The sequence below is a fragment of the Choloepus didactylus genome, assembly GCF_015220235.1.
Source record: "Choloepus didactylus isolate mChoDid1 chromosome X unlocalized genomic scaffold, mChoDid1.pri SUPER_X_unloc1, whole genome shotgun sequence".
NCBI lineage: Eukaryota > Metazoa > Chordata > Mammalia > Pilosa > Megalonychidae > Choloepus > Choloepus didactylus.
Window position 1 is genome coordinate 2745933 of NW_023637621.1, and position 72089 is coordinate 2818021.

Below are 72089 nucleotides of genomic sequence, written 5' to 3' on the forward strand. Positions count from 1 at the left end.
AGTCATACGACCCTAATTAATATGCTTGCCAAGAAATACCCCATTTTAGGATGTCACTTCCTTTTGACATTGGCCTGAAACTTCTGAACATCTGATATGTTAATTTCTATGTAACAGCCTTGAGCACTTAAATCATGATTTGTAGGCAAAATGCAGAAAATGTCAAGCAGATGTACGTGGGCTCCAGTATGTATAGCGTGCACTGTAATTACTCCCTGATCAAGACAATGCACAGTCTAGCTGTTTCAAGGGCAACCTGATCTCATGGGACTGAGTCCCCAAATGAAGTATTTGCACACACGCCTTTTTTTTTTTTTTTTTTTTGCCTTATAAAAAATACAGCGGTCCCCTGGATTTTTTAATCATCTAATCTACTTGCCCCATTCTTGTAATTGGAGTGGTGGTAGAGGAGCAAATGTAACTTAAATTTGCAGAGCAATAATTTTCTTTTTCTTTTTCTTTCTTTTTTTTTTTTTAAGTTTTTAAATCTATACCAAAGCGATCATGAAGTTGAAAAGTGTTACCGGAACGTCAAATTGAATATTTGGCTCCATCACAGTCAATTGGTGGCATAATTATTTCCAACGAAACAAGTACACACTGCTGCATTTGAAGGTGGAGACTATGAAAGAAACAGTGTGACTCATAGTCCATTTCTCTGCCTTTTTTTGGGATGTGTCACCTACTTCTCACTACGACAGAACTTGGGCTCTTTGCCCATTGTTGGTATTTTTGCCAATGTGGCAGATGGAAAACTGAGCTATTCACAAGCCCTGCTGCTTGGGGTCTGTTGTTGGGGCTGCTACTTACCCATGGCCATATTGAATTTTCCAATGACTCACGAACCCAGTCAGGATAAATAAGCTGAAGCAAAATGTTGATGGCTTTTACATTTAATACTTGCCTGTCTTGATTATAGTTCTGGACAAGACAGGGATTTAGAATGCAATGCCTTCCTTTCTCTCTCTCTCTCTTTCTTTCTTTTTTTCTTTCATCTTTCTTTCTGTCTGTCTTTCTTAATTGAGGTAAAACTCATGTAACAAAAAATATGCCATTTAATGATTTTCAAGTGTATAATTCAATAGCATTTAATACTTTCATAATGTTGTGCAACCATCACCTCTATCTAGTTCCAAGACATTTTTATTACCCCAAAAGGAAACCCCATAGCTATTTAGCCATCACTTCCCCTCTCCCCTCCTCCAGCCTCTGGCAACCAGCAATCTGCTTTCTGTCTTAGGGATTTACCCATAGAATGCAGGTTTTTTTTTGTATGCGTTAGATGATTCCCGCTTCTTCATCCAGGACTCAGTGTAAATCCAGTGTAACCCACCTGAAAGGTATTTGTATTAGCAAGTAGCCTATAAGGACAGAGGTTCAAAAATAACTAAATCTGAAAGTATACATATTCATATTACCATAGAATATATGTAGGGGAGCAGTGATGGGAAATGGGATGAAGGAGAAATGTCTTGATTGACATACTTCATTGGATTATTCTCCTTGAATTGTGACCAAAGCAGTTATTCAAAAATGGTAGCTTGGTTAAGAGGTGGTCCTGGCTCTAACATATGGTTCATGCTCCAACAGAGAATATGCCTCTCCTACTTCCCCTACATATTACCTGCCCTCATCCCTGCCCTTTAGGCACAGCTGGAACAATAGTGGCTAGACTGTGACCCAAGGGCAAGCATCCCTTCCAAGTCAGATGCTTCCTCTTGGGAATTTGAACAAAGATCAAAGGAATTTCCATTCAATAGAGGCATCAGAAGATGAAGAAATGCCACTTGGTAGAGCAGTGCAATGGTAAGTCAAAGAAGTGATTAACAAACCAAGATTGGGAGGTTGCCAAATGCACATAAGCAGAGACATCTGGTCAACCCAAAACCAGAGGGTGCCATTTATACAGGGTCCCAACTCATGGCACCCTGGTTGAACCCTTAGGGAGAAAAAGGGAGAGGAAAATAGAGCACAGGTGAGAGAGAAGAGGCAGCCAGGTGGTTTCTGAGAGAGAAATAGAGAAAGCTGCTGCTCCCTACCTTAGATCCTGATATGACCCAATTTTGGCTCCATCTTCACATGCAGTCATATTGAGTTACACCCCTCACCCTTACTCTACCATGACACCATCTTAATTTGATTACATCCTCAAAGACCCTATTTCTCATTCACAGGTACTGGGGTTAGAACTTTAACTTATCCATTAAGGACACACAATTCAGCCCATAACAGGAAGGAATCACTATTAACTGGAAACTTCAATTTTATTTTATTTTGTGTTATAGTACAAAAGTAAGGCATGCAGTTTTAAAACAAGAGTTTATAAAAGAATTGATCCATCCCCTCTTAGGGTCTTTAGGACAATGACCTGTTCATATTCGGGATCTTCTTCAGGTTTTTCTGCTTTAGTTATTTATGGAAATTTCTACAATTTTTTTTTTTTTTTTTGATGTTTAAAGCATGAGTTGTATTGATTCCTGATCTGGAAAACCTCTTACAAAACAACAAGAAAGAATTTCATCAGAAAAAAAAATTAAATCAACTGTCAGCCCCCTGTCTGTTCCCAAGAGCTATTTCCATATTTCACATTTCATTTATAATACTGCCCCCGACCATCACTACAATCTTGGTAAGTGATCTTGATCACCAGGAGTAAATACTTATTGAACTCCCAGATTTGCTAGATAAGTCCTTCTCTGGCCTCATTACCTATGAGCTTCTACTATTATTATCCACATTTTACAGATAAGAATCTGAGCCTTGGGGAGGTTGTGTTTTCATGAGGGTCATCAGGTCATAAAGTTTGGGCATGGAATTGGGAGGCCATTCTTTCTGACCCAAGTTGCTAACCTCTGTTACCAGTGCTGTATTCTTTTTGCTTTCACAAAAACATGACCCTTTTTCAATGTCCCCACACAGTTTTAATATTTACCATTTTTCAAGGTATCCTGTTCTATTATATCTCAATATAACAATTTGCTTAGACATTTCTTTGTTGTTGTGCAGAGAGGTGGCTTGCAGTTATTATTATTTTAACAGTTTTTTTCAGTTGACTTTTTGGATGTTTTGGCTTATTTCTCCAGGAAAAACTGCCAGATATAGGAGTTCTTGTAGACTCTGGAAATGGATTAGCTCATTTTCCAACAATTGAATTTCAGGCAGCCTCTAAGTTCACAACAAGGTCATTCAAGTTCAGAGAGAGTCAAATACGTTTTTTCTATAATTTATTGACTCATAAATATATAATGGTTTAGATCAGCATTTAAATACTTTCATTGCACATAAGAATCAATCACATGGGAATACTGCTGAAATTGTAGTTACCTGGGACCCACACACAGACCAGAGATGGATCAGGCTGAGATAGACCAAAGGAATCCACATTTTTAACAAGAAAGTCAACTGAAATTATGCATATGGTTCTCAGACCATGCTTGAATTAATTAGTCCCCTTGTGGGGGAGATTATTGCCTAAATTTAGAGAAGGGATGGATGGGTGGTGTGCTGCTTTGAATGTATTATGTCCCCCCAAATGCCATTATCTTTGATGCAATCTTTTGTGTGCAGACATATTAGTGTTAATCAGATTGTAATTCTTTGATTGTTTCCATGGAGATGTGACCCCCCCAACTGTGGGTGATAACTCTGGTTGGATAATTTCCATGGAGGTGTGGCCCCGCCCATTCAGCATGGGCCTTGATTAGTTCACTGGAGCACTATATAAGCTCAGACAGAAGGAGCAAGCTTGCTACAGCCAAGAGGGACACTTTGAAGAATGCACAGGAGCTGAGAGAGGAGCTGCAGATGAGAGACAGTTTGAAGACGGCCGTTGGAAGCAGAGTTTTGCTCTGGAGAAGCTAAGAGAGGACAAATGCCCCAAGAGCAACTGAGAGTGACATTTTTGAGGAACTGCAGCTTAGAGAGGAACACCTGGGAGAAAGCCATTTGGAACCAGAACTTGGAGCAGTCGCCAGCCACGTGCCTTCCCAGCTAACAGAGGTTTTCCAGACACCATCGGCCATCCTCCAGTGAAGGTACCCAATTGTTGATGCATTACCTTGGACAGTTTATGGCCTTAAGACTGTAACTTTGTAACCAAATAACCCCCCTTTATAAAAAGCCAATCCATTTCTGGTGTTTTGCATTCTGGCAGCATTAGCAAACTAGAACAGGTAGGTTCCATCTCTGAATTCTTTCCTTGGTTCTAGCAACACAAAGCCAGCAAAAGAACTGAAAGATTCATTATGGAAGATTTATATATACAGCAGTAGAAACTAGAGTGAGGGAAACCAAGTTTGCATGCAAAGAAAGTATAAGACCTTGGAGACTATCCATATTTCAATTTAGCAGTTGTCTTTTGTGTCCGAGGCAGTAAGATAAAAGTGTGTTTGGATTCCTCCATTTACAGAAGCCCCTGAGGGCTGGGTGGCTTTTTTAGGAGGGTGTGGGGTGGGATAACATGTGTCTTGCTCACAACCAGGCAACTGGGAATTAGCCACGAAGGGTCTTGGCTTCCAAGGGTTGCGACTCAAACTTCGGCAACACCACTGCCTCCGTGCAACCTTCACCCACCATAAATGTGCCTCTTACTCAAGGGGACACTTAGTGTTTCTTTATCGTACTGAAAGGGGAAGGATGGTTCTGGGGAGAGAAGGCATTTGAGGATGAAAACCCCCTTGGTCAGTATAACAGCTCCTCTGGATGTGCCTTGGGAAATTCTTTGCATGGGGATGAGCAGATGGAAGAGACGTGCTATCGAAGGGTCAGCTGCTGAGATCCCAGGGTTACTTTGACATGGACCTACATGTGCAAATCCGGCTCAGGGATTAGCAACACATATTGTGACACTAGCATCAGTCCTAAGAATTAGAATCCACACTGAGTGTTTTCCATCTGTAAGGCATCGTGCTAAGCACGTCATATGATTTGTATGTTGTGAGGTGTCATATCTAATCTTCTCTGTGGTCGTGGGAGGTAGGTAATTGTGGTAGGGGTTTTTCTCCCATGCTCCCAAAAATGTCTGTGTCCTTATATCAGGAACCTTTGAATATATTCCCTCACCTGGCAAAAGGGGCTTTGCACATGTGATTGAATTAAGCATCTTAAGATGGGGAGAGCTTCCTGGAAAATGCAGGAAAGAGAAATGACATGGAAGTGGATGTCGGTGGGAGTCTTGAGTTAAGGAATGCAGGTGGCTTCTAGAAACTGGAAAGACCAGGTGAGGTGGTGTGTATGTCTGTTTACATGTGCCTGTGTGGGTTTACGTGTGTGTGTGTGTGCATGTGAAATGGTGTGTGTCTGTGTGTGCACGAGTGCATGTACATGTGTGTATTGGTGCGACATGTCTTTTTGAGATCTTTGAGTGTGTGTTGGCAGGGCTGGTGATTCTGACTGCATGGGAGAGCTAGCATTAGCCGAATCCAGTAGCTGTTGTCCTTTTGTTGGATTGACCCAGTCCTTTAGGAAAATGCTGAATCTTTAGGATTTTGCTGTTCTCTGCTCTTCCCTTAGTGACATCCGAGCTCTGTGGGGGACTGTGTGTCTTTCAGGAAATGGAGCAAATGGGTCCTGGTTGCTACGAGCTGCCTCCTGCTGTCTCTGGCTTGAATCTCTAGGTTCCAGGACTCCTGGGGGGCTGCTGAACCTTATGGCTGATGCTGGCGGCTGGTGAGCTGCAAGCTCTGGCTGTGGGCAGATGGCAATTCTGGCTCCGTTGAATGGGTACAGCACCCTACAGCCTCCTCCGTCCTGCCCTAACACAGCCTGCCTGTCCTGTTCTTTGGCGCCGGGATGACATTGCCTCCAGCTCCTTCCAGAGGGGCCCCGAGTGAGGCTGGGGCAGGGGCTACTGTCCTTGCTGCATGCTCAGCCAAGCCATCCCAACTGCTCAAGCCAGAGGGGAGCTGTGGATAAACTCCCACCCCAGTGGGTCTCTGGGAACTGAGGGATGGTTTCAAGTTCTCTCTTTGGTAGGGGGGATTTCTCCCTGCTTATTTGGATGCACAAATGGCAAAGCAGAGAAAGCAAGACTCTGCAGCCAACGAATCTGTGTCATCATCCTGGCTTGTTTGCACAGCCCGGGATGGTGCCGTAACTCCTTCCGCCTTGGCTTGGTTGTCTGTACCAAGCTGGGTGGCGGCATCATGTCACAGGGAGAGGGGCTCAAAGAGGAGTTGATGCTGAGAATGAGCTCAGGACCCATCCAAGAGCTTTCCCATGCAAGACTTTCTGGGGAACAGTGGGCTTTGGAGAACAGGAGAGAACACAGCACACTGTGTCTCACAGAACTTTTGTTCAAGGACAGGGGGAGATTTTGTCCCCAGTGGACAATTATTGGTGTCTGGAGATGTTTTTGGTTGTCAATACTGGGGGTAAGGGTAGGGGGTTGCTTCTGGAGCCTAGTGGATAGAGACTGGGAATGCTGCTAAACCCTCTACAATGCCCACTACAAAAAGTTATCCAGCCCCAAATGTAATAGTGCTGAGGTGGAGGAACTCTATCCAATGTAAGGAAGATGCAAACACCCTAGAAGCCCAGACACACCTTCTCAGCCAATTTCTCCAGAATCTACACAGTCCTGTCTGATTTCCCTTCCAGACTAGGCTCATTTATGTAATCCAACCATTCACACCAATTATAGATTAGCAGAGAAGAACAAGGAGCAGCAATCTCACTTAATTCCCAAAACATGAAAGGCTTTGTCTCTCTTTGCTATGTGATGCTCTGAACACAGTTTGCCAACCTGGGCAATACTGGCATTTTGGACCAGATGATGTTTTGATGTGAGGGGGCTATCCTGGGTATTGTAGGGTGTTGAGTTGCAACCCTTGTCTCTGTCCACTCAGTGCCAGGAGCACCCCCTTCCCAAGTGGGAAAACCAAAAATGTCTCCAGATATTGCCAAGTGTCCCCTGGTGAGAGAGAGAGAGAGAGAGAGAGAGAGAGAGAGAGAGAGAGAGAGAGAGAGAGAGAGAGAGAGAGTGTGTGTGTGTGTGTGTATGTGTGTGTGTGTATCAACCCTGACTGAGAACCACTGAATGGATTGCTTCCCATTGGGGATCATTTTCTCCTAGTAGAGAAAGTAAAATTTCTGAGTGTATCAAAGAACCATCCCTCCATCATGACCTCCTCACCCTGCCGTTTCACAAACATTCAGGAGAAGGAATAAGAATGCTGTTTCTCCAGATGCAGAGCTGCAGAGTGGAGCCCTGCAGGCATGTTAGAATCACCCAAGGAGCTTTAAAAATCCCAGCACCCAGATTCTCCAGGGTGGGACTCAGGCATCCATATTTCATGAAATCTCCCCCAGGGAGTCCTGCTATGGTTAAGAAGCACAGTTCCAGGCAGACTTTTTCTGTAAAGCGCCCACTATAAATACTTTAGGGTTTGTGGTGGAGGAGGTCTTATATGCTGCTGCTGTACCAAGATGGCAGCCAGAGGTGATCTGCAAAGGAAGAAGGGCAGCTTTGCTCAGCAGCTGCACAAACCAGACAGTGGTTGCATATGGTAGATGGGGCTTAGTTAGGGTCTTGGGTACACTGTTACTTGTGTATCTGGCACTTGCTGCATCTAAATCCTTCCTAATACAGCTCTGATTGGGGACACCATTTGCTGCCCCTTTATTCACCCATATAATTCAAGGAGAGCGGACCCAACTCTGTGGGTGGAGGTAGATTAGTCTCTAGTCATGCAACATAGCAGTAATTTGTTCAAAAGTCAGCATAACACCTGATCCTGACTAATTAGGTGTGAAGGAAACTCTGTTGGGATCTCCTGGATGTGACTCCCCAAAGTATTACAGGCATCTTGCAACTAAGCTGGGAATGATGCACCAATGCAGATGGCAGAGCAGAGAGAAGGAACATGACATCAGTTCTGAGCAACTGCATCAGCTGGTTCTGAGGTCCACTGTGTTAGCTAGCTATGCTGCATAACAAGTCACCACAAACTTAGCATGTTAAAGCAACACTTGTTTATTATCTGACAGTTTCCTTGGGCCAGTATCTGAGTTCTTTGCTCAGAGTCTCACAAAGCCAAAATAAAGATGTCCATAGGCTGCTTTTGTATTTGAGGTCTCTTCCAAACACATTAGTTTACTGACAGTATTCGGTTCCTTGTAGCTGTAATCCTGGGGTGTCCATTTTTTGGGATGTCAGCTGGGGATGGCTTTCAGCTTCTCATGGCTGCTTTCGGATCCTTGCCACGTGGCCACCTCCATAGACCATCTCAGACTTCCATGCTATGAATCTCTTCCTTCAGGAAGGGCCCACTCCGTTTTACAGCCTCACCTGATTAGGTCAGGCCCACCTAGGATAATCTCAGGTGTGATTCTCACGAAGTCCACTGATTGGTAACTTAATCATCAGTGTGATTCCATCATATTCAAAAGCCCCTCTCCAGCTTAGGGAGTGCATACCTGAGGGTAGGAATCTTGGGAATCATTTTACAATCCTGTCTACTGCATCCACCCTATATACTTCCCATTTTGTGGGATGATAAGTTTCCTGGTTGTTTAAGCCAGTTGGAGTCAGAGATTTCTATTAATTGCACCACAAAGCATCTCAATTGATAACCCTATGTCCCAGAAGGGGCAATGACACTGTACGATGGGAATAAAAGTTTTCTCCCTTCTATAAACCTGCAATATGAGAGTCGCTGCCTCATTGTGTATCTGTTCAACTCTTGTTCTCATACAAGCAGTCTCAGGGCCAAGTTTTAATGCAAGCAGAGATATGGCTTTCAGAATGGGATAGGAGGCCAGGGCACAGCTGATTCTACTTTCCTTGGTGGTGTTCCTTTTCAGGATGCGATCATGTGATCACACTGGAACAGAAGCAGGAGTTTTGGTTTTGGGTGAAGCAAATGAAGGAGGAGGTCTAGTGATGGTGGTTGATGTGGATGAGGCATCCTTTGAGTCTTTTAGGACCCTCCTGCAGGTGACAGACAGCCCGAATCAAAATGCCTTATGTGCACTCACACACACTCACAAACAAAGGGAATTATTGGCTCACTTAACTAAATGTCCAGAGACATTTTGGGTGCAATTCAAATGGGGCCAGATCCCTCACAGTTTCTCTATTTGGCTTTCCTCCATCAAGCCTTTTACCAGAGTCCACCTGGTTTCTCTTGTGAGACTTATATGGCTGAAGAAGTTGAGAACATTGTATCCTCACACAAACATGATGCCTGTAGATGAGAAACTGTCTTGTAAAGAAATTTTGGCAAAAGTCTGGGGATTCACATGCCCTCCCTGAACCACTCTGAACCACCATGGCCCCAGGGAATGGCCCCAGATGATGGATTTAGATCCAACCCTGCAGCCTGGTTAGGCTCAGCTCCACCTGAAGTTCAAGGATTCCAAATGGGGAAAGGCCCCACCTCCAAAATCAGGGCTTTGGCATCAATTAGGGGGAAGGTTGTGGATTCTCTACACCACTATTAAAAATATCCGTTCTGTTCCTCTGGCTGGAAATACCCACCATGGACTTGCTGGACAAGTGTGGCTTGCCCGTGCTTGCTGGAACAACTTTTAAGTGAGCTCTGAGTTCTTCCAGGAAAACAGGCCACTTCTCCATCAACAGAGGCTTTATCTAAGCTTTCTAGATAATAAACCAGGTGGCTGGCCTTGCATTTTCAAAACTAAATAATTTTAGTCAATGCTATTATTTTAAAGGATATAATTATTTATAGGGAATTATAAAGGAATGAGGCAATAGAAGTAAAACAATTTCTGAAATATGAAAATCCATCACAAAGTTTACAGCTGTCTGTCAGCAAACATTTATGTAAAGAGCATTTCCAATCTTTCTTTGATGTCTCTATTGTTGATGGTGATGATGATGATGAAGATGGTGATGATAGTGATGGTGATAAAGATGGTGGTAATGATGGTGATAAAGATGGTGATAATGGTGGTGATGGTGATGAAGATGGTGATGATGGGGATGATGATGATGATTGTAATGACAGTGATGATGGTGATGAAGATGGTGGTGATGATGGTGATGATGGTGATGAAGATGGTGGTGATGGTGATAAAGACAGTGATAATGGTGATTATGATGGTAATGATGGTGATGAAGATGATGATGAGGATGGTGATGGTGATAAAAATGGTGATAATGGTGGTGATGATGGTGATGAAGATGGTGGTGATGATGGTGATAAAGATGGTGATAATGGTAGTGATGATGGTGATGACAGTGATGAAGATGGTGATGATGGGGATGGTGATGATGATGATGGTGATGATGGTGATGATGGTGATAAAGATGGTGATAATGGTGGTGATGATGGTGATGAAGATGGTGGTAATGCTGGTGATGATGTGATTGTGAAGATGATGGTGAGGATGATGGTGATGATGGTGATGGTGAATGTGATGGTGATGGTGATTGATAAAGATGGTGATAATGGTGGTGATGATGGTGATGAAGATGGTGGTGATGATGTGATGGTGAAGATGATGATAGTGAGGACGATGGTGATGATGGTGATGGTGAATGTGATGGTGATGGTGATGAAGGTGATCAAATGGTGGTGATGATTCTGATGATAATAAAGATGGTGATGATGTTGCAATGGTAGTCCTTATTCAATATAGCCTATCCTAAGGATTTTACTTGCATTTGGTCTTCATAATCCTACAAAGCAGGTGCCATAATTTTACCAACAAGGACACTTAGAGATATTAATCTCACCCTGAATCACACAGCCAGTATGTTAGAGCTTGGGCAGAAGCTGTGGTCTAACAACAGCTCTGCTACTCCTAGTGACCCTATAACAGTCACTCAGAGTGAGATGGTCCATTTCCAGGATGTGCTAGTCCCACCTAGAGTACACACAGGCTGTCCACCTCAAATGAGTTATTCCCATTAAAATCTGATAAAAACCCAAGTAACATTTAAAACTGAAGTGGCAATGACTCCACGAATGTCACAGATAAATGGGTGACTATAGACTTTGTCCCATAAAAATGTGCCTTGTGGTTACATTGGAACCTGATAAGGAAGTTCTTCAGATAGTAGAAATTCACAAATGAAAACAGGCATAAAGATAAAGATGAGACATGTTTGCTCATTTGAATCATATGAAAAAGTTCTGAAATTTCTCATTTGTAACAAGATGATAAGCACAACAGGCAAAGTGAAAGGAATTTACAAGTTAGTTCTTTATCCGAAATTTGGTCCCAGTGTTTTAGATGGCTTTGGATTGCTCAATCATTTTGACAAACTTCAGAGTAATAAGAACCCCTTGGAAATAGCCCCACCATAAATGAGTGAAGGAGGTGATATGGAGTAGTGATCAATAGCATGGGACCAGGTGTCAGATATTTGATTGAATCAACACACATAGCTTAAAATGAAAAACAAGTCCTCCTCTATTCTGTTGAGTGACTTTGGGGAAGTTGGTCCAAACAGATGGGTTCACCAATCGATGACACGGGTCATGACCCAGTCCACACGAGCTCACAACTGTTTCATGTTTAGTGTGGTGTGGAACCCTAATTAGCTCTCAAAAGAAAGCTCTTCCGCCTTTTGAAGAAGTGCTTCCCTTACATCTTCAGGTGTTCAGCTTTCAGGTCTCAACTTAAAAATCATTTTCCCAGAGAAGGGAAATCCTTTCCATCATATTACCTTGCTTATATTCCTTGCTATTAGATCGATTATTACTTTTTTTTTAATTAGAGAAGTTGTAGGTTTACAGAAAAATCATGCAGAAAATACCGGTTTCCCATAATCCCCCATTATTAACACATTGCATTAGTGCCTTTGTTACAATTGATGAAAGAATATTATTATAATTGTACTATTCACTATAGTCAATAGTTTTCATTAGGGTTCACTGTATTTCATAGTCCTACAGAGTTTTTTTTTTTAATTTTTTTCCAATAATATATATACAATCTAAAATTTGGGTTTCTTGTTTATTTATGTGTTTATTGGATTATGGGCTTTCTCTGGCTACTAGATTTTGAATTCAATAAAAGTTGGAACTGTCATATCTCCTGTTACATTCCTTGTGGCTAGAGAAACACAATAAATATTCACTGCATGAGATAATTAATAAATGGAAGGTGGCTATTATTTCTTGAAATGTCACTTGTGGGGAGGGGTAGGTCTATAGGTCTCAACTCACGTCCTATTACTTAACTCGATTTTCTGCCTTCTCTGGTCTGCCCTGCCTCAGGGATAAATGTGGGGGAGTTATGGGATAAAAGAGGTCTGTAAGGGATGATAATCATAGAAAGGAGGCTGGCCAAGTGGCTGGTTGGATGTTTAGAATGGAAGGTTCTAGAGTGATGCCATTGTTTGAGGCGATGTGAAAGGATCTAAGAGATGGTTCAAAGAACAGCCACCTTCGTTTGCTGACTGACAAGGTAGAAGGAGAGAGGGTGGGGTGGGGTATCCATCAATGTATCCCATAGTCCTGAAGATGCTGATCAGTTGGGAGATGCAAAAGATGGGCTGGGGTGATGGAACTACTTTCAGTACAAGTGAGGGGGAAGTTTTGTGGGGAACTGAGTCTTCCATGTTGCCTGAGGCATATCTGGGGTGGTGGCTTGGAATGCTGAGCTGCAGGCCTGCATAGAATGCCATGCAGGCCTGCCCTGTAAAGATGTGTGTCTTGTGACTACCATTGTCTTAAACCTAGATTGTATTCACCTGCTGCCATCAGGTTAGAACCTGTCATAGGCAGCTTTGTTGGCTCTTATTGCTATTGCTGTGAGTATATCTCCAGCATGTGCTCATTCTGGAAATTATACCTATTGGGCTTATATTCCTAACCCCCCATTGCTGCAACAAGGCAACAGTTCGTTCAGTTTTCCCTCCTCCTTATTTTGGCTGCCTAGGTCCAAGCCATTGTTGGGCATGGAGGCCACGGGGCATAGGCTGTCAAGGACAATTGTTCTTGAACCAATTCATGTAAAGCCTCTAATTTTTCTTTTGTAAGCGGCCACTGCTCTACCCATACCGGTTTTGTTGTAGTCCATACTAATGGGACAGGTTGGGGAGGCGAATGAACAGCGGCCGCCACTAAAAAGGTTTATATCCTAAACCAAATTGGTCACATTTTGGTGAGACTTGGGTGGGTGAAGGGGTACCTTGCAAACGTACGCCAAGCCCACAGCTAGGGGCATACCCCATATTTGCCATCATTTTGTGGCTTTGAATACTGTACACTCCACTAGGAGGAGGGATATGTACAGTAGCACCCCATTGTTCAAGTAGGTCTCTGTCCCAAAGATTAAGAGACAGAGCAGCCACATAAGGTTGTAAGGTGGCCTTCTGTCCCTCAGGGCCAAGGCAAGGCAAAATACGAACACTTTGCATAAGTCCCTGAGGGGAGCCTAGGCCCACAACAGTAATTCATGCCTCTTGCAAAGGCCAATGTCGGGGCCAATGTTGTTGACTAATAATAGAGACATCTGCGCCCGTATCTATAAGCCCAGTAAAGCTATGCCCATGAATTGTAAGAGTACACATAGGGCGCGGCTCCTGCAGAGCCTCTGTGAGAAAAATTCCTGCCTCTCCTGGGCTACCAAAACTTCCATTTTCCCAATTTTTAGAGGAGGAACCAACAGGTACATAAGGTAATAATAAGAGTTGAGCAATTTTTTCACCTTTATGGGCAGTCCATGGAATAGAACAAGACATGACCACCTGAATTTCCCCAGTATCGTTAGAGTCAATGACTCCAGTGTGTACATGAACACCCTTAAGATTGAGAGAACTGCGTCCAAGCAAAAGACCCACCGTCCCTTTAGGTAAGGGGCCATAATAGCCAGTGGGGACCTTAACAGGATTATTGGGGAGAAGACATACCTCAGCGTTGGCAGTGAGGTCTACTGCTGCGCTCCCTTTCTGTGAGGGGCTGGGAGCCCGCCCCGATTGCCGTTTCCTGAAAGGGAGGTGCCGTTCTTATGAAAAGCAGATCGGCACTGGTTAGCCCAGTGTCGACCTTTTTGGCATTTTGGGCACATACCAGGCTGCTTTTGTGGAGATTTATTTTTAAAGTGACCGCATTCTTTTCTGGTATGACCCACTTTTCCACAGGAAAAGCATTTTCCTGGGAAATGAGAGCCAACTCTCAAATTAGCCATGGCTTGAGCCATCATTTCTGCTTTATAACTTTCAGTCCCAATATCTTGGCATAAACGAATATAGCCAGTAAGATCAGCTTTACCTTTAAATGGGGCAATGGCTCGTTGACAATCTTTATTAGCATTTTCATATGCTAGCAGCTGCAAAATAGTATCGGCAGCCTCTGAACTAGTAACCTGCCGGTGTATTGCCTCTTGGAGCCGGGCAATGAAATCTGGATACGATTCTTTTGGCCCTTGTAAACCTTTTGAAAGGATTGTGCAGCTTTACCCTTAGATTCAATTTTGTTCCAAGCTTGCAAACAACAACGGTGAATCTGCTCGATTGCCTGATCATTATAAACAGACTGATTTTCAACAGTGGAATTAGCTCCTTGGCCCAGTAATTGATCTAAATTTATATTTACTTTCTGTTGCCGATTATGTGCAGCCTGTCGTTCTGCATGCTCAGTCCACCAAGTCCTAAATTGTAGATATTCTCCTGGGCTAAGGACTGTACGGGCTAATGTGGTCCAATCTATGGGAATTAGACGAGAACCTTCAGCTAAACTTTGCAATATGCCAACTGAAAAAGGGGAATGAATCCCATACGTTTGTACAGCTTTTTCCAATTCTTTAAGAACTGCAAATGGGACATGCTCATGGAAGTAAGTATAAACCCCATCAGGATAATTAGCGTCTTGTCCAGGAGGCACTTCCTCACGAACCATAACAGGGAAGGCAACAGGACAACATATGGCCTCTAAATCTCCTTGCCGCCTGGCTTCTGCCAGACCCTGCTGTGTGCCAGAGAGGCGCGCAGGTTTAACTACCGGGGCACAGCTATGTGCAGGAAGGGGCGGCGGAGGAGGCGGGGGCCGTTCCTCCCAGCAAGGCGCAGAAGGAGGTTTGGGGCATTGACAAGAATAAAAAACTTGAGATTTTACTGGATCTTTTTTACCCTTATCATCATCAGAAAGAGGATTGGGACCAGTATTGTCATCAGACTCATATTCTTCCTCATCATCATCAGTTTTTAAAGTTTCAAGAACAGACTTAATTAAAGACCATGTAGACCAAATAGTAACGGGTAAATCAACTCCTTGCATATGTTTTTGTTTCAATTCCTTACCTACCCGCTCCCAGTCATGCAGTTCAAGGGAGCCAAGGGTAGGGAACCAAGAGCAGTATTTTTCAATAACCTGTAGCAATTCTAAGATTTGTGACTCCCCCACCTTGACACCGCTGGCCCGCAGCAGCTGCCGTAAGAGGGAAATATAGGAAACATATTTATTGTGTCCTTCAACATTACCCATTACCCTGCTTATAATGCTCGGGAGTCGTTCTACAATGGAACGCATACAAAAGACGGCCGTTACCTCCACCCGAGTTCCAGCGCCGCTGTACCTCCTTCGTTCAAGCGATTCTTCTGTCAGGAACCAGGTCCGGTTCTTGAGTCCCTGTTCGGGCGCCACTTATTGCTGACAGGGCGGCGCAGGAATGAGACACGGACACAAAGCTAAAAATTAAGGGAGCAGGGGGCCCACTTGCATCTCGTGCTAAGTGGACAACAATGCAGCCTTGCTCCAGCTAGTTATTTCAGAAGATCAGGTGTATATGCTAAAGGTGCTCAGGTGGGGGAGAGCACACCAGATACCTATATTTACATCAGGTGTATACAATCTAGGTTTACATCAGGTGAATACAATCTAGGTTTAAGACAATGGTAGTCATAAGACACACATCTTTACAGGGCGGGCCTGCATGGCATCTATGCAGGCCTACGGCTCAGCATTCCAAGCCACCACCCCAGATATGCCTCAGGCAACATGGAAGACTCAGTTCCCCACAAAGTTTCTCATGGCAGATTCTTTTAATAGCTTAGAGTTGTCCATTTGTACATTAGCACATTCTTTATGTTACCATAATGTCTAAGAGTGGGCTCAAATGAGAGCATAGATTGATGTACTTAGAATTCTAAGGCTGGCTGCTTCAATATTGCAATACCAGGCAAGGGTGAAGGGTTGTGCACTTCCATGATTTGTATTTCATGAAAGAAAGCAAAAGGTTTGAGGGTTAGTTATTTTTGTTCCAATAAATAATGCTCTTAGAGAGGTTTATTAAAAATAAATGACACTTTGAAGTCGGTGAGAGAGGGTAGAAGTAAACAGAAAATATTCATGAGTTGGGAAGCCGAGCGATGTCAAGGAAATAGCGAATGTGAGTCTTATTGGTATAAAAGTAGAGGTTAAAGTGAGCCCAAAAGATGGTATCTTCTAGTGAAAAAGGGAAAATGACAAATGCCAGTGGACTTGAAATGTTTACTTGTATAAATATAAACATGTAACCTACTTTTTGATTATTGCTTTTAGGTAGCTTTCTATTTCGTATCATAAAAATAAGTTCTCTACAGATACAAAATTTACACAGCAGCTATTGGCTAAGAAGAGCTTTCAGAGAAAAAAAAACTTTCCCCTTTAGCAAGTTGAGTAAAAGCTCACACATTTGTATTTATATGATAGCCTGAGGGATGTAGCAGGAAAAGACCAATATTTGCAAGTATATGCTTTAAAGATAACAGGCCCCCTTTCTACTGACAGCAAGTGCTTGTCCTAGCATCTCTAAGTGGTTGAAAGGCTTAAAAATGGTCTCTCAGATACCTAGTAACACACTCAAACTTTAGAATTTTTATCAGGTGAGTAATGATGATAAGTGAAACTTTCAAGGTTGTGCTAGAATCCTTTTCCTAAGATGAGCAGGTGATGGAGTCTGCTGGGGACAAATCACAACATGGGTTCATTTGCAATTTTTAATGGAGGGTGTCCCAGCAAATCAGGGAGCAGCTTCTGACATTAAAAAAAAAAAAAAAATTCCAGTGTACGGACTCCATGCACTTGGCTTCAAGGGATGTCTTTAAAACTTTTGTGCTTTACAACTGCCAGTACTTGAGGATGGTTTTTACGATGCATCTGCGACCGGCTGTTAAACATTAAGGTTTTATTAAGGTGGTGTCCTCTGTGACTCTCTTGATTTCATGAGATTTTAGGCTTGTTCCTCTTGGCTCATTCATGATGATGAAGCATTGGCGAGAAATGTTCAGGAAAATTAATACCCACTGTTCTGTATAATGGAATTCTCTCTTGAAGGTACGGTTTTTCTGAATTCTTGTTTATTTGGGATAAATTCTCAATGTATAATACCAACACAGTTAGAAGTTTGCTTTTGCTCACGGTACAACAACACCTCAAAAAAAAAAAGGATTAAAATTCATTGAGATCAATGTGACTCAATGAGTTAATAGGATTATCACATGTGAAAGAGGAAAAGCAAAATACAAATCACTATTCAACATCTGCTTTGTGCTGAGGAAGTTGCTGCTACAGCTATAAATATAACAGATGTTACCTCAGCTAATTCGTTGCATAATGGTAGTAACCGTTATTATTATTATTCTTGTTACCTTGTGTTGTGAAAAGTTGCTGTCTTTCACTTTCTATTCTCTTCTGTGGCAGTGCTAAGATTTGAATCCAGCACTACTTGGCACTGGAACTCCTTAATTATGATATGAGTCTTTATTATTTATAAGTAGGAACTTGACCCTTTTAGTTCCAGTAAGTAAAATAGCCACATCCTACTGTTTTCTGTGGTACTGTCTCCCTCAATATAGCAGTTTTAGTGCAGCATGCAATACTTTTTCTGTCATGACAATGAATGATTTCTGTACATGCATGCCATTCCACCAACATTTTCATTAAAACAACACAAGTCTTAGCTGTCTGACCAAAGAGAAGCTTCCAATCAGAGTGCTCAGGATCTGAATTTTCTGTGCATTTCAAAAAAAATCAGTAAAAAAAAAAGAATAGCACATTTTGTATCACATGTTTTGCAGAACCTACCAAAGGAGAGGTGGTGGGAAAATTGGTAAAAAGGTTTTTTCTCATCTCTCAAGTAAGTGTATGTTTGGAGTTAAATAGTCATCCCTGTCCTTGAAAGATATAAGCAAATTGCTTATTGGGTTGGGGAGAAAGAAAAACTGTCCACTATTTCATGAACTTGAGGATAAGACCTGTGATAGCCTTTCTATAGTGGCTTCTAATAAAAGGCATGTCCTTTTTTTTTTTTAAATTTAATTTTCATATAATCTAGTGAAGTTACAATCGTTTTCCCTGTTTAAAAAAATTTAGTGCATTCATGCTAATAGGAATTTATTTTTCTTTTTATTGTCTTGAACTTCCTAGAAACATGAGTGGATTTGAGGCAAGTAACTCAATGGAGATCACCATGGATTCCTTCTATTCATATTTCCTTTGAATTAAAAACAACTGATTTATCTATTTCACCCAGGTAATGACATTTTTTTGTGTTGCCTGTATTTTTGTTTTCTTTGATTATCAACTTGCAGACCCAGAGTAGTGAACAAGCAAGGCTGTTAAATTTTAGTTTATTACTCTGGGACTGACCTAATCCACAGGGATAGCATTGGGTGATTTTGAGCCCCAATACAGACTCACTATTTACTGTATCTGGATTGTTGACTTTCCAATGTATCATCACTCCATCTAAACGTATGGATATTGAACATCACCTTGCCTAAGAAACTGCAAATTGGCTGGAATAATGACAACCAGAGACAATTTTCTCCCTAATGTGTGTGTGTGTATGGTGTGGTAGGCTGGAGGAGTCTTTGAAACCATTCTGAATTATGGAATTTTAAACTGGTAGAAATTCCTAACTACACCTAGAAATAAGAAGGGTTTCAATATGTTACTGTAAGTGCATCCTTTGTGGGTAACTACAGATTTTCTTATTAGATACTGTATCTGTTAGCTTAGGCTATGTTAAGCTGCAGTAACAAATGTCCCTCACAACTCTCTGTCTTACAACAAAGGTTTACTTCTCACTCATGCTGTGCATCTACCATGGGTTGTCTCCAGATCTGTCCCTGTCCTCTTTCTTCCGGAATCCAGGCTAAAGAACAGTGTCTATTTCGGATGTTGCTGCTTTCGTGGAACAGAGAAAAAGGACTGTGGACAAGTTCCTGCTGGTTCTTAAATCTTCTCCCTCCAAGACAACCAAACAAGTCATAGACCCACTGTTATCTTCACTTGGGCAGTTATGAAACCCTCCCCTAAAGAGGGGCATCAAAACTCTCTTGTGCAAACCTGAGTTAACAAGACAGGGGATGTATCATCATATCAGCAGAAGGGGCGGTAAACAGTCTGAATGATGATTACCTCTACCACAAACCCCAAAATTGGTGCTTTATTTACAAAAGCATGTGTATCAAAAAGGTAATCCAGAAAACAACCCAACCCAAGTGCCCATCAACTGATGAACCGGTAAACAAAATGTGTCCCATCCATGCAATGGAATTTTATCCATCCATAAAAGGAATGAAGTTCTGATACATGCTACCAGATGGATGGACCTCGAAAACATTATGCTGAGTCAGATAAGCCAGGCACCAAATGACAGATATTCTATGATCCCACTTATGTGAAATATCTAGAATAAGCAAGTTTATAGAGAGTAAGTAGATTAGAAGTTTCCAGGGGCTGGGGATAATGGGGAGTTGTTGGTTATTGGGCTCAGATTTTCTCTTTGGGGTGATGGAAAAGTTTTAATCATGGATGGTGGTGATGGTTGTACAACATTGTAAATGTAATTAATTCCACTGAAATGTACACTTAAAAATGGCTAAAATGGGGAATTTTATTATATATATAAATAAGTATATATGTAATTATATATATTTGTATATATGCATATATATTTGTATATATATGTGTGTATGTGTATGTGTACACAAATAACCATAAAAATTTTTAAAAAGCAATGCTGAGATTCTTTTTAAAAAAACTAACACACTAGCTTTTTGGTGGTCTGGCATGGTGCTATTCAACCACAAAAGAAACAAGGAAAAATCACTATAGTTTAAAACTGGTTCTGGGGCTACGTGGGCTGGCCAGGTGGAAGGTGATTTTGAGTTTTTGGTCAGTTACTTCAGTCATCCTCCAAGCAGTTTCATACTTATCTCCTCTATCCAAGGAGAAGAGGCTGCCTCCTACAATTTTTTCTTTCCTCGCTGCTCCCCAGGCACCAGCAAACCTATTCAGTGGTTTAATATTTAATCTCATTTGTTTCCTTGGCATCACAAAGACTTGCATGCTCGATTTCAAGGTAAGACAAAGGAGGGGAGAAATTGCAAAAGAAAAAAATGTCTTCTCTTTGCTCTAATGATCCAAGTAATGTCCAAGGGCTTCTGCTTTGAACTGGTGGAGACCTAGACACAAAGTGTGATTCCCCTTGGATCCACGCTTACAATTTTATCAGATGATGAAGGATGAATTCGTAGCATTTGGATTCTGCCTAACAACCGAAACTAAGTACCTCTGGACTGAGGTTCATGCTAATTTATCAACACCAGAAAGCATTTGTCAAGTGCTTGCCAGCCAGTGGCCTTTGCACTCGAAGAATTTACTCTTTCAGACAGACAGCTCTGAAGCCCCAACAACATGCGGCAATTGATTGATCAATATATAAGAGGATAAACTAAATAATGCATTAGTGATGTCAAGAAGCAAAGGGATAAGGACCATTTAATTGTCAGAAGACGAGCTTATTGGGAATCCTTGGAGCTGTTTGTTTTGAAACAATGGAGTTCAGGGAGGCAAAACTCAGATTAAGATCTAATGCAGGTATTTGAAAGTAATAGAATGAGAGGAAGACAATAATGGATGAGGGAGCAGTATTGATTAAAAATAATTTCAAAAAGCCCTGTCGAACTGGCTACCTTTTCATAGACTACCAGTTTTAAATACATGGAACATAACAATAAAAAACGTGGAAAGAGAAGTAGAAGTCAAAATAAAACTATCATATTAAGTTAAATCCCAGAATTATTGTGAGCTAAATTAAGCAATATAGCCAGTGCTTGGAGCAGCTCCTGTGAATAGAAAGCACTCAATTAAATTGTTAGATATCAGTATTGTCCAACAGTTCCATGCTTTATGTCAAATTGTCAGTTACATGCAGGTAGAACTGCAGAAAGGCATATAGGAAAATGATATTGCTTAAAATTAGACATACTATTTGTTGTTTGAGCTTTTTCTGTGACAGTACTGGATGTTTGGTAAATCAGTTAAGATTTTACTTTGTGTTCTGAAATTTTGGGGTTTCAGTGGCCCATATTTCCCATTTTTAAAGTAGAAACAAAATGGATTTCATTTTTCCTCCCTGAAACTGCCTACACCTCATCCTGCAGGCTGGCACTCCAACCAGGCTCTTGTCTTCACTGCAGAAATATGCCACTCCTTGAAAACATAAAGACTGGGCCTTACTCATTTTTGGCAAAGAGTACAATCTTGTGCTATGAGCTGTCCCTTTTTTTTCTTTTAAATTCAGTTTTATTGAGATGTGTTCACATACCATACAACCATCCATGGTGTGCAATCAAATGTTCACGGTACCATCATATAGCTGGCATTCATCACCCCAATCTATTTTTGATCATTTTCCTTATACCAGAAAGAATCAGAATAAGAATAAAAATAAAAGTAAAAAAAGAACACCCAAATCATAGCCCCCATCCCATCCTATTTTTCATTTAGTTTTTGTCCCCATTTTTCTACTCATCCATCCATACACTGGATAAAAGAAGTGTGATCCACAAGGTTTTCACAATCACACTGTCACCCCTTGTAAGCTACATTATTATACAATCGTCTTCAAGAGTCAAGGTTACTGGGTTGGAGTTTGGTGGTTGCAGGTATTTACTTCTAGCTATTCCAATACCTTAAAACCTAAAAAGGGTTATCTATATAGTGCGTAAGAATGTCCACCAGAGTGACCTCTCTACTCCATTTGAAATCTCCCAGCCATTGAAGCTTTATTTCGTTTCATTTTGCTTCCCCCTTTCGGTCAAGAAGATGTTCTCAATCCCATGATGCCAGGTCCAGATTCATCCCCGGGAGTCATATCCTGCGTTGCCAGGGAGATTTACACCCCTGGGAGTCAGGTCCCACGTAGGGGGGAGGGCAGTGAGTTCACCCGCCAAGGTGGCTCAGTTAGAGAGAGAGGGGGCCACATCTGAGCAACAAAGAGGCACTCAGGGGAGACTCTTAGGCACAATTATAAGCAGGTTTAGCCTCTTCTTGCAGCAAGTTTCTAAGGGCAAGCCCCAAGACAGAGGGCTCGGCACATCAAGCCATCAGTTCCCAATGTTTGTAAGAACATCAGCAACAATCCAGGTGAGGAAGTCCAACACCTCTGCATTTTCCCCCAGCTCCTCAGGGAGGCCCTGCATATATATTTTTATTCTCTGTCCAAATTGCTTTGGGATGTGCTACTATTTCACCCTAACCTATACAAACCTACCAGGTCTCACTTCCTATTAAAAGTTTCATGTAATTATGGTATTTGAACAAGCTGTATGAGTTAAATTGTTTAAGAAATATAAATCTTGCATCAACTAAACGTCTCTTCCCTTGGTCTCACATGGAATTTGAAGTTTTAAAATGCAGTCAGGATTGTCTTTTACCCTTTGACCCAATTTGCCCTAGTCCTAACCAGATCTGCTTCATTCATATCTTTAGTTGAAGTCTGGAATTTTTTCCACTTTTTTGACAGTTGCTATATGTGCTAGTACTGACATTCATATCTGCCGAGTTCTAGCTCTGAGTTTCAGGTGTCACACAGATACCCAGAGTTCCAGGGATCAATCAGGTTATACACAAAGGGATCAGCTTCTCAGAATCTGGAGATAGCCATTACAATTCAGGAATAGATGTGACTGCTGTAAGAGCTCACAATCATAGGGATAATTACAAGATGTGTTGCGCTGATAATGAGCTGTCCCTTTTTATTAAAATGCTTCTAACTCGTGTATGTGTGTGGGGATTCTTGTAATGCATGTACGTTTCCCCCAGAATGAAGCTGTTGGTTTGCACTGCTTTGCATGCTTGCTTAACCAATTTCAGGGATGTGTGATTCCATGGGAAGCCTCTTGCCCACCTTAGTGTGTTGTTGAGAAGCAGCCTTAAAGTATCGGAAAGTCTGCTGTTGTGTTAGTGGAGGTCAGAGACTTGTCCAATCCATCATACGCGTCTACTCCATGAGTCCTCATGTGGCAGATTCGAGAGAAAGAGAAAAGAGAAATCACCATGGATTCTGGAATGGCTGTCGTTCTCCTTTCCTTAGTTGACCAGGGAGATTAGAAAGAATCTCCTTGCCCAGCCTCCACATGATAGTGTGTGTGTATGGGGAGTACCCCAGGGCTCTGTGTGTACCTCCCTTCTCACCACTAATATTCTCTCATCCCCTTTCCAGTCTTCCTGGAGAACTTTGGGGACACTCACATCGTACCCCTTATCCTTATTTGTTTCATCACCAGGAATAATCCAAGTCTCCCAACCACTCCATGAAGTTCTGCACATTTCCCCCAACTCTGACCCATTTCCCACCTCTTTCCACCACCTGAGACACTCCTGTGCCCTTTGGGAGTCATGTTTCTTAATAACAAGAACCTCGGTATTCCAAAACTCTTCTCCTAACTTTTATTTTCTTGTTGGATGGGAAGTTTGGCTTGCCCTGAGCTCAGCACAGCCTCCACCCCTGCAGCCCTCTCAAGGGGAGGCTGAATGATGTCAGGTATGTGTTTTTCTTGTGTCTTTTAAGACCATAATCTCCCCTTTCTGCTTTAAGCCTCTTTCCATCAGCTCTGAAGCTCATGCCATGAGACAACACTAGTCACCATTGCTTCTGGTTATAATCATCTGCAGAACCTGTGTCCTCTTCTCCACCTCTTTCTTTGGGGATTTTAGCTCCCGATTCACTGTCACTCCCTCCAATGTTCGTTGCCTGTCAAAATCCTAGGTGATTTCAATATCTGTGTAGATATGAGTTTTCCAACTTCAGCAGAAGATGTTGTGGGTTGTTGAGACTCTTGCTGAAATACTGATTCCTTTGGTGGGCTGATTGGTGAATGACTTCTGAAGACTACCTTTGTCCTAATACCCAGAAACTGTGAATATGTGACCTTCCATGGCAAAGGGGAGCTGGCAGGTGTGACGAAGCATCTTCAGATGGGGAGAGTATCCTGAATTATCCTCAGGGGCATCATGGAATCAAAAGGGTCCTTAGAAGGTAAAGAGGGAGGCAGAAGGGTCAAATTCTGAGAGAGAAGACATAAGGATGGTAGCAGAGTTCAGAGAGGAGAGAAGATGCTACACTACTGGCTTTGAAGATGTGGAAGAGGTCATCGGCCATGGAGTGCAGGCAGCCTCTGGAAGCCGCAGAAGGCAAGGAAACAGATTCTCCCCTACAGCCTCTGGAAGGAACCAGCCTTTCCAAAACTTTGACTTCAGCTCAGTGAGTCTGATTTTGGAATTCTGACCTCCAGAATTGTAAGAGGATAAATTGGCCTTGTTTAAGCCACCAACTTGGTGGCATTTGTGATAGCTGCAACAGGACACTTACACAATACCTTACACCTTTGTGGTGACCGGGTGGGGCTTGGGCCAGCTGGAGATGTCCCCTTTCTTTCCCCTGCTGCTGGGGCTGCTTCTGGCTTTATCTACACTGATGGTTTTCATGCTGCAAGTGTGTCCCATCATGCAAACATTCAGAAGGCTCACATGTAGGTGACTCTTCCAACTTTCTGCTTCTCTCTTCTTGCCTACATCTCAGCAGTGATTTTTTACCCCACCCCATATCTGCTACCCACCTCCATGGTCTATACCAGGAGTTGCAAAGTACAGCCCATGGCCCAAATATGATGTACTGTCTGTTTTTGAAAATAAAATTTCATTGGAACACAGCCACACCCATTCATATCTATGTTGTCTGTGGCTGCTTTCATGCTATGATGGCCGGGTTGAGTAGTTGCTGCAGAAAACCTATGACCTGCAAAGATTAAAATATTTATTACTTGGCCATTTACAGAAAGAAGTTTGCCAAACCCTGGTCTGTCTATGCCATAGACCTTTTCACCAACAGTAGCTATGACCCTTCTGTAATATCCGCATCCCACGTCTTAGCTACTATTTTCAGTCCTCTTTCCAGTCACCTTGACTATAATAACTTTTCAAATCCACGATGGCCTTCACTAATGATCTGACCTTCTTTTCATTACTTTTCACTCCAGTTTTATGCATTCATTCCCCCCCCCATCCATTTTATAATCCAGACTGGGGTCCATTATTGTAATGCCACCATTTGGGATAGCTTAATTCCCTAAAGTCCTATAGCCAGATGGACTCACCTTTTTATATCACGTTCATGAATTTGTCTGTTGCCTTCCTACTATGGATGCACTGTCCATTCTCCTCTCTAATGCCATTTTTCCCTAATCAAGGGCACCATTGCTGAACTTTCCCACTCTTTCCATCACCAGTGATCTTTCTCTCTGCTGGAGCACGACTTTGCAACTATGTTGCAGTCTGGGGAACACTTTCTTAGCATACATCCTTTGACTCATGCTCTCTCCCTTTCTCTTTCTCTGTTTTTTTTTTTTTCCTGTTTGTTCCTCGGCTCAGCTGTATCAGGTATCAAGTTCTTCCTTGATTACCCTCGAATACCACTCCCTGACCTCTCACCCTGTTTTATTTTTCTCCATCACTCTCTTTTCTCCCACCTCACTTTTTATGCATTTTCTTGTTCACATGTTTATTCTTGGTCTCTCCCCCTGCTCTAGAATGAAAGCTACATTTGGGACCCAGAATTGTCCTGATACATTGTTCCCCATGATTAATATGCATTCATTCAACAACTGAATCAATGGATCAATGGAGATGTCAATGTATTGAAGGTACTTCTTCTCTGTATTTTATGTTCCTTCAACCCTCCTTCTATCTCCATTCCATCACCAATTTATTGATGTTTTGTATTTACATTTGTATTTTGAATTTTTGTATTGTGTGTATCTTCCAATTTCTTTATGGAATTGTGTCATGTTTGGAGAAAATCACGAAGGAAAATAAAACTGGCTTGTGTTGAGGTTATCTTGGCTTAGATCAGGGTTAGCATTTCAAATGCAGTCTTGGCAGAATGATTAGCAAGGAAGGGATTTAATGGCATAAGGCAGGAGAGCATTTATTTAAACATGTGTGCCCTGGGGTTGGCTTGACCTCGGTTCAAACCACAGCTTTGCCACTTGTGAGTTGTGTGCTCAAGGACTCAACCTCTCCCTGTTTTTATCATTAAGTGTCTAATGGGGCAAATGATGTCCTCCACTTCGTAAGAATTTGTGATGATTCAGTAAAGGTATGCATGTAAAACCTTAAGCCCAGTGCCAGTAATACAGTAGATGTAGAGTGTTAAGTGGCAGGTATTATGTTAGCCATTATTTTTATTATTGTCATTGACAAACAGGGTTGAGGGATAACAGGTGGTTCGTGCAAGTCCTCATCAAATTAGAGTAAGACATGATAACTCACAAGACTGTCAATGGCAGCGTCTGCATCACAAATGACTGGTCGAGGACGTTTTATGTTTGCATTTCATTTATTTTTCATCTGCAGATGATTTGTCAAGATGGTGGAGGGACCCGTGAGGGTGGGATTCACAGGTGGGGAACCAGGCTAGTTGCAAAAAATCCCCCCCCCACCCATCCAGGTACTGAGAGGGCTCCACTGTTGCCCTGTGGTCGCAGACTTAAAACTTTGCATTGGGTTATCTTTGAGTGAAGCATGTGGTGTTTGCATGCACATTTGCACAACTTCAGATCCAGTGGGTAGGGGGGCAGGCAGGGGTTTGCAGAGAGTCTGCTTTAGCAGGCAGAACTCGGGTTGCACTCGCCCAAGAAAATCTGTGCCTGAGAGAACTCATCATGAAATAGTAAGTGAAACGACTCTGACTACATCACAGAGAACAAGGAAGGAAGGAACCAGCTTCATCTGTGCTTTCTTTGAACAAGGAGCCCGCATTTTCATCTTGTACTGGTTCCCACAATTTCTGTAGCTGCCACTGCAGACCCCGGTAAGATGCAAAGAACCCCACTCCCGGAACCTGCTCTTTGGGGTCCTGCAAATTGAGCTCTGGCAGTCCAGTTGTGAATGTTTAGCAGCAAGGAACCTTCCTTCTTTGATGGTTCAGGCTGGGACATTCTCAAATCTTTTGAAGAAAGTAGACAAAGGAGTCTGGGGCTGTCTTTTCAAAGTCCTCTTTGCACCTCTTTTATAAATTTGCAGCAAATCACTCAAACGCTTTGGAAAGTGTCTTCTTAGAACTTGTTTCTGTATCACTCAAGGTTGCGTCTTTAGGTCCAAGCCTTTTTTGAGGGATTCTTAGGAAGACTTTAGTCTCTATGGCATGGGCTGTAAAATACCGTCTCTTTGTTTTACTTAAAGAGGATTCCATGTTATGCTCAATGTGTTCTCACAGGGCACTGTCGTTAGCATCTGCTTCTCTTTACCTCAGTCGGCAGCTGGCGATGGAAAGAGCATTTTAAACTCTTTCAGCAGGAAGCTCAGAAAATACAGAGCTTCCCTAAAATTCATAATGCAACAGTGCTAAATATTCTTTTAGCAGCAGTTCTTTGATGATGATATTGAAAATAACTGGCAGATAAATCGGTATGACCTTGAATTTCACCATGTTTCAAGAAAAGTCAAGGGGGCAATATGCCATGGAATTGTATTCACACAGATTCCAGTCGTGGGATATAATCTAAATGCACTCTCATCTCTTGGAGAGATGAGAGTATTGCTTCATCAGTAATCAGTTTTTATCTCATATTTAACATTGTTTTAGTACATTGTTTCTTCCATGTAAAATATGCATTCTTAAACAAGAATGAACTTTATCCAATGAAGCTTATATAACATGTTGCTTAGTGTAAATTGCCTAAAGAAGAGTATTATCTTACTAATCTGCAGTTTTTTTTAAATCACTGAACTAAATATATGCATGCATTTTTCTGTGAGCATTATTGGCTTTAAATCATTACAATTGCATTCATTCACCATTTCCATCACTTTCTTTGTTTGATCATCCTCTTTGACTTGTTCACCTCTGCAGAAGACTTATCTTCAGATCTACCCATACATTTTAAGTACAGCTTGTCAAAAAATCCTTTATGAAATTTTCTGGATTTATCAAAGCCTCTTCACTCTTAATTCATTGACCCAACTGTGTTATGCTAAGATTTTTCATTATTCATATAGTGATTTGAACAAAATTTCTACATGCCTTTCCACCATTTATGGTAATTGCATCTTTTATGGGGGGAGTGTGATTTTCTGATTATATAATCTTTTCATTTGTGTCCCTTGTGTGTATACAATATATTATTTCATAATTCACTTACAAGAAGAACTCTGAATGAACACTGAGATGAAATTTACTGAAGGACAATGCATACCTTCCAAACGTGAGAATTTTGCTATCATTGATTAGTCCATTTATTTTTGACTTGTGGAAAAGCTAGACTAAGCTGCAGATAATGCCTTTAACCACTAAATGGAAATTATGAATAACTTCAAGAAGACTTCAAGAAAAGTCAAGGGGGCAATATGCCATGGAATTGTATTCACACAGATTCCAGTCGTGGGATATAATCTAAATGCACTCTCATCTCTCGGAGGTATGAAAGTGTTGCTTCATCAGTAATCAGTTTTTATCTCATGTTTAAAATTATTTCAGTACATTGTTTCTTCCATGTAGAATATGCATTCTTAAACAAGAATTACTAAATATGGTAGGCTACTTTTCTCCCCTTAATATATCTAATAAATAAGTGAGCTTGTGATATAGGAACATTTGTTTGGGGGAGGTTTCTATGTGTTTAATTCAATAAAAAGGAAAATATATTTAATTGGAATGAGGGCATTAAGGCAGAAATTATCAGGTTTCAAAATGTCCTTACACAATGAAGTTTGTATGAAATTTTGTGATGTCAACAGACTTTCTGATATCCCTTCATAGATTTATGGGATATCTTAGAGACCCTGCTGCCACATTTATTGGGAATGCACATCTGTGATAGGTCAACCATTGGCTTAGAGATGATCTTGGAGGAGATAGTTTAATCTATCAAAATTATCATCCCAGGGACATGGGAATATGTGTAAGTGATAGAAGAATGAAAGCACTGAATAAGTTTCGGGAATGGGAAAGGCAGACCATTTTGGAAAGCTGGGCAAATTGAGTCAACGTGTGAGTGTGGATACAGGTGAAATAACAGCATGCTTAGAGAACAGAACATTTTCTTCAAGATCAACAACAGCTTAGAGAGAGAATTTTGCTTTGACTTTGGTAAGAAGGGACTTGGAACCAGCAGGTGTGGCATCCTGCAAGCAAGATCAGATGTTTAGGAGCCTGGCTCATGCTTCTCCAACACCCATCCTGGTTAAGTGGGTGGCTGCAGTTGAGCTCCTTAACTCTTCTGAGCCTCAAGTCTGTTACATCATCTCTGGACGGGTCCCCAAGACCACTCCCAGATTCCATGATTCTTGGGAAGACTCACAGAGCTGGGCATATAATCAAATGCACAGCTGTGATTTGTTACAGCAGAAGGACCCAAAGTAAAATCAGCAAAGGGAAAAGTGCATGAGGCAAAGACCAGAAGATAGCAGGTGCAAGCTTCCAAGGCTCCTCTCCCAGTGGAGTCACCAAGGATGGGCTTATTTCCTCCAGCAAAGAGATGTGACAACGCAAATGAAGTGCTTTCCACTGGGGAAGCTCATTCTAGAGGCAGTGCCCAGTGGTTTTAAGGGGGGATCAGAGAGGCACCCTCTGCCCGGCACGTACCCAAATTCCAGACTCCCAGAAGGAAAGCGAGTATTCAGCAGAAAGCACATTGTTTGCACAAATGGTCTAGCCACCGTGAGACCTTTGTTCTAGTTTCCCAGCTGTTAAAACAAATACCATACAATGGATTGGCCTTAAGAGTGGGAATTTATAGGCTCACAGTTTTGAGGCTAGGGGAAGTCCAAAATTGAGGCATTAGCAAGGCAATGCTTTCTTTCCAAAGACTGTGGTGTTCTGGGGCTGGCTGCTAGGGATCCTTGGTCCTTGACTTTTGCATCACATGTCAATGCACGTGGCAGTATCTTCTTCTTTCTCTTCTGGGTTCCATTGATTTCTATCTTCTCGCTGCTCCTTCCGTGGCTTCTCCTTCTGTGGCATTCCCTAGAAGACTTCGAGCAATAGGATTACAACCCATCCTGAACAATGGATTTGGATGCACAAGAATGGATTAAGATTAAGAATATGTGTTTTCTGAGGCCGGTAACTCCAAGCCACCAAGTCATTCTAATCAGTTAGGGAACCCTCCTAAAGATCCCAGTTTCCAGATGCCAAGTTCCCAACTTTGTTCTTTCTAAGAAGAGCAGTCTCAGGCCAGCTAATTCAACTCTCTTCTGCATGTGGGCACAATAATACCTAATGTTCATGCATGCATAAGATATAATTGTCTATTCCGATGCAAGGTGATGGTGCACAGGCATTGGAGATTTGGGGGCATGCCGACATGAAATGCACTAAATTGAATAGCAAGTAGCAAAGGTTTCCCTGCTTTACTGCAGACCTAGTCTTGATTTGAGGTTTATTATGACTTGGAGAGGTGCTTGGGCTGGCTGAGGAGGGCATATCTGAGGGCGTGGCAGTCAGGGTCCTTCCCAGAAGGAGCTCTGAACCCCAGGACAGTGGACATGCCTGGAGGGGATGGTGAAATACAGGAACGTCTTGGGAATGTGTCAACAGCTGTATGACTTATGGCCGGTCTGACTTTGGAGGTGGAGTGTTGGGTCTAAACAGGCAGGTGTTGATGAAATTGATGAAAACAGTCCAGAAATTCAACTTTCATGGCCAGTAAATCTTTGTGGGTAGGGAAGGGAAAGTTAAGGATTAAATTGTGCAGTGTTTCCATTTGGGGTGATGGGAAAAGTTGGTACTGGATGGTCTAATGTAGCACAACACTGTGAATGTAACAGCATTGAATTATGTATTTGAATGTGGCTAAGAGGGGACACTTTAGCTTGGATATATGTTACTAGAATAAAAATTTTTAAAAAAATCATGACTGCTGAGGTTTATCATGACTTGGAGTGGTGCTTGGGCTGGCACTTCTAATGTAAACCTCAGACTATAGTTAGTACAATTCTTATAATATTCCTTTATCCATTGTAACAAATGTACCACTTTAATGCCAGGTGTTAATAATGGGGGGTAGTATGTATATGGGAATCTACTCTTTCTGCATGATTTTTCTGTAAATCTACAGCTTCTCTAAAAAAAAAATCTATGTTGTTCTCAGATCTTCAGTCCCACTCAAAGGTTTAAACAATTAGGATTAAAACAAGTGCAATGCTAATGATTCTTAGTTTAAATCAGAGTCTGGATGGCTCAGATGTAAAACAGATTCTCCAACCCCCACTCACCCCCCACCCCCAACATAAAATTGCTTGTAAATCAGTGATGGAACAACTTGTAAAGAGGCTTTGGTTTTACATGCTGTTTCAAAGTCTCCATCAGTCTTGGATTTCAGGTTTTGAAATCTCAAAATTCGGTTTTGAATTCAGCCCATGAGGTCTGATCGATCATAATTCCATTGGTTTCAAGATAAGGAACCTCAGAGGAGTTCTGGGGGTTCTTCAAGCATGCAGATACCATTTTATTTTTCTTTGACTTTCTCCAGCAGGTATTATGGTTCCCCCAGATTAAAGAGAGAGTAAAATCCTATACAGAGTCTACATTTTCTGTGGGGATTGAAATTTGAGCAAGTTCATAAAATTTCACATTCAGTAAACTCTGTATGCTACTTCTCATTAGTTTTGCAAGAATATTAAAAGGAATTTTGATTCAGATTTTGCAAACAGAGAGCCTAAGCATATTGTATATATTATACACTGTTGGTTATTAAAACTTCCATGAAAGCATAAATTTATATTAAAAAAGCTGAGAACTAAGAAAAAAATAGTCTGGCTGTCTCCATAGGTGAATTAAAAAAGAGCTGTATTAATTGTCTATATAATCTAGTAAAGGCATTTATTTTTGTTTATCTACCATAACTTTTTCTCATAAAGCCAATTTTCTTTAATTTTTTTTTAGTTTCTTGCTCAATTAACTCTAATTTTTTTTCTTTCTTCTTCTTTTTTTCTTTTTCCATCACAAAATATTAACTCAGATTTTGCAGCTCCTTGTATTTAATGCCTTACTGCTAATCTTGGTGTTTTGAATTGGATGTCATGCTCTGATTTTGTTTGGAAGATGTTGTTTTTTATTTCCATTTAATAAATATATATTCAGAGCTGATCATGTCCCAGACATTGTGATAAGTCCTAGGGACAAATGACTGCAAACTAGACAAAGGGACATGCCCTCCTGGAGCGTAGAATCTGGAGAGGGAACTTGTCCAGAAAAGGATTTCTGGAGAGAGTTTCAAAGAGCATTTTAGTAGATTAAAAAGCAAAATTCCAAAGCCAGTTCCTGCATCCATAACACATTTTTAACACACTACATCCTGCCATATTATTTTCTACAATGTCCAGTTTGCCTTAAGAGAGAAATACTTTTGTTATGTCATTATCAGAGTTCCTGTAAACAGAATACAAATTGCCAGTTTTTTGCTGCCTGGAGACTAGCATTTTGCCCAGCATTTCAGCCTATGGGAAAAGTCATGTTTCATGCCCTGTCTCACCCAGAAAACTTTAGAAATGAGCCTTTCTGGTAGTCTCCCAATACATCTGGTCCAGGTTGTCGCTGATAAAATATCCATCTGACTTGAAATGTGGCCCTAGTTCTTGGAGTAACTGGGAGAGCAGAGGCATAATAATATGAATAACCAGACTCAGGCTGCGTGTAAGAGGGGAAATCTCTGGCAGACCCCTCCCTTCTCAATTTGCCAACAGTGCCTGAAGCTTGTCCTTTGGCGAGTAAGCACGATGAAGCTGATGGCAAGATTCTGCAGTCACCAGGCTGCAGGCTGCCTATGCGTGATGAAATTCCAGGACTCTCAAAGCTACCCAAAATGCCCACTTAAAATTAAAAGTAAACAGGAACACCAGTGGACAGTTACTATAAAGCCATTTAAATATTCACTTAGAAAACAAATGAAAATACTTTAAGTCCCATTTTTCATTAACCTTGGGGAGAAAAACACAAAGGGCTGAAAGACTCAGATTTGTGTGTGTGTGTTTTTTTAAGTAAATGGAGTGCATTGCTACGGTTGCCCCAAGTGAGTTTAGAAGCCTCATCGTTCTTCACTATTTTGGGTGAAAAAATGAAGGCATTGTAGTTTCTCATCCCGAAAAGGTGCCCTTGGGGTGAATAGAATAGTCACAGGCTGTCGAGGGTTTGCTAACAATATGTCAACAAGCAACTATAGATTGCTCTTCTTAAGGTCATTTTCTAATAGCTTTCTGCAATCCATCTGCTGATATTAAGTAGTTCCCAGTAACGATGGCATTAATAACCCAGTGCCACTCTTGGACTTGCATTTCCTCATTTAATTTTCACAAAGCATATTTTACTGAAGAGGAAAGAGAAAAGGGCTACACTACACGGGGATTTGGTATGCTTTCCTGAACTTGCTTTCTTTGGCTGCGTATTTTCTTGGCAGAACTGGAGAGAATTGTCTCCTGACCAAGTACTGAACACTCCGACACCAGTCAGGCCTCAGAGACCTGAATTTTTGGGGCAGGGTAGGGGTGTGGGGTTGTAGATATCTCTACGGGGAACTTGGCCTCTGAATCCCCTGATTTCTCCAGAGGAGCAAAAATACATTTTTCTCCACCTCTTTAAAAACAAGTTCTGATTCTCTAGCTAGTCCACTGCTGACTGGGACTGTTGTTAGTTTTATGCCATTTCCTAACAATTGTGGAATTATTTTCCTGATTCCCAGGGGGATTCTTTCTTGAGAGTCAAAGCAGTGCTCCAGTTTATGATACAGTGTTTCACCTTCTTTGAACAGGCAGGTGTTACATTATAATAACACTTGTCTGTTCTGGGGTGAATGGAATTTACTCAGGACAGTAAATCTCAGCTGAGAGTAATCTCAGCTTTTCTGGATCTGATTAGCATCTCACATTTGCCCAATTCAAATAGCTTAAATTTTATACACAGTTTGGAAAGGAAAATATGAGGGCTTAGCTGGTTTTCTGAGAATTGCAAGAAGGAAAAAAGTCTGGTCTCAGATGTCAGCTTGCAAAGATGTGCTGGCTTCAGGCTCTGCTGGCAAATTGAGAAGGAAGGGGTTGATCAGGGATTTCCCCTCTTATATCCAGCCTGCATCTGGTTATTGGTATTACTAAGCCTCTACTCTCCCAGTTACTCCAGAACCTACGGCCAAATTTCAAGTCAGATGATATTTTATCAGTGACAACCTGGTCCATATGTATTGGGAGACTACCAGAAAGGCTCATTTCTAAAGTTTTCTAGGTGAGACAGGGCATAAAACATGATTTTTCCCATATGCTGGAACCCTGTGCAAAATGCCAGTATCCAGGCAGCAAAAATTTGGCAATTTGTATCTGTTTACTGGAATTTAGATAATGACATAGCAAAAGCATTTCTCTTTTTAAGGCAAACTGGACATTGTGGAAAATACTATGGCATGATATAGTGTGTTAAAAACGTGCTATGAATGTAGAACTGGCTTTGGAATTTTGCATTTTAATCTACTAAAATGCTCTTTGAAACTCTCTCCAGAAATTCTTTTCTATTGCTTAAAACAACAACAAGAACAACAAAGTATATTTAGTTAAAAAAGGAAAGTAACTACTGGCTATATTATTTGGATATAGCAAAATCTAAAACCTCATTATGCAGCTGTAACTTTTGTCTGAGTTAAAACTCTTACCTCTAGTCACAGAGTATAAAGAAATATAAACAAACAAAAAACAGCACAAGGTTATTTTGCATGAGGAGAAAAAATGAGAAAAGCGAACCTTGGGGAAATTAGAAATTTATGTTTAAAATGACTTCTATTTAAATGGTCATGATGAAAACATAATGAAACTTCTCTATTTAGTAAAGCAGCATGTATTATTAAAGGACAATTTAATGGAATTTTTTTCATATTCCCTTTTCCTGCTTTTATTACTGAATTACTGAAACACATATGGCCAATTTTAAGAGCAGTAGTTTGCTTTAAATAAATATGTGCTAAATATTCCTCAGAGTTAACGCACTATATTTCTGGGAAAAAGAAAAAAAAAACTTCTTCCAGAAATTTGAAAGAATGAGACCTCATTAGGGGCAAATCTGGAAGCACATTTTGGCTTTATAGGGGAATGCTCAGGATGTTCAGAATCTCAGATTCTTGGAGATGAAAATAATCTTAGGCTCCAAGATATCCCACACTGTATGATACTCCTCTCTGCAGCTCCCCACCAATTATGCTCCCAAAGAAAATGAAATGTACTGAAACTTTTCAATGAAGTGAATTCCAGCAAAACAGTATAGCAGTTGCTGTAACTGTTTCTCGTGAAACGATCTTAAAATTATAGTATGAGTTGCAAGAATAACGTAGGAAAATCTCATATACACTTAATGATTCAGCAGTCATCTCCATTTTGCCCAAGTTGTTTTATGATTCTCCTCTTCTTTCTCTCTGTCTAGGGTTTATGATTCTCTCTTTCACACATGTATTTTTTTTCCGGAATCACTGGAGAGTAAGTTGAAGACATTATGTACCTTTAGACTTAAATACCTTAGTGGGTATTTCCTAAGAACAAGAAAGTGCTGTTAAATGACCAAATAATCAAGATAAGGATATTTCATATTGATGCAACTTTTAAAAAATATGCTATAAGAAGACTGGAATAAAACACAGGGCTTCAGGGCTGCAGATAAAACCCACGGACCCAAAAGTTTTCTAAAACACAAACCTATGCCTTGATGCTTTGAGCTGGCTGGAGACAGCCTTATCTTGGGCTTGTGAGCATTGAGATCTCATCCTCATGAGGTTGCAGAATGCATCAGGAACTTTCTGTTTCTCTGCTCCTGTTCTGATCCATATATAGTGTCAGGCATGCTCCCTGACCACCTAACCAACCCTCATCCATTAACTCTCCACTCCCCTCCAGCTCCACACCACTAGTGGCTCTATCAACAAAAGCTTTCAGTGTGACCTCATGAAGGGATCTTGGATCCATCCTCAACTTTCATGGCTTTGGAGAAGCCTTTGGTCCAGTTGATCCATTTCACCTTCTTGAAGTATTTTCATGTCCAGTGTCCCTGAACTTCTCCTGGTGTTTGCATCAATTGCTCCAGGGAAAGGGTGGGGCAGCTGGTTTTTTCATGAGTCAAGAAGGAAAAACTTTTTCATGTGACAGAGAAAAATCATTTGCTAGTGTTTCATAGATGGCTGGGTTCCATATAGTCCTGGGTGAATTTTTTGCCCTGGTACAATTATTAATTTCACTCACTCTCAATCTCAAATCATCCTGGAGTGGATGACATATTATAAGGTCACCCCAAGTATACTGCTACTTGAATTACAAGAAGGGGGAGCAACTATATCTCAAATCTTTCAGAAAACTGCATATAATTGAATGAGAAAACAAAGTTGTCCATCATTTCATCATGTATGATCACTACATTTTATTTTCCAACATCCTCAAGCCATCCATACAGCTTGTTTATTTGTATCTCTCTACTTAAAACAAATCTTTGGGGGTACTTAACTATAGAAAGACATCAAAAGATTAAAATACGAACAATGTGTGGTCATTGCACAACCCTTGATAATGTCTATGATATTAGGACAGGTTGAAAACGCAATGCATACAACATTGCAGAATTCTATAAGGAGGCTTAGAGATCACTTGGGTTGTGGGTAAATCAAACAGAGGCAAGCAATTCTGTATATATGTCTATGTGTCTAATATCATCAGAATCACAGGCAATGAAATGATAGAGTTTGATGTAGTACTGCTAAATCTAAGTACACATAAAGTGAAGAGGAAAAATGAAGGACCAACCAGGAATCAACATTTATAAGAAACATTTCTACTAAGGGGTGGTTATTGGGATAGTGTTTAATGTTAGATCAAAGCTTTGCCAGACCTGACTACTAAGGCACAAATATTACAGACACATCTCCTTGGTCACACAAGCCATGTCTGTAACACTGTAGCAATTCTCAGTTATAATAATAACTGATGATGATGGTGGTTATGATGTTGATGATTGTGATGATGATGATGATGGTGGTGATGGTGTTGGTGATGATGGTGGTGGTGATGGTGATGGTGGTGGTAGTGGTGATGGTGGTGATAGTGGTGATGGTGGTAATGATGTTGGTGATGGTGATGGTGGTGATGGTGGTGATGATGTTGGTGAAGATGATGTTGGTGATAGTGGTGATGGTGGTAATGATGATGATGGTGGTGATGGTGGTGATGATGATGTTGGTGAAGATGATGTTGGTGATAGTGGTGATGGTGGTGGTGGTGATGATGGTGATGATGATGATGGTGGTGATGGTGATGATGATGATAATATTGGTGATGGTTATGGTGGTGATGATAGTGATGGTGGTGATGGTGATGGTGGTGATGGTGGTGATGATGATGATATTGGTGATGGTAGTGATGGTGATGATGATGGTGGTGATGGCGATGGTGGTGTTGATGATGATGTTGGTGATGATATTGGTGATGGTGGTGATGATAGTAATGGTGATAAAGATGGTGGTGATGGTGGTGGTGATGATGGTGATGGCGATGATGGTGATGACGGTGATGATGATGTTGGTGATGGTGATGGTGGTGATGGTGGTGATGTTGATGGTGATGATGGTGATGGTGGTGAGGGTGATGATGATGATGTTGGTGATGATGATGGTGATGATAGTGGTGATGGTGGTGAGGGTGATGATGATGGAACTGTAATGAAGGAATCAAGCTTCAATCCAAAACAGTGAGTCAGCATCAATATGTTGAGACCAAAAAGTCTTTACTTTTACTTTTAAGTTTTCCTGATGATAAATTCACTCTGCTAGGACAATATAGGTCTCCATTTTATTAAAAGTTGTAGTTGAGCTATAAATCTTTAAACTTAAGATTCCATCAGTTCATGATTCTTCTTATTCATCCATGGATTGATTACCCAGTCATTTTCTAACTCCTTAGTTCCTAGCATACACGTTAACCTTTGTTTTTCTGCTACCCATTATGTAAGAACTGGGATTCAGTATATGTGCACCATTGGTAATGAGCTTTCTGGCTCATTCAGTAAAGCTCACCAGAAAGAACATGAGTGAGAATGACATAATGAGGGACACAAGCTTAAGTCCACTTGAATGCAATGAAATAGATTATTCACAGATCTTGACATTGCTAATTAGTAACAAGTCATTTGCAACTTACCTCATAAGTGGCCCTGTTGTTTCTCTGCCTCCTGACACACTCATTTATGATCAGCCTAGCAGAGATATGTATAACATAGAGAGTGGTTATGATGAGAGGGTTATTTTCCTCTACTGTAGTCACCTCAAAATTCCCTTACCAACCAGCTATATGAGTTCTTTCAGGATTTACATATTCAAATACCTCTTATCTGTGTGTGAAAGTGCATTGCAAAAGAAAGGACCATGCAAAGTTAAAATAGTATTATGAATGTAAATATGGATATATATTTATATGTATAGTGTGTGTGTGTGTGTATATATATATATATATATATATATATATATATACACTTAGACATTACAGTGCTTTGCAAAGTACTTCCCACCTTGCTCTTTAGCATATTTCTGTTAAAGAAGTTAAGAGGGTTGTCTTCATTTTAGAGGCAGAGAAATGGAAACAAAGAATTTATGCAGCAAACATCAGTGAATAGGTAGACCCATAACTCTACATTTATTACTGATTGATTTATCTAAGGGAGAATCTAAAGTTCTTATCTTGAAATATGTGGTGTTTGTTTTAAATTATGCTGAGTCTGAATTGATGAATGTTTACAAGTCTATTATTTCTGATCTGAACAGGTTAACATGTAACTCCATCTATTACTGAGTTAGATTTATATTAACTTGCTCCCAATGACTAATTTTCAGAAGGCTACTCCAATCATGGAGTCCGTGAAGGGAATGTTAAAACAGCAAATATTAATTCTGGAAAGATCCATGGACACTGGTGTTCTGAGCATCTTATTTTTAGAAAGTGGCAGTGGTGAGCTCAAACTCACAGAAGAAGCTAAGGGAGGAGATGGGAATAGGAATCTGACTTTTGTGTCTTGGTCCATGGATTAAATTGTCCCTTCTCCCCCCCAAAGACATGTCCCCATCCCAGAACCTTTGAATGTTACTTTACTTGGCTAAGGGGTCTTTGAAAACGTAATTAAGTGAAGGATTATCCTGAATTATCTGGGTGGGTCATAAATCCAATGACAAGTAACCTAATAAGAGAGAGAAGAGAAGATAGAAGAAGGCAGGGCCATGTGAAGATGGAGCAGAGCTGGGGGTGATCCAGCCACAAGTCAAGGAGCACCTGGAACATCAGAAGCTGGAAGAGGCAGGAAAAAGCCTGTCCTAGAACCTCCGGGAGGAACCAATGCCACTGACTACTTCATTCTGATGCCTGGCTTCTGGAACCCTGCAAGAATAAACCTCTTGTTTTAAGCCACCCAATTTTTGGTCATTTGTGTCAGGAGCAATAAGAAGCCAATACACTCTGCTTTAGTTTGTGTTCTGGTTTGCTAAAGCTGCTATTATACAAAATAACAGAAATGGATTGGCTTTTATAAAGGGGGGTTATTTGGTTACAATTTGCAGTCCTAAGGACATAAAAGTGTCCAAACTAAGGCAGCAACAAGATGCCTGCACTGAAGAATGGCCGATGGTGTCCAAAACCCTCTGTGAGATGGGAAGGCACGTGGCTGGCGTCTGCTAGTCCTTTGCTCCCAGGTTCTGGTTTCAAAATGGCCTTCTCCAAAATGTCTCTGGGCTTCTGTTTCTCTTAGCTTCTCTCTCTCAGCTACTGTGCATCTCTGCTTGTTCTCCCAGGGCATTTCTCTCTAAGCATCTGGGGGTCGGTCCTCTCTTAGCTTCTCCAGGGCAAACTCTGGGCTTCACCTCTTAGCTTAGCATCTCCCAGTTCTGGTTTCAAAATGGCCTTCTCCAAAATGTCTCTGGGCTTCTGTCTCTCTTAGTTTCTGTCTCTCAGCCTCTGTGCATCCTTGCTTGTTCTCCCAGAGCGCTTCTCTCTAAGCATCTGGGGTCTTCTTTTAGAGTCTCTGGGACAAACTCTGGGCTTCATCTCTTAGCTTAGCATCTCCAGACGTCCTTTTGTCCAAATCTTCAAGCATCTTTAAGCATCTCTGCTGGCTCTGGAGATCTCTGAAGTGCTCTAGGGAACTAATCAAGACCCATCCTGAATGGGTGGGGTCACACCTTCATGGAAATATTCTAATCAAAGGTCTCACCCACAGTTGGGTAAATAACATCTCCATGGAGACAACTTAATCAAGAAGTCACACCTTAATCAAAGAGACTAATAAGTCTGCCCCCACAAGATTGCATTAAAGAACATGGCTTTTCTGGGGGACATAACAGATCCAAACTGGCAGTTTGTTTTGTTGTGTTGGTTCCCAGAGTGAGAATACAGTTCCTCCAACTTGTGATTTCTCCCACCATGTCCCCAGGTGGTGAAGCCCTGGCTGTAACCTTGATGATATCCGAAAGTAACAGCATCCTGAGGACGACTGTACCCAATCTCCAAGCCCAACTGCCTCCCATGACTTCTTGTGTGTGCCATTTGCAAGCCAGCTGTGTGCTTCTGAGCTCAGAACTTGGCATGCACTGCCTAAGAGATGTTTACTTAAATGAGTAAATTTGGATGGATATTTTTATATTCTCTGCCAGGAGGTTGGCAGTCTGGAATCATAAATAGGAAATCTGTTTTCCTCCAGTTATAAGAGAAGACTTTCAAGCCATTGGTTTTGCAATATTGTAATGTGCTTTTCTGACCTTTTTGGTAGCCTGTCATCTTGCGGTTGGGAACTTTCATTTATTCCAAACATGAAACCAAGACATTCTGGAACTTCCCGGAGGTCGGCTATTACAGGAGATCCATTGTTTGCCACAAACAAACAGCTTCTTTGAAATATGTTAGCACAATCAAAATGTACATCTCTGGGAAGGTCAACAAGTTACTATTTTTCGCAGGATGCAGAAAGCATCAATTTTGTGGACTTTTTCTTTCAGTATTGAGTTCTTTACACCATAGAAAAGTTGGATAAATAAATTAATTGTACCCTTCAAAATGATGGCAAAAAAATTGCTAACTTTTAAATAGAGAGGCTTGAAAAAAAATCTATAGTAGTTTTGCATAATTAAAAAAAAAATAAAGGCACCAAAGAAGCTTTATAATTATAATGTACAGGATTTTTAATGTCAATGTGTCTCAGACAGGAAATGTACAGATTGTTTTGCATAGGGGATTATTTGGGAGTGACTCTAGTACTATAATAAAAATTTAAATAAGTAAGAGATATAAAACAAAGGAAAATAAATTTAGGAAAGTTAAGCAGACTTGGAGAAAAGGGGGATACACAAAATGCATGTCAGAAAATCCTTGGTCCACTGAGCTGCACTTAATTTTTTTATTCTTATTTTTTAAATGCAATTTCCTTGAGATATACTCACATAACATATAATCATTCAAAGTGTACAGTATCATCATATAATTGTGCATTCATCACCACAATCAATCTTTGAACATTTTCACTACTCCAAAAAATAAAATAAAAATAAAAAATAATAAAAAAGTCCAAAACATCCCATTCCCTTCCTCTCCCCATTGTTCATTTACTTTTTTAAATACAGTTTTATTGAGATATATTCACACCCCCTACAGTCATCCACAGTGTACAATCAATTATTCACAGCACCATCATACATTTGTGCGTTCATCACCAAAATCAATTTTTGAAACTTTTCCTTACTCTAATATTATAAATGCAAAAAAGAACACCTAAATCTTTCCATCCCCTCCATCCCACTTTATTCTTCATCTAATTTTTGTCCTGATTTTTTCCACTCATCTGGCCATACACTAGATAAAGGGACACTTTATCCAGTTGGCTGCACTTATTTTGATGAGCTTTCATCAGACTTCAGATGAAATGAGGGGCTATGGCTGTGTTGTGCATGTGAATGGTACACCTTGTCCCTGAGGTAGTGGAAGTTCTTTCTGGAATCAATGTGCCTGAACCTGACCCAGAGAAAGATATGAGTCATGCAGGTTGAGTGAGGGGATAGATTGGAGCTTCAGGCTTCTTAAATGTCACAGCCTCTACTCTTAGTTTTGTTTCCTAGGGCTGCAATAAACAACCATGCACTGAGCAGCTTAAAATGACAGCAATGGATTCTCTCACAGTTCTGAAGTCTAGAAGTTCAAAACCAAGGGCTGTGCTCTCTCTAAAACCCATAGGTTCTGGCAGTGGATTGCTGGCAATCCATGGCATAGCTCAATCTCCTTCTCTGTCACACAGCTGTCTTCCCTGATGTCCAAATTTGCTCACCTTGTAAAAGACAGCTCTCATATAGGATTGGGGCTCACCCAAAAACCCAGTTTGGCCTCATCTTAACCAATCACATCTCCAAAGACCCTACTTCCACATAGGATCACAGCCAGTGGACAAGGAGTTAGGTTGTGAACATGTGTTTTTGGAGGATACAATTCAATCCATAATTCCAAAATACATGCCATGGTATGGGAGGTATTCTGGTTTTGCAGAATAAATATTAGAAGTTGGATTTATGGGTCATAAGTTACATATATTATAGTTTAATTGATAAGCCAAATTTCCATTCAAAAGATCAAGCTCTAATTGAAAGCATTTGGCCAAGGGGAAAAAAAAAAGTTAAGCCCATGTTCACTCAAATCAAGACTATTTGGGTCACTGTTTCTTCACTTCCTCACCAAAACATGTTATCAGTCTTTTAGCTTTTTCCAAATAGGGAAAAATGATAAATTGTTGCTTTATTTTAATATCCTTTAATTATTCAAAAAAGTGTGTATCCTTTCATAGAGTTACTAAGAAATTTGTTTCTTTTTGCCCTCATACCTTTACTAAACTGTGACTTACAAGAGGAAACTTGGGGAAGAATGCACAATCTATTATGTTTCCTTTGTTGTGAAATGCAAAGGTATAAAAAGATGTCATAGCGTGTACCTTAGCATGTTATTCAACACACCTCATGTAGCAGTGAGAACATCATCAGAGAGTATGTGAGAGTGGTAAATATCACAGGTTGACCCTTCCCTTGTCTTGTTCTAATTCAGAATTGGACACTCCCTGATAGCTAAGGTCAGAACGAGGGTTGAATTACAACGTATCATGGGTTTAGAACAGGTTGTTCTAGAACGGAGAGGTTCGTAACAGCATTCCAGTCCTCCTATGGGATAAATGCTCCAAGGAAGGGACCACCACAGAGCAATTTCCCCAAGATCAGACAAAGAGACCACCCTGGAGTTGGCCATGCCACCATGTTTCCCCCTCCATGTCCTCCTACTTTGAGTACCTCACTCCCTCCCCTTTATTCAGTTCACCCCTGCTTCTCCACACTCCTCAGAGCTTTTCACTCAGAAGACATGGGTGGGGTATCAGGGGCTGCATGAAGAGTCCAAGTTACATAAACAAGTTAAGTAGACATGTTCCTCCTCCTTCAAAAAGAGAGTCTGACTTCCTACTAACTTTTCTTCATCTTCTGAGAATTTGGTGTCTTCTCTCATTCATTCCTATAGAAATACTTGTTACCTGTGATACTGTTTCTGTAAACGATTTCAACCAAGGTATTGAAGACAGATGCTACCCCTTCCCTCTGAGCAAGGATTCCCTTTCTCCATTGCTCGGAAAAAGACTGATGTCTCATTACTCATTGTTTGAATGCATTTGCCAGGTGCTGAAATGTGACCCCAATTTAGTCCACGTGAATGGGCTTGTGGAGTGGGAAAAACGGTCTTGGAATTCGAGTTTAATTATTTTTTCTTTAAAAGGTTGTTTGAGCCTGGCTTCAAAAGGATGGAGATTAGCATGTTGCCTTTGATCCAAGTTTCCCCCAGATTGCAGGTAAATTTGAGTTTTAGAGTTGCTTAATTGTTCCTGTCAGCCTTGACAGGTGTCGGATTTCCTAAAGTATTATTTATAAGAAGGCATTTGGCATTCCAGTTACCTCCAACAGTTCCTCTGCACTTTTTAATCCTACTTTACAGTTGAAAAATTCTATTCTGTGTTTCGACTGGTAGAGGCTTCCCTAGAATCAAATGATGGAGGTAGAATCAGCATTCAAGAATGTGGGGTCATAAGTATCACTTATCCTTATTCATGAAACTACATGTTTTAATGCTATTTCTACTTAGCATATAAGAAAACCGAGTCATAGGGAGGTTATATAACTTTCTCAAATTCACACATCTAGCAAGTGCTGGAACAAGAATCAGGATCTGCATTTTGTATACTTAGAGTTCAACTTTTTAACCACTGCACAAAGCTGCCTTCCTGTCAGCATTCAGAGATAAATGTTATTTCATCAGCATCATGATGAGGGTGCAGGTATGTTAATTTATAACTTATATAATAATTGTATCATATTTAGTTACTAATTACAATTAATTATTGATTTTAATATTAATTTTAATATTATTTTAAAAATATACTTTCTAGTATACGAATCCCAAATAGCATAATAATGGAATGATAAGAGATCATAGTCTATTATGATCATACACTAGTGAATAAAATGATTAAAATGTATTCCCATCACCAGATATTCTTGGTTTGATTTCTTGATGCATGTCAAGTGCCATAAGTAGTGCTACATAAGATATTCGTAAAACATAGGAAAAGATGTATGTGCACCATCTATAAAATGATTTTTCTACAAGTTGAAATGGGAATACACATGCATGCAAGCTAGCAAGCATTGTTCTGTAGGAAATAAAACAGATAATCTCAAAATGTTTGCATTTTATTCTGAGATGTTTAGGTTCAACATCACAGACTTGACTATTTAAAAGAAGGAAGCATAATATGAGAAAAAGTTAGAATCAGAAAAACACATGCTTAAGATGAAGCTCTATGAGAGCAGGTGTTGCAACCTCAAAATAAAGTGAACTAAGAGTCACCAAATCACCCTCAATTATTATTTGCACTTACTTCCAGGGAAGCTGCAAACACCTCTCTCTTTTTTTTGAAATATATTTTTACTTTTATTTTAAATGCAAACAACACCCAGATGCAGTTGGGATCTGGGCAGGGCTCAGTGGATGAACACTGTGCTTCTATCAATTGAGATTAATTTCCATCACTTTTTTAGTCAACCCCCCAAAAGCCTTGAGTTGTTTTCAATGGTACTGATGGAAAAAAAGGTCTTTTCCTCCCATCCTATATATATATTGTGTGTATATGTATGTGTTATACATTCCTATGTTTTTTCTTTTAATTTTCACTCCAGTAACATACATGCTACCTAAAATTTCCCCTTCTAACCACATTCACCTATATAATTTAGCCCTGTTAATTACACTTGCAATATCTTGCTACCGTTACTACCACTCATTTTCAAAACTTTACAATCAACCTAAATAGAAATTCTGTACAAATTAAGCATTAACTCCCCATTCTCTACTCTCAACCCAGTCCCTGGTAACTTATATTCTAGATTCTGACTCAATGAGTTTGCTTATTCTAATTATTTCATATCAGTGTGATCATACAATGTTCGTCCTTTTGTGTCTGGCTTCTTTCACTCACGATGATGTCTTCAAGATTCACCCATTTTGTCGCATGTATCAGGACTTCAATCCTTTTTACGGCTAAATAATAATCGATTTTATGTATATGACACATTTTTGTTTATCCATTCATCGGTTGATGGATACTTGGGTTGCTTCCATCTTTTGGCAATTTTGAGTAATGCTGCTATGAACATCAGTGTGCAAATATCTGTTCAAGTCCTGTTTTCAATTTTTTTGGATATACACCTAGGAGAGGGATTGCCAGGTCCTATGGTAATTCTATACTTATCTTCCTGAGAAGTTAAACTATCTATCACAAGCTGATGCACCATTTTACATTCCCACCAGCAATGAATAAGTGCTCCACATCCTCTCCAACACTTGTAATTTTATGGATTTTTTTTAATAGCAGCCACACTAGTGGGTGTGAAATGGCATCTCACTGTGGTTTTGATTTGCATTTCTCAAATAGCTAATGATGTTGAGCATCTTTTCATGTGCTTTTTAGCCATTTGTTTATCTTCTTTGGAGAAATACCTATTAAAAATTTTGCCAATTTTAAAAATACAGTTTTATTGAGATATATTCATCTACCACATAACTATCCACAGTGTATAATTAATTGCTCCCAGTACCATCATATAGTTGTGCATTCATCACCACAATGAAATATGAACATTTTCCTTACTCAAAAAAATTAAAAGTAAAAAAGAACACCTAAAGCATTCCATCACCCATCCCACCCTATTTTTCATTTAATTTTTGTCCCCATTTTTCTACTCGTCTGTCCATACACTGAATAGAGGGTGTGTGAGCCACAAGGTTTTCACAATAACATGGTCACACTGTGTAAGCTACATAATTATACAATAGTCCTCAGGAATCAAGGCTAATGGGTTGCAGTTTGACAGCTTCGGATATTTCTCTCTAGCCATTCCAACACACTAAAAACTAAAAAGGGATATCTATATAACGTATAAGAATGCCCTCCAAAGTAACTTCTCGACTCCATTTGAAGTCTCTCATCCACTGAAACTTTATTTTGTTTCATTTTGCTTCCCCCTTTTGGTCAAGAAGCTTTTTCAATCCTATGATGCTGGGTCCAGGCTCATCCCCAGTATTCATATCCTGTGTTGCCAGGGAGATTTACACCCCTGGGAGTCAGGTCCCATGTAGAGGGGAGGGCAGCGAGTTCACCTGCTGAGTTGGCTTAATTAGAGAGGGAGACAGGGCTACATCTGAGCAACAAAGAAGTACCCAGGGGTAGATGCTTAGGCACAATTATAAGCAGGTTCAGCCTCTCCTTTGCAGTAACAAGCTTCACAAGGGCAATCCCCAAGACAGAGGGCTCAGCATACGAAACCATCAGTCCTCAATGTTTGTGAGAACATCAGCAACAATCCAGGTCAGGAAGTCCAACACTTCCATATTTTCTCCCAGCTCCTCAGGGGGCCCTGCAAATACATTTTTATTCTCTGCCCAAATTACTTTGAGATATACTGAGATTTCACACTAACTTGTATAAACCAACCAGATCTCACTCCCTATTCAAGGTTCCATGTAATTATGGTGTTTGAATGAACTGATGGTACAAGTTAAATTATTTAGCATTCTGCAGGAAATATAGATCCTGCACTGAATAAACATCTGTTCCCTTGGTCTCACACAGAAGTTGAAGTTTTAAAACATAGTCAATATCGTCCTTTACCCTCTGGCCTGATTTGCCTTAGTCCTAATCAGATCCTTTTCTTTCATATCTCTAATTGAAGTCTGAACTCTTTTTCAGCCTTTTTAACAGTTGCTGTATGAAGTAATACTGACATTCATATCTGCCGAGCTCTAGCTCTGAGTCTCAGGTGTCGTACAGATACCCAAAGTTCCAGCCATTTCCAAAAGCCTCTGTTTTTATGTATTTATGTATTTATGTATTTTTTTTTCCTGTCAGCCATGTCTCTCTCTGCCAGGAGGAACCTTAGGATTTTTCCTGTTTGTTCCAGGTTTATCTTTGCTGGTAGCTTGTATTCAGTATTTCAAATATGTTAATTAAAACCACAATTGGAGTTTGGTTGAGTTACTTTCCCTCGCTGCAGGTGATCTGCTTCTTTTTCCCACGGGAAGTGTTTCAGCTCAGCCTGCCATGCCAGTGGGGAGGGGCACCAGCTCTGCAGTGTGGGGGGCTCTACTTACAGTTCTTATGCTGTGATCTCAGCCGTTCCACCTATTCCAGGCTGTTTTACAATGTGTATATAGTCCTGGATGTCCCCCAACAGTTGTTTCAGGCTGTTTAGTAGTTGTTCCTGGCTATTTACTAGCTGCTCTAGAGGACTAACTAAATTCCACATCTCTCTATACCACCATCTTCAAAATCCTCAACAAGAAGATATTTTACCATATGCAACTCCAGGTACCTTTGTTGCAAAAAAACATTTATTCAAGGGTGGTCTCTAGGTCACAGAGAAATTATTCAAAATTTGAAATTGTTACAAAGGTAGCTAATGGGCATTGGAAAAAGATAAATATGAAAATATATAAAAACTGTAAGTAGGACTAATTCTAAGCTCCAGGTTGTCATAGTAGGTGATCAAAATGAAAACATGCATATATTATTTTTAAAGAGAGTGCATTTCAAAAAATTGTGATTTCAATATGAAAAATTACACCAGTCTGAATGAGTACATTCTTGGAAATCTTTAAAAATTTCAGATAAACATAGCCTTGTTTATTGATGAGGGAATGCATGCTTATTAATAAAAGGAAAGACTGGTTTCTAACTCTTTGCAAGGATGGTGATACATGCTCATGTTCAATAATAAGTTTTTGACATTCCAATTTCTGAAATCTGCAAACAGCTCTACCATTGAATGTATGGCAACAATGTATAACCTAGTTACCAACTATGATTTCTCAGACAGTTGACTGTGCAAAGATAAAAGATACCAAGTGTAGTAATGCTTATGTTAAAAGACGGAAACGATTTGAGATGTTTAAGGAGCTGAGGAGAATTAAGAGCTGTGGAAGCTGACTCAGCTCTTTACTGAGAACAAGTTGTGCAATTACAACAAACTGAAATCAGAGTGAACTAATGGGGAAACACACCATTCACATACTGAACACGGCTTTACTTGTGTGCTGGAAAATTACAAGTAAGGATTTAACATTTTAAGTGTTTTGGAATATCTTTAGTATTTTAATGGCAGTTTCCTATAGGAAAAATGAAATGATTGATAAAGTTGGTAATTTAAGCCACGGGTACAACTATGCCATTTCATATGAGGCTTTTAGTACAATCCATGGTTTCTGCACTAAAGTGGTTTCATTTCCTCATATTATTTGTATCTCAATTTTATTAAACTGATCATCTCTTCACATTGGAAAAGGAAAATTCCTTATAAATATAGTATATAAAAATGTAAAATATGTGGTATTTTACACATAGTCTATATACAGATAATGACTGTTTAGATTATATACTCATTGCAATGAGCATATGAAAATATTTTTGTGACAAAATGGCCCTGCAGAACGTTTTGGGAAAGTTTGCAAAAATAAAACAATCAGGAAAATGGTAAGGGATAGTTACAAAAAGAAACAGCAATTTGCATTTTATCGTTTTTTCCTGGAACAACTCTTAAAACTAAAAACATATTAGCATCTTCACAAAGAGTTATAAAACATTATGAATTCATTCCCCATTTCCTAAAATACTTTTCAAAATATTTCTTATTTATTACATTTTCACACCTAGAAAATAAAACTACTTTTAATACCTTGTTTGAAATGTGTAGGAAACTTCTCTGCACCTGTTAGGATGAAACGTAAAAATTTCGTCTCTTTATTTCAAATAAGCCACCATCAAAAATCCTTCCTCACTGCAATTGATAGAACTGACTGCTTTATCTCCGAGTTCATTTTACAAGGGGCTGCCCTCTTTAAAAAGTTAAATCGAGGATACTGAACTTATTTGAAATATTTTTCCCAAAATGTTATAATGGAAATATTCAATATACTAAAAAGTTAAAACAATAGCAGCATCAAATTTTGGATATCCAACACCTGGGTTCAAAAACTAACATTTTTACCAAACTCCAACCCAGTAGACTTGACTCTTGAAGGCAATTGTATAACAACGTAGATTACAAGGGGTGACTGTGTGATTGTGAAAACCTTGTGGATCACACTCCCTTTATCCAGTGTATGGATGGATGAGTAGAAAAAATGGGGACAAAAACTAAATGAAAAATAGGGTGGGATAGGGGGATGATTTGGGTGTTCTTTTTTACTTTTATATTTTATTCTTATTCTGATTCTTTCTGGTGTAAGGAAAATGTTCAAAAATAGATTGGGGTGATGAATGCACAACCATATGCTGGTACTGTGAACAGTTGATTGTACACCATGGATGATTGTATGGTATGTGAATATATCTCAATAAAACTGAATTTTTAAAAAAACTAACATTTTCTCAGTTTGCTCTATCTGTGAATTTGTGGGTAGGTGTCTGTGTGAATGTTTGCTGCTGAGACCAAAATGTCACACAGGTGTTGGCAATGCAGCTGAGTCAAGCCCAGGTAACATGACTCCCAAAAACCAGGGGAACTTGGAGCCCAAGGCACCCAGGCAACCAAGAGAAGCCAATCAGGTATCTGTAATCCATTGTTTTCTCATTTACGGGAGGTTGTGGGTCCTCCTGTGTCCAAATGGGCAAAGTAAAACAAGTATCATGGGGAAGGAATGAGTTTTTATTTGTTTGAAAAAAAGACATGCATTTTTATTACACTGTTTGCAAAAATCTCTCTTGAGATCTTCAGTGGCAGGATTCTACGGTGACCCCAGATCCCTTCCTTCCTGAAGCAAACCATATATTACCTGTTTCCTTGAGTGTGGTTGGGACCCATGAATATATTGGGAAGTCAACTCCATGATGATGCAACTAATCCATTGAATTGGAGCTATTCAAAAGGGAAATTATCCTGGGTGGACGTGATCTCATCAGAGAAGTCCTTAAAAGATGGTGAACTGTCAGAGAGATGCTCCTCCTGCTCATGTGGAAGAAAGAAAGCAAAGAGCCATTCTGAGAATTGCCTGTGGGAGCCATGGGGCAAAGAGCTGGAGGAGGCTTCTAGTAGCTGAGTGGTCCCTGGCTCAGAGCTGGGAGGAAAATGGGGATCTCAGTTGTAGAAATGCAATAAGGTGAATTCTGCCAATAAGCAGTGATCTTGGACAAGAACCCCAAACTTCAGGTGAGATTGCAGCCCGGTTAATTCTGGGCACAGGTCTCTGCTAAGCTGTATCCAGACTCCTGACCCACAGAAAGAGTGAGATAATAAATTCATGCTGTTTGAAGCTACAGGTTTGTGGCGATGTGTTACATAGCTGGAGAAAAAAAATACAAGATCTTGTGGTTGACCTGATTTTACTAACACATGATGTTTTAAGAAGGCAACATTTTCATCGCATTGACATAACTTGATTATTACCTTTGATCTTTTATGGGTTTTGACTCTGAGATTTCACCTATTGCTTCTGTGTGAACATTTTTGTCTACATGGAGAAAATAAGAACTCCCTAGTCTGCAAAATGACTCCTAAGATAAACAGATGCTTAACTGTAGAGTGAGAAGTTCCAGGTAGAGGTGGTGTTTTGGTTTGCTAAAGCTGCCAGAATGCAATACATCAGAAATGGGTTGGCTTTTACAATAAGGATTTATTAACTTATAATTTACAGTTCTTAGGCTTTGAAAAGGCCCATCTCAAGGCATCAACAAAACAATACCTGCACTCTGGAGATAGGCTGCTGGCATCTGGGATTCCTCTGTCACATGGGAAGGCACATGGCCAGCGTCTTCTGGTCCTTCTCTCCTGGGTTTCATTGCTTTCAGTTTCTGACTTCAGTGGCTTCCTTTCAGTTTTTGATGGGTCCTTGATTAGCTTCTCTGGGACTTTCTTCTAAATGTCTCTGAGTGTTTCTCTGTATGAGCTGCTCTTGGTTTTATCTCTTAGCTTCTATATGTGTTTTATCTTCTTATGAAGGACTCCAGTAAGCAGATTAAGAACCACCTTGAATGGGCTGGGTCACATCTTAATAGAAATAACCTAATCAAAAGGTCCCGCCCACCATAGGTCTGCACCCACAGGAATGGATTAAAAGACATGGCCTTTTCTGGGGCACATAACAGCTCCAAACTACCACAGGTGGGGTATTTGCTAACCATGGATTCCAGATTCTGGACCCAATCACTTACTGAATAATGACTTAGCTGAGATGACTTGAGAAGGTTGTATCAAGGATCTTTGGGAGAAGCATAAGGTTTGGCTCATTCTCATTTCTCCTTAAACTGGAAGCAGAGATGCTTAAATCTCTTACTTACTTTTCCAATTGGGATACGCCTGTTGAAATTAGTGTCCACAAAGATATTCAACCTTTTTCTTGAATTTATGATAAGAAATGATCCTGAAGGAATCAATTAAATTAAAAAAAGGTCTTTTTTTAGCATGACTGACTTTCCCAATTCATTGACCATTACATGGTATCTAATCAATTTACCTTTTCTCTCTTCTTTTGGTCCTCTGTCAGTGGTTTCTATCAGTCCTCAGAATGAAGAACTGGCCATTACATGGTATCTCATCAATTCACCTTTCTCTCTTCTCTTGGTCCTCTTCCAGTGGTTTCTATCAGTCCTCAGAACGAAGATCGAAGCTGAGATGAAAAACTCAACACTAGGCAGCTGTCAGTGGCTTTGGAGACTCGATTCTCTCTCCTCTCCCAAGGACAATGAGCTATGCCTTTGAATTGAGCAGATGACAAGTTGTGATCACTGAATTTTAAGGACTGGATATCTAAAGAAAAAGGTGGGAGAGGGGATTATGATATTACAAAATATGCTGAATTTTCCAAGAAAATAATAGATCATCCCAGATAAAGAACGTTTTCAAGTGTGTGCGTCTTCTCTGCTTTCCACTGCAGGAATGATTGGGAGCAATAAATGGAGCATTTTAATATTAGCACCCAGGGAATCTTGTTAAATTCTAATGGTATAATAGTGGAAATTGGTAGAATTTCTGAAAGATGTGTCTTCCTCTTTTTTTTTTTCTTTTTAAATAATTGACTCTTTGAGGCTATGAACTTTAAAAAATACTGCTGCACATTTTAACTTGGGCTGAAGTAATTGTAAGGGAGGGATTTATTCTTAAAATGCCATTTGTTATTCAGCTTACACATAGTACTGCCACATCTAACCACTTTTATTTTTCTTTCTTTTAACTCAACAGAATCAAAGCCTTGTGAATTTTAAAGGAAGCAAAGGGAGTACTAGTGGGTAAGAGAGGGCAATACTTAATTTAGAAAGCAATAATGCTATTGGCATTTATGCAAGTCTGTGAAAAATGTGTTAAAAATGCTTTCTAGTTCAGTATTCACTGTATATATTAGTGGTTTTTAAATTGAATTACTACGATACAAGCAGGCACATTTCCTACAAGAGAAAGAGTGCAGAGCTTGAAGTCAAACAATCTCAATTTGGGTTCTGGTTTCATCACTTACTCTCTGTGAATTTGGACCTGACACATAACTCTTCTTGGCTTCCATTCCATCGTCTCCAAAGTACAGAGTTATACCTGCCCAATAGGGTGGTAATAACGATTAAATGGGATGAGGCAAATAAGAACTATTTGTAAGCTGTAGAGTGCCTCAAAAATGGAAGACATTGTTTTTATTGCAGGGAAAGACCATGTTTTCAGAATGCACATGTTTTGTTTAACCTAAGTTTTATTAACCTCTAGCATCCATTCAATATCTTTAGCAGCTGTGGGGTCACAACACAAAAAAAGATAAACATTTCCAATTCTTCTAAAAGTTTGATTAAAACTTTGAACTTGTGGTAAATCATTGGAGATTTGTGAGCCGGAATATTTATGCCCAACAAATGTCAGTTGGATAAGCAAATGAAAGCAAATGTAAACCCCACAAAAGGAAATTATCCAGGCTGAAAAGCTGATATTCCCAAGGTTAAGAAGTCCAATTAGGTTAAAAATATATAATTTTGAGATGTAGATTAATTATTTAACTAATGACTGAATACCAACTAGACGTAACTACTCTACAGATGCTGGAATGGAGGTGGTGGAAATGTTGTTTGTCTCAAGTTATATATGATATTGAACGTGCCCTCAAGGAGCATGCAGTTTACCAAAAGGTAATTTTGTGTGCCCAATGGGAGTTTCATTTTGTTTCTGGGGCTGAGTGAAGAGGGCAGGCAGAAGGTACATACCTGGAATGAGATGCGATAAATACATTTGCTGATTTATTTAACAAGCACTCAAAAATTAGGTGCCTGGAAGAGGCAGAAGGGATAACAGATAAATGAAATCTGGAAAGTCCCAGAGCATATGGAAATCCTGAGACTGTCTATTTCTCAGCTGTCAGCATTAATCAATACTGCTTGAAATCAATGAGTGTAAAGCACCTATTCTATAAGTGAGGATTAAAAAGAGTTTTCCATCCAGGAAGCACCACCGCTCTGGTTTGCTAATGCTGCTGTTTTGCAAAACACCAGAAATGGATTGGCTTTTATAAAGGGGGTTTATTTGGTTACAAAGTTACAGTCTTAAGGCCATAAAGTGTCCAAGGTAAGTTATCAACAATCGGGTACCTGCACTGGAGGATGGCCATTGGTGTCCGGAAAACCTCTGTTAGCTGGGAAGGCACGTGGCTGGCATCTGCTTGTTCCCAGGTTGTGTTTCAAAATGATGTTCTCCAAAATGTCTCTCTAAGCTGCAGCACTGAGCTCCTTCTGTCTGAGCTTTTATAGGGCTCCAGTAAACTAATCAAGACCCATGCTGAATGGGTGGGGCCACACCTCCATGGAAATAATCTAATCAAAGGTATCACCCACAGTTGGATGGGTCACATCTCCATGGAAACAACCCAACCCAAAGATTCCAACCTAATGAATGCTAGTATGTCTGCCCCCACAAGACTGCATTAAAGAACATGGTGTTTTGGGCGACATAATACAAACCGCACAACCACCATATGGACACTGGGAATACCATAGATCACTCCACTATGTTAAGTGACCCAAGTTTCTCCCAACAGTTCTCTGGAGTCCAAATTGTATAACTCATTCCACACAGCTCTTTACGAGTTGTTCTTGCTTTCAAGCTCCAGACACTGGTCGCATTCTATTTATCTAATGACTCTAAAATTTCCCTTGGATGAGTCAACTGGATGTGTAGGTGCAAACCATACCAGATAAGTCAGATTCTCTTCTACTGCTTGATATCAGTGTTCCAAACTCTGTGCCCCATGGACTTATGTTAGGGGTTGTTATGGGTTGAATTGTATTCCCTGAAAGACACGTTCAAGTCCTAAACCCAGTTCTCATGAGCATGACCTTACTTGGAAATAGGGTCTTCGGAGGTGTAACTAGTTAAGATGAGGTCAAACTGGACTAGGGTGGGGGCTTTAATCCATTCATCGATCCATCCATTCCTCCATCCATCCATCATCTACCCATCCATTCATCCATCTATTTATCAATCCATCCATCCATCCATCCATCAATCCATCCATTCACCCATCCATCCGTCTACCCATCTGTGATGGTTAGGTTCATGTGTCAACTTGGCCAGGTGATGGTACCCAGCTGTCTGGTCAAGCAAGCACTGGCCTAACCATTGCTGTGAGGATGTTTGTGGCTGATTAATAAACCAACAGGCTGGTTTATTAAATCATTAGTCAATTAGTTGCAGCTGTGACTGATGGCTCAACAAGGCCATGTCTTCCACAATGAGAGAATGCAGTTGGCTGGATTTAATCCAATCAATCAGTTGAAGACTTTTAAGCAAGACAGATAGAGGACCTTCACTTCTTCTTCGACTTCCCAGTGAAGCGTTTCCTGAGGAGTTCGTTGAAGTTGCCAGTTCATTTCCTGAGGAGTTCATCGAACATCTTCATTGGAGTTGCCTCATCTTAACTAGTTTGCTGACTGCCCTACGGAATTTGGACTCGTGCATACCCACAGTTGCATGAGTCCGTTTTGTAAATCTTATATTAATAGATATCTCTCATTGATTCTCTTTCCCTGGAGAACCCTAACTAATACACCATCCATCCATTCACTCATCCATCCATACATCCATCCATCCATCCATCCATGCATCCATCCATCTATCCATACTACTTCACATTTATCTGTGTATTAAGCCCTGGAATTACAGAAGACAATAAGGCAAAATATGTTTTTACCCCCATAGAGCTTCCATTCTAGTTAAGTAAACTGTTGATATGTACATTAAAAATAAGTAATTTTAAATTTATATTACAAGAAAAGCTCTGTGACAATAAAGAAGGTTTTAGGAAAATTATGGGTCAATGGATGGGGTATTGAAGACATATTAAAATTGAAGCCATCTCTGAAGAGGGGACAATTGAGTAGAGATCTCAGTGATGGTAAGGAAGGAGCCAAGGATGTGAGTGGAAGAAATACGCAGCAGTAGAAGATGAAGTCAGAGAGTCAGATGGGATGCCAGTCAGCCAACTCTTAAATCTGGAATGGTTGCACCAATTTTTGAATCTTACTGATATTTTAATAAGCTGATACTTTTAATTAGCCAAATGCATGTAGTTTGTCAGTGCAGTGTGAAGTATTATCTTCCTTAAAGTCAAAGATGATTTTTCCTTGATTACATAGAAGCAAAATGCAGAACCAAATACATCTCACTCTTTTGAAACCGAGTGTGAGACTACAAGAGGTTTCTATATAGTTATTTTCAATGCTATAGTTGGATTGCTTGTGAAAAACTGAAGAGTATTTTCTGTTAAACCAGGGGACTTTCTGTTATCAATTGTCTCCCTTTAATGAAGGTGAACAGTTGTTGAATATGGTTGGTGATTTATCTTGAAACAGACATCTAACATTCTTTTTAAGCTTCTGGATCAGTTTAATTGCAGAATGTCTTTACTGCACAAGGTATTCCATTATAGTGTTATTTGCAGCTATTTTCTCTGAGCATATTTCCTAAATAGAAGTTAACACTCTATCCCCCCCCAACAAAGGGGGGGCATGTGGGGGCTGCATCTGGTACAAGCCTGCACATCTTCCCAAAGCCCCATTGCAATTTTGTTCTGTTATTGAAAATAGTCTCATTGTTCTTGTTAATTTAGTTTATTACCCATAAATTGTGTAATTATAACTTTGGAAAGTCATGAAAGCTTTTGTTTGGAATTAAAATACAAAGGCTCTGTTGCCAAAAATGTTTGAATAAAATTGCTGTAGTGTAGATACTGGTTCTCCCAGATTTGTGCAGCTGCTTGTGATTCATCATCATGGGCATTAAGTGGAGACAGAAGACGTTGCAAGCTCCATGGGAAACAGATCCACATATTCTCCCAGGCTGGACCACCACATGGGGCTCTTCCAAAACGCCTACTGCTCTCTCCATTTTGCACCTGCTAAGCCTCTTTGTGGTCTCTTCTCTCTGTCCATATTCTCCCTTTTTCCCTCCATTCATGCTTCCTTTCCATGCTTTCAAAACCAGCCTTCGTAATTCCAACATTTTAAGTCACTAATATTTCCCATGAAAATTAAGTAAGAGTGGTCTCTACCTCCAATTCATTTTTCAAAATGTCTGCTTTTGTTTTTCCTACAGTGAAGAGGGTGCTATTCTAAACTCATGGACATAACACTGAAAGAGCCTTTGTATAATTTTCCCTTTCACTCAAATGATTAAAAGACATGTTTCCTGTCAGGTAGGGAAGATCTAACACCCATCTGGGAAAGTTACTGGACACCTGCGTAATTAAGAAGGGCAAACCCTCATTGGATTCCATGCTTCAACTTATTCAGCTGTGAGAAATACAAATTGGTTTCAACACATTGTTGATAGGAACTCAAGACAGAAAAAGCAAGTGAATTTTTGAACAAGTAAGTTTGGGAAACAATGGTTTGATAAAGTTTCACCATATTCTCCGCCGACTTTATCTAAAATGCCCCTCCCTCAGAACATTTAATAAGCTATTATAGGTGGATAATTTCCAGGAAGGGAGTATGGAATGCAACATATTTCACACTTAATTTAAATGAAAAATCATTTAGTGATGGGAGCAGCCGACAAGTTTTGTAGCTTGGAAATGTCACTGTAATAGATTTATCTTATTCATCCACTCAGTCTGTACTTAGGGGGATGCTTTGGAGTCAAGCATTATTTGGGGGACTGAGGGGTCCCTATGGAACTGAGTTCAGGAGATGTACCCCCTTACCCTCATGAAAATTCTAGAATGCATGAGTTAGGGTCCAAGCAGAATCCACCTCAGATGGTCCAAATGAAGACTGTGTAGTGAAGGGGCTCCTTACATGTGTATGGAGCAGGCTAAAAGAAAACTAAGGGGTTATATGGCACCCAGATGCCAGCCACTGTGGGAAACGCCACCACACCTAGACAGAAAGGGGAAATTGTCATGAGATCTCACAAAGAGATTGAACAATGTAGAAGAGCCCCCTTCCCCCCAAAGAGAGGGAAGTCATACTTGTGAAGATTAGAGGGTGTGCCTTAAAAATGGCTTGGGAACAGGGAAGGATTTGGGACAAAATAACTCAACCCATCTGTGATGGTTAGGTTCATGTGTCAACTTGGCCAGGTGATGGTACCCGGGAGTCTGGTCAAGCAAGCACTGGCCTAACCATTACTGCAAGGACATTTGTGGCTGGTTAATAAACCAACAGGCTGGTTTATTAAATCATCAGACAATTGACTGCAGCTGTGACTGATGACTCACCAAAGGATGTGCCTTCCACAATGAAAGAATGCAATTGGTTGGATTTAATCCAATTAATCAGTTGAAGACTTATAAGCAAGACATATAGAGGACCCTCACTTCTTCTTCAGCTGCCCGGTGAAGCATTTCCTGAGGAGTTCATCGAACATGTTCGGCGAAGATCCCGGTTCATTTCCTGAGGAGTTTGTCGAAGTTGCTGGTTCGTTTCCTGAGGAGTTCATTGGACATCTTCCTTGGAGTTGACAGTTTGCTGACTGCTCTACAGAATTTGGACTCGTGCATACCCACAGTTGCGTGAGACACTTTTATAAAATCTTATATTCATAGATATCTCTTGTTGATTCTGTTTCCCTAGAGAACCCTAACTAATACACCATCTCTCCTTTTATTCGTCAGTCTCCCAGTGGACATACCCAACTGGAAACCAGTGTGCAGAAGACTAAGGAATGACAACCTTCTGAGATCAAAAAGCAGGACAAAGAAAGGCAGCAGGTGATGGGTCTGAAGAGGAAATAGCAAATATATATACACAGAGAGATAACTGTTAATCAAGAATTACTCAAATAAGTGTTGACATGTAGTCACCATAAATGATATATCTGACATTAGAGGATGTTAGGACTTATGGTTTAACTATTGCATGTGGCTTGAGTTGTGATTTTCTCCCTACTTCTACCTTCTCATTACAGAATAGGAATTATTTGTGGTCCATTTTCCATAGTAAGATTCTGGGCTTTGAACACTTTAAAAAATAACCATCAGACATAGTGCTTGAAGATCAACTTCAAATATTGCATCTGTGTCATTATCTTTGTTTCAGTGTTCAATATTCATTGTTCTCCAAAGTTACCTTGATCAAGAAATTGGTACTTTTCTCCATAAGGCCAATGTTGATAGTTTTGAATGCAAGGAAGTTTCAATTTTGAAAGGGATTAGAATTGTCCTTGGGAACATAAATACAATCTCTTTGATTTAGGTGACCTTCACTGATGTATCTTATCAGTTTTAATGGTGTTTATGACCATTAACTAAATGTTACTCACTGACAGGGAAACTGATTGTTTTCCAGTTCGTAATCACCTATCAGAATTATTGTCTCTGTGTGAAAGGAATGCACTTTTCCTAAAGTGACAACTAACTTGAATACATGAGCTGTATACTACCCCCAGGCAGATAAAATATGAATCATCAGACAGCATTCCCGCTGAGAAACCACTACAATAAAATCTCTTTGGGCAAAGATCCCACCAATTGTCCTTGTCTTTTCCTTTTCACTCCAAATTCACAACAAAAGGACTCACGAGTTAAAGTAGAATCTTTTGCTGAGCTTTTATTTCATTGTCTATATTCTCTTTTTAAAATGTATTTTTATAGATAATAAACCGCAGTGTTTTTACACACTGTATATGGTACTTTGAAATTGAGGTATGATCCTTAAAATTTGGAATATTTTGACAAGCATCCCCCAATTTGTTATCTCTAGTTGTATTTCCTGGAAAATAGATCCTGGGAGTGGGAGAGGGGCATGATAATTCGATGTGTCAGGGGTTAATTATGGCAAAGCAGCACATCGTTTAAGCTGTGGAACATAGTTGTTCTTCTGTCATAATGTGAACATACTTCTCTTTTGTGTACCTTCTTCTTCCTACTAATGAAAAGTCCAATTCAAGAAATAAGTTACTGAATGAGATAGTTTAGAGTACAATATACTCTTATCTTGAGCACACACCTGATGGTGACCCCAGAGAGAACTTTTGAGAGTGAATACATATTCCAGAGTTTCTGAAAATGGGTTCCATAGGATAAAATTACATGCCTGGGAATGTATTGATGAAAACAAGTTAGCACATATTTATGCAAAGGATAGGTCAAACTGGGGATCGTTTCACATAAAATTACAGAAGCAAGATAAGAGGAAGAAGAAGCCATGAGTGCTGGGTTCAAAGTTGTGCTGTTGGAAGTAGAGAAACTCTACTAAGAGAGGGTTTTGTCCAGTCACAGTGTTATGGGTTGTATTGTGTCCCCCAAAAAGATATGCTGGTGTCCTTACCCCCTAGCACTTCATAATGTGATTTGGAAATAAAGTCATCGAACGTGGAATCAGTCATGTTAAAATGAGGTCATACTGAAGTAGGGTGAGTCTCAACCCACTATAACTGGTGTCCCTATAAGAAGGCAAGAAATGAAACAAACACTGTAGAAGAAGGTCGTGTGGAGAGAGCAGCAGAGATTGGAGAGGTGTATCTGCAAGACAAAAATTGCCAAGGGTTGACGACCACCATCAGAAGTTAGGAAGAGGCAAGCGTGTATTCTCCCTGTGCTGGTTTGAATCTGTTACGTACCCCAGAAAAGGCTATGTTCTTTTAATCCAATCTTGTGTGGGCAGACCTATTGTCAGTGGGACCTTTGGATTAGGTTGTTTCCATGGAGATGCGACCAACCCAATTTAAGGTGGGTCTTAATCTTTTACTGGAGTCCTTTAAGAGAACTCATGGAAAGAGAGAGCTAAGAGAACCTGAGAGATGAAATCCAGAGTTTGCTCCTGGGAGAAGCTAAGAGAGAAACTAAGACAGAAGCCCAGAGGCATTTTGGAGAAAGCTGTGGAAACCAGAAGCTATACCCAGGAGAAAAGTTTCAGCAGACGCCGGCCATGTGCCTTCCCATGTGACAGAGGAACCCCAAATGCCATTGGCCTTTCTTCAGAGAAGGTATCGCCCTGCTGATGCTTTAATTGGGACACTTTCATGACCTTAGAACTAGAATTTGTGAATTAATAAAGCCCCATTATAAAAGCCAATCCATTTCTGGTATGTTGCACTGCGGCAGCTTTAGCAAACCAAAATCTCCCCTACAGGTTCCAGAGGAAGCCTCCAGAACTGGATGACAATAAATTTGTGTAGTTTAAAGCCACTCTAATGGTGGTATCTTGTTACAGAAGCTCTAAGACCTCAAAGGAAACTGAAGGACAAAGCAAAGTAGAGGTTGAAGTGCTGAATCTGTGTTTCTTTACTTCAAGGCCATTTTGGGTCAGCCTCAGACACTTTAATATGTGATTAATGTGATTAATTGATAAAAGAGATTTATTCTCAAAGATCATGGCAATTAGTGATGGTCATTATCTAGCAGCTTTTATTTCCTCTCTCCCTTTCCCAGTTTGGATGTGTTCCCTGTAGTACAGTCACACCTTATGTTGGCCCTGTAAAATGGACAGGTGCGTGTTCATAAAAGTGCATCCTTGATGCCTTTGGTTCTAAAGATCGTTTAATTATTTAGTTTTTATAGGACTGCAGGCTCTTGTAAGCTTAATTACAGCTCTAATTTCCTCTGGGAAATGTCAATGTACTTGTTAGGCAAGGACTAAAAAACTCCAGTGAATGAGCGAATCTTCCCTGAGTTATGAAAATTAGAGCTTAAAACCAATAGGTACAACAGTAGAAGGAAGATATGTACTTCTTTGGAGTTTCAGAAAAGAATTTAGATTAAACTCCATCCTCATTGATTCTATATGTTGATTTTGACATCTGCTATTTTTCTGCTATTCTGTATCCATTTAATTCCATGTCTTCCACCTTGTTTTCTGACCACGGAAAAATCTAAGTCCTAGAACTAATCAACTGAGGCAGAGTCTAAGAAGTAACTGAGGGAAATTTTAGGAGGATTGGCAAGAGCCAAGGACCACGGAAACTTTCTCCCTCCAAAACAAAAATAGATGACCAAACACCACACAAACAAAAAATGTAGAAATAGTAAAGATTTAATGAGATTGTCTCAGGAGTCTGGGTAGCAGATGTGATTTTCTGGAAGGACTCATGTGCGTCAACATGTTGTTTTACTAAGAGCAAAGCAAAACTGGAAAATGAGGGACATGGATAAAAGTTAGAGAGGTCAGATGCAGACTTGTTTGTTCTTCCTCTGCAGAGATTGCACAGAGATATTTTCCTCTCCAGCTCTGAGCTGCAGGACTTGGAAAGAGGTCCTTGCCCAAGAAAACACACTTGAAGTTTGGCACCGTAGTTTGGCACCAAACCAGGAGGCAGGTCCACACATCGTGGATCTTCATGCTCACTTTAAACATGATGGCGGTCTGCTTCTTTTTGACCCGTGGCCTTGGCTGTCCATGATAACATGATTATCCAATAACCATGTGAATGTTCTGCATTTAGTTCTCAGAGTTTGATCAAGGGTTGGCACCATGACTACAGAGCTAGGAACTGAGAAAAACAGACCTATTGGGTTGTGTTTCCTAAGGAAAGATTTTCTCAGCACAGGGCTTTATTTGGAAAGAGAGTCATTAAAGATGGAAATGGCCAAGTTGAAATGAGGTCCTAGTGGAGTACTGTGAGCCCTCAATCCAACATGATGAGTGCTTCCAAGGAGAGCAGAGATGTTAAAGGACACGGGGAAGGAGCCCGTGTGAAGATGGAAGCAGAAACTGGGGTGACACAGCCAGAAGCCGAGGAAAGCCAAGGATTTCCAGCCCCCACCAGAAGCTGGAAGAGGCAAGGAAGGATCTTCCCTATAGGTTTCCAAGTGAGCAGAGCCTGCAGACACCCTAGTTTGGAATTCTGGAATCCAGAACGGTGAAAGAATAAGTATCTATTGTTTGAAACCATTTGGTTTGTGTTACTTTGTTATGGCAGTCATAGGAGACTAAAACACATAGTATCTGTGTAATTTATAATTTATGTGTGTGTGTGTGTGATTGTGTATACACCCACATGTCTCTAAATGAAGTATCTTTTTATTGTGAACTTTAACTTATATACATAACGGCAATAACTCTCAATGTACGATTTCACAATGAAGTATTTTTAAGAGACTAATTTTTTTTCCTTTCTGTATATTTCCCTTGAACATCCCCAAATTTATGCAATGGGCTCTGAGCTTTTTGCCCCAAAGGAGGTTTTTGAAGGATGGGAAGTCAAGTGGTAGATGACTCGGTTTTTTTTCCTCACCTTTGTTTACAAAATCTCACGTCTGTAGAGTAATTGAGATAATTATGCTAAGAGCCCAAGAGGGAGAGAACAAGGCATGGAGTTTGGGGGTTTGGGGAGTGTCTCTGAAGAAAACAGAAAGAGCTTTCTTCGTGAAAGATCAGCCAGGATCTGATCTTTCCCGAAGCATCGGATCTAACATGATACACAGAATTCTTGCATACCTCATTTTATCTACTGAGTTCTGGGTGTCATGATAGCTATAGAAATTCCTAAAGGCACTGCTTAAGACTACACGTTTCTTTAAATGCTTCTCAATAGGATGACCTTCCTCTTTTTCTTAATTTAATTATAGGCCAAAATTATATTTAACTGTTTTACTTTGCATTTTGCAGACCATTCACATACCTGGACATTTTAAATATGTTTATTCCTCATTTATTTTTCTTTTATATTATTCACCCATTTTCCATTTACATGTTTGGATTTTTCTGACTAAAAGATCAATTGAAATCCATAGTCTTCATTTATCTAATCTAACATCTGCACCACATCCTCTGAAGTAATTTAAATTCTGACTAACCCCTAGTAGTGTCCCTATGTTCTCTTTTAAACCTCTTTTAAACAAATCCCAAAGTAAAAAAGACCCTGGGGACTTCTCATTTGATCCAAGGAAAAGCTGATTTTTGTCCATGATGAAAATGTTCTTTATGAATTCTTAGATATGTAGGAATCGGAGCAAATACATTTAGCCAATAGAATAGAGGAAGAAAAACTGGCTAAGATGAGTTTATAAATCAGCTCTTCTCTGTGAGCTGGTACTCAGTGCATCTCATTCTAGTTCAGATATTTATCCCTTTTCATTATCTGAAATCACATGGCCATTCTTTGGCAACTCTAAAGTGTCTAGATTCTTGAGCCACAGGACAAGAAGTTAGATGTATGAAATGTTTGATTCTTGAATGTGTTATTGGAAAAGGTGTATTTGGTTGTGTCTGCAACTTTGTCCAGCATTTTCAGACAAATCAAGAGACTCATAAGATATACAAAGCCTTCTTTCAACTCTGAATCTGAATCCGGTCCAAATGAATGGTGGCTCAAATAAAAAAACAAACTCATGGTTTCTGAATTCCATTCCATTCCCAATCAACCTGTATACCATTTTTACTTATCAATATCTGAGAAGAACCTAAGATAAAACTCTTTAAGGGAATATGCAAAAGATCAGGGTGAATAAGAACTAAGCAAATTTTCACTCCTTCAGGATGACTTGAAAACTGCTGTACAATCTACTGATTCTCTAATAAGAGAACTTGGATGCTTTGGGGTTTGTTTTGGAAACAGAATTTATAACTATATTGATTGTTTTCCTTCTAACTCCATTCCTTTCCCTAGAATTTTAATTTGTAGTTCAATTCTATGAAGAATATATATGGTGGATAGTAAGTAAGCCAGTTAATTAAGTTGGGCCACCCAGAGGGTGAATGCATTTTTGAACTCCAAAAATAAACTTAGAAGTTAAAGTCGGTGGTTTAAATAAGGATTTGGGGCTACTGACTTCCTCTTTTATGCCCTGAAAATGTGTTATCTGCTTTATTGACTGTTTCCATTTCAACACATAATACAAAATTTGGGGGTCTTAACTGTGAAATACTCTAAAATTTATTTTTTCTTGTTAATTATTCACACTTTTTAACATGAACATAAGTTTTCAAGAAATGAAAGAGGCTATGTCATCATAATTTTAGACTGTAACATAGAAACAGGTAAAAACAAAAAAATAGCATGTGAAATGTTAAAAATGCAAGATGGCTAAATATTGAGTGTGCCTAATTCTGTATGTGTTGCTGCCATGCCTTCCTGCCTACTGAAAAGAAAAAGCCTCATTCCATGATATTAACAGGTATAGGTTTTCCAAAGAAAATTACACATGCACCAAGGGAGATATTCAGGGAGAAAGATATTTAAAGAATCAAGCAAAGCTGTTTTGCTGTGTGCAGCACATTTCCAAAAAACTGAAACTTGATCCTTAGATAATCATTTGGAAGAAGATTTCTGCCAGTTAGTTAAATAGCCAAGAAGAAAATGCAAAACAACCAAAGTAAATGCTGTTATTTTCCTCATGAATACTGTAATATTACCATCCCTTTTCTTGTGTTTTGCAATGGCTAACAGGTATTCTGACAAAACACAATAAATACAGACCCATATAACTAGGGCTCAAGACCATACATTTTCAAGTTGGGGAAAAACAAAAAATATAAATGTCAAAGAAGAAATGAATGAAACTGAGGCAAAGACCACAGCTAAACCCTAAGTTTTGGAAAATAAATTATTAATATCTTATATAAAATTTTGCTTTACAGTTTTAAAGATCATCTTGTTTTCCTATTGGCTTAGGTTTTTTTATTTTTTTTTGTTTTAATAGATTTTGTTTTTTTAGAGCAGTTTTAGGTTTACAGAAAAATTGAGCAGATAGTACAGAGTTCCCATGACCTTATTTCGGTCTTTCCCACCTCATACACACAGTTTCCCCGATTATATTCATCTCACATTAATGTGGTACATTTGTGGCAACTGATGAACCAATATTGATACATCATTATTTATTAACCAACGGTCATAGTTTACATTAGGATTCACTCTTTGTGTAGTATAGTTCTATGGGCTTCGACAAATGTGTAACATCACGTATCCTCCATTATAAAATCATGCAGATTAGTTTCACTGCCCTAAAAATGCCCTGACCTCCATCTTTTCACCACTTCCCCTTGGTGACAAGTGATCTTTTAACTGTCTTACAATATTTTTGCTTTTCCAGAATGTCATATAGTTGGCATAATACAATGTGTGGCTTTTTTCAGATTGGCTTCCTTCGCTTAGCTTCATCAAAGCTACCATTTTAGAGGTTTACATTCTTGGTGATTTCTTTTAAAAATATTAAGTAGATAGTCTGAGCTGCGTTGTACGTGGTTGAGTTACTGAGTTTTAACTTGAAAGCAGAGAAGCTGCTTTATGTTGCATCACCAAGATGAAGGACAAGCCGCATTCTGGAATCTTGCTTGGTGTTGGGATAGAAGACGAGGAGGACATGGAGCACCACCCAGGGGCTTTTAAAGAGGTTCTCACCAGGTGTGAACTGGGGCACTTAATTCTGTGTGTCATTGGCCAAAGTGTGGTCAGATCTGCAACCAACGGGAGCCTCCAGGAATGGGTGGTGACAGGGAGTGAGCTTTTGAGAAGAGCCAGGCTGTCTCTCCACAACTGAAGTTCCCATTTGCTTTAGTATATATTTATTAAAGCTGATATGAAAGTCACTATCAAATAAATACATAGCCTCCTTTAGAGTGACTCAAGTCAACGTGGAATGCTATGCTACACAGAGTGCTTTGCCCGTGTGATGGAGCTGTCAGTCACAGAAAGGATGCTTGATCATGACTTAATCAAAAGGAAGATGGAAATAAGCAGTGAAGATCAATTTGGAAGCTTCAAAGAAGAGATTTTGAGCCTCTTAATGGTCCTGTGTCAGAACACCAAAGAGGCAAGCGAGAGTCAAGTTCAGAATGAAAAAGGGCTCAGAACAACAAAAGCCTGTAGTACTTGTGAACCGCTGCAGTTTCAACACCCCTTCTTGATCCAGGAAGAGGTCAGGACTTGTCTCTTTTCAGAGTGTGTTAACAGCTAATGGACGTTCCCCATGCTCCCTAGCACATCTGTATTTTCCAGTGGTGCTTTAGGAGTGAATAGAGAAAACATTTGTTCAATTTTCCATGTTGACAGCCAGAAGCCCAGTTTGTTCTGTCTATAAAAAATAAACCTTTTGCAAGCAGTCCTTCAATTTCTACAGCTTGAGAATTATTTATGACACTCTTGCAGTGTGACACTTTGGTTGAAAAATACTGTCCTGTGTCATTCACATACCAGAACTTAAAAAGAAAATTTTTTTAGGTGGCTATCTTCACTCCCCTAGTAATCAACTCCAGAGAAAGCTCTTTGTTTTTGATCTTTACATCCCACAAATGAATTTATGAATACAGCTCAGTGATTGCCAAGAGAGAAAAATCTTCACCATGAAATGTATGAGTTGCTTGTCACCCTTGTATCAAATTACTACAAACTCAGTGGCTTAAACCAACACCAATCTATCTTATGATTCTTAAGACTGGAAGATTAGCATGGATTGTAGTGGGCTGGAGTTAAGGTGTTGGTGGGTTTGCCTTCCTTCCTTTGAAACCTGGAGGAGAGAGTCTGTTTCCTTTCCTTGTCTTCTAGAAAGCCCCACACATTTCTTGGCTCATGGCTTCCTTTCTTCATCTCCAAAGTCAGTCATGTTGCATCTCTCTGACTGTGGTGGTTGGATTCATGTGTCCACTTGGCCAGGAGATGGTGCCCAGCTGTCTGGCCAAGCAAGCACTGGCCTATCTGCTACTGTGAGGACATTCTGTGGACTTAAATCATCAATACATTGATTGATCTGTGGCTGATGACATCTGCAGTCAGTTAAGGGGAGTGTCTTCCACAGTCAAAGAAGTTTAATCTAATCAATGGAAGGTGGGAGGAGTTGATAGCTTCAGTGGACAGAAGAGAGAACTTTTGTCTCTACTTCAGCCAGCCAGCCTCTCCTGGGGGATTCATTGAAGACCTTCATTGCAGTACCAGCTCATGAACTGCCCTATGGAATTTGGACTTTTGCATCCCCACAGTTGCATGAGACACCTTTGTAAAATCTCATACTATTTATGGATATCTCCTGTTGGTTCTGTGTCCCTGGAGAACTGTGGGTAGTACACCCTTCTTCCTTAGATCCATCCCCTCTGTCTGCAGCCAGGAAAGTCTCCCTGCTTCTAAGGACTCAGGCAATTAGATTGGGCTCAACTGAATAATTTGGGATACTCTCCCCATCTCCAGATCCATAACTTTGATCATATCTACATAGCCACTTTTGCCATGGAACATAAGAAATTCATAGGTTCCATGAATTAAGGCTAGTACCATATTGGAGAACATGCTGTCTACTACGTGAAGTAATGAAACAAAACTACCCTGAACACCTGGGCTTGATTTCTGCACATTTTTGTCTTGATTTCTTCTTTGGTAGAATAGTAGTTGGAAGAATTTATCAAGATTTTTATTCCAACTCTCAATCTTGGGGTGGGTCATTGAAATTCTTTACTTGTACACCCAAGTATTTACACCAGGGGTTGTCAACCCCAGCAGTGTTGACTGTGGGAGGGGCCCTCTTCTGTGGGGACCCTCTTGTGCATCAAAGGGTGTTTAGCAGTATCCTTGCCCTGTATACATTACCTGTCAGAGCACCCTCACATCTCAGCCATGACAACCAAAAATGTCTCCAGATCTTGCCAATTGTTCCCTTGAGGAGCAAAATCACCCTTTGGTTGAGAACCACTGGTTTACACCATTCTAATCCAAAGAAATAGACATGCATCAGAATCTCACCATTCATCACTGTGAATGAGACTATTAAATCTACTGGCAGTTCACTATGAAGTTGAAAAGACATTGAAAAGATGGGATGTTAATTGCTCCTATTTGGGAGGGAAAAGGAGCCATGGTGTTTTGGCTAGGGTGTGGCAGCTGGGGAATGAGGAGATGTGGTGGCTTGGAACTATGTACCCCAGAAAAACCTGTTCTTAATCTTAATCCATTCCTGTGGGTGTGAACCCATTGTAAATAGGACCTTTGGATGTTACTTCTTATCAAGCTGTGGCCCAACTGAATCAAGATGGGTCTGAAAGCTTTATAGGGAAAGCCACACACACACACAGTCAGAGAGAGAAAGATACAAGGAACAGCCAGAAGTCAATGAAACCAGGAAGAGAAAGGAGAAGCCAGGACAGTCTGCCATGTGCATTGTCATGTAACAGAAAAGTCAATGACCAAGGATGGCTGGTAGCCAGGTCTAGAATGCTTCAGTCTGGAAGAGTATCACCTTAATGATGCCTTGAGTTTGGATTTCTCTAGCCTCAAAACCATGAGCCAAAAAATTCCTGTTGTTTAAGCCAAATCATTGTATCTTATTTGTTTTAGCAGCCAAGCAACTGAAACAGGGCATTGAGTGATGAGCCCACTGCTAGTCTCAAGCAGAGAATACATCCATAGACCATCTGTGGGAGTGACCGCCTGCATTGCAGGATCATTTGCTTTTCCCATAATTAACGCACCCCCATTCAACAGAGAAGACCTTCGGGGGCCCACCCATTCTCCCATTGGATTGGGTGGAACACCCCAGCCCTGTAACTATTGATTGCATAAAAGGAGACCAAGGGCTGGAGATCATCAAAGACAACTTCTCAGCACTCTTTGCTACCTCATTTACACAGGAGACCAAACTGGGTATTTTTCAACCAACATGTCATGGCTTATATGCTTATCATTCAGGGTCCTCCAGAGAAACAGAACCATTAGGAGATCCTATATGCACATGTACACATTCATCAAATCCTATATGTTCATGTACATATACAGCAAGAGATTTGTTTTAAGGAATTGGCTTGCATGACTGTAGGACTATTGGGGCCAGCAATTCTGAAATCCATAGGGCAGGCTGACTAGTTGGAAACTGTTCCAGTTTGCTAATGCTACCATTTACAAAACACCAGAAATGGATTGGCTTTTATAAAGGGGGTTTATTTGGTTACAAAGTTACAGTCTTAAGGCCATAAAGTATCCAAGGGAAGGCATCAACAATCAGGTACCTTCACTAGAGAAAGGCCAATGGCATCCAGAAAACCTCTGTTAGCTCAGAAGTCACATGGCTGACATCTGCTTGCTCCCAGGTTGCATTTCAAATGGTGTTCTCCAAAATGTTGTTCTTGGGGCATTTTTTCCACTCTTAGCTGCAGCTCCTCTTCAAAATGTCACTCTCATTTGCTCTGAGATCCTTCTGTCTGTAAACTCCTTTATATGATTCCAGTGATCCAATTAGCAGTCACCTTGAATGGGTGGGGTAACATCTCCATGGAAATTATCCAATCAAATGTTTCACTCACAATTGATTGGGTCACATCTCCATGGAAACACTAATCAAAGTATTCCAATCTAATCAACACTAATACGTCTGCTCCCACAGGATTGCATCAAAGAACATGGTGTTTTGGGGGACATAATACATCCAAACTGGCACAGAAACCAAAGGGGGAAGTGATTTTGCAATCTTGAAGCTGAATTTCATCTTTCTCAGGATTCCTTAGTCTTGGCTTTTAAGGCTTTTTAACTGATTGCATGAGGCCCACCTACATTATCGATGGTAATCTTGAATTAAGTCTGCTGATTGTAGTTGTTACAACATCTACAAAATAATTTCCCAGCAACACCTTTATCAGTATTTGGTTGTACAATGGCCGAGGCAATCGACACATAAAACTATCTGTTAAGATTTCTTGTACCGTTCTGCCATGGGGGAAGCCACTTAACACTTTTAAGCAGCTCCAAGTGTATATTGCAAACTATTTGAACTCAGAGAGCTCTGTGTTGCTCTCCCTGTATAATTACCAGAAAAATCCTGCTTTTGGTGAATGGGTGTTCATGTTATATATGGGCCTTTAGCAACTGTTGAATAGTCAATCTAAAGTGAATAATGTGAAAAGGTGAACAAAGAGTTATGAAAGCTTAACTGTTTCAGTGATTTTAATTAAAACATTTGTCATGCCTGAAACTAATTAGCAATTACATAAGAACGATATGATGTCACATCAATGAAACATTACTTTGAGCTTCAGAGCAAATTTGAGTTTCGAGTAAATAATTGTTTGAGTCACAATTAATTACTTCATAAATTATGTAGCCATGAGCTCATTTTAATGAACTTATGTTTGTTAATGAATTTGTCAGAATCTTTCTTTCTCAAGTACTAAAATGAGCATTGTTTAATAATTTATTGAATAGAGAAGTAAAATACACAGTGATTTGAGATGAGTTAAAATGTTTCTTATGTGTTGCTGTATTTAAAGATGCAATATATTTTAATATCGTGATAAACACATAAGTTAGTTAAAAAATTCAAATAACCCATATATTCTTGTACACTTAAATTAGAAGATGAAATATTAGTAAAATAGGTTGGAATTTCAGTGTGTCATACAATGTGTTAGTTTTGTGAGATTACAGTCACTCATCTGGAACAATTTTTAATTTGCAAATCTTTGAAATGAAAAAATATGGGAGTTTATCCTCAATTGCCACACTTACAAAAAATATCAGTAATTATCATTATAATTTCTCGTTGTGAGCCAAGAGTATAAATAATGTGATTTTTATTGAGTTATCTTGCCTACATATGTGCAAGTACACATTAGAGATAGGTCTTCAAATTGAAGAGAGAGTCAAGTTCAGTATAGTTAACAAAAAATATAAAATTAAATCTGAAGAATGATGTTACTGATTTAGCAGAAGGAGGGCAAGAGAAGTATATCCTGGCTTGTGTTAATTATACATCTGTAGCAGGATAGCATATTTGCTTGCACCACATAAATGTACAAAGCAAACACAGCTTGTTTATTGTCCCAAAACTGTTCTGTTCTCCTGTAGGGGTGCCAGCTTGTTATTTAGCCTGAATTAATAAATTATATTTTAGTCCAATGCCATCACCTCAGTT

At 40.0% G+C, this 72089-nt stretch overlaps 1 long non-coding RNA gene across 1 annotated transcript; it reads left to right on the forward strand.

The window, feature by feature from the left end:
* The first annotated feature begins 18291 nt into the window (after window positions 1–18291).
* On the forward strand, window positions 18292–52657 carry LOC119525834. The gene is made up of 3 exons (XR_005215029.1): window positions 18292–18426; window positions 25775–25888; window positions 52430–52657. It is a non-coding gene; the product is annotated as an uncharacterized LOC119525834 (long non-coding RNA).
* Window positions 52658–72089: the final 19432 nt, after the last annotated feature.